This window comes from Schistocerca americana, chromosome 6, assembly GCF_021461395.2.
Source record: "Schistocerca americana isolate TAMUIC-IGC-003095 chromosome 6, iqSchAmer2.1, whole genome shotgun sequence".
NCBI classification, from domain to species: Eukaryota; Metazoa; Arthropoda; class Insecta; order Orthoptera; family Acrididae; genus Schistocerca; species Schistocerca americana.
The window spans coordinates 406706304-406778392 of record NC_060124.1 but is presented as its reverse complement, the minus strand read 5'-3'; the positions used below and the strand labels follow the sequence as shown (position 1 = coordinate 406778392).

Below are 72089 nucleotides of genomic sequence, written 5' to 3'. Positions count from 1 at the left end.
CTTGCTGGCCAGGGTAGTTGACTTACACCTTCTAGAGCACGTTGGGTGGCACTGGATACATGCGGACGTGCATTGTCCTGTTGGAACAGCAAGTTCCCTTGCCGGTCTAGGAATGGTAGAACGATGGGTTCGATGACTGTTTGGATGTACCGTGCACTATTCAGTGTCCCCCTCGACGATCACCAGTGGTGTACGGCCAGTGTAGGAGATCGCTCCCCACACCATGATGCCGGGTGTTGGCCCTGTGTGCCTCGGTCGTATGCAGTCCTGATTGTGGCGCTCACCTGCACGGCGCCAAACACGCATACGACCATCATTGGCACCAAGGCAGAAGCGACTCTCATCGCTGAAGACGACACGTTTCCATTCGTCCCTCCATTCACGCCTGTCGCGACACCACTGGAGGCGGGCTGCACGATGTTGGGGCGTGAGCGGAAGACGGCCTAACGGTGTGCGGGACCGTAGCCCAGCTTCATGGAGACGGTTGCGAATGGTCCTCGCCGATACCCCAGGAGCAACAGTGTCCCTAATTTGCTGGGAAGTGGCGGTGCGGTCCCCTACGGCACTGCGTAGGATCCTACGGTCTTGGCGTGCATCCGTGCGTCGCTGCGGTCCGGTCCCAGGTCGACGGGCACGTGCACCTTCCGCCGACCACTGGCGACAACATCGATGTACTGTGGAGACCTCACGCCCCACGTGTTGAGCAATTCGGCGGTACGTCCACCCGGCCTCCCGCATGCCCACTATACGCCCTCGCTCAAAGTCCGTCAACTGCACATACGGTTCACGTCCACGCTGTCGCGGCATGCTACCAGTGTTAAAGACTGCGATGGAGCTCCGTATGCCACGGCAAACTGGCTGACACTGACGGCGGCGGTGCACAAATGCTGCGCAGCTAGCGCCATTCGACGGCCAACACCGCGGTTCCTGGTGTGTCCGCTGTGCCGTGCGTGTGATCATTGCTTGTACAGCCCTCTCGCAGTGTCCGGAGCAAGTATGGTGGGTCTGACACACCGGTGTCAATGTGTTCTTTTTTCCATTTCCAGGAGTGTATAATTACCCCAAGAATATATTCTGAACAGATAATATGGTGAATCATGTAGCGTCAAGAGCGATGTTCATCATTAATGGATTAAAGTTAAGTATCAAACTAATTTCATCCGCTTTCTGAATTCTCATTCCTTGTCTTGTTCCAGACCTCACGTCAGTATGCTTCTTACCTCCTCACGCCAGCCTGCGTGAGCTAAAACGCGTGCATTTCGGCCTCCACTCATAACACGGTGTTGGCTCTTCTGCTAACACAACAGTCACATCTATCTAAACCATCGAAAAATGTGTCAGGCGTTTTCTCTCTCATTGGCACTATGAGATCGCGTGGGTACGCACTGAACTCAGCGCATGTTGTGGCCTGCATCCCACAGCTGTGTGCACAGTCCATCGGCATCGTCTGTACCATGGGGGTTGCACTTCTGTATATCAACTCTGTAGCACCAATTATCGATGTTATCATCCTCAAAGTTATCAAAAATTCAGCTAAACGATTGATCACTTTGGTAATATTTTCGGTGCTCACCTCTACTGCATTTCGTCCTTGTTACACGGCTTTTGAACTCTTGTTTGCCACGGACCTGGCGAGTTTTGCGTGGTTTCGGCAACAAAAGCGATTTTCTTCGTCCTGCTGCCCCTATTCGGGCAAATGCGCATCTTTCTTTGCCTCTGCCCTAAGTTTACGTGCTTTGGTAAGTTTCTCCCCGAGCTCGTCCAAGTGTTCCGTTATTTACTTCTGCAGTTCTTTCACCTCACGTTCTGTTTTCTTTTGTGGTTCTCCTGCCTCCTGTTTTCGTTCCATTTCTGCTTTGTCAGTGTATTTCTTTAGCTGACTAAGGAGAGAGATCACTGGAGCAGGCTGTGGTCCATAGTGGGAACCTACAAGTGGTGATGTGAGCCGTAGCTCATGAGAGCTGTAGCACTGGCATCACATTATCAATCTATCTTCTATTTCTTTTCTGCGTTTCCAATAGTGACTATAGGTTCTACATGGCTCCAGTCGTCTTCATCGTCAGACTCGTTTCTACTGTGAAGCTCCTGTTTCCATACCTCATCATTTATCGGTACCGAATGGCTGTCATTTGTACTTTTGCCAGGCTGCTCTATGGGGAAGCAGACCAAGTCATCCCCAAATAAGTCCATGTTTCTATTATTTACGTATTCCATAGTATGAGGGTGAGTCAAATGAAAACATTAATATTTTTTAAAATATTATTTATTGTGCAGAAGTGGTACAAAGCTGTATCACTTTACAACATAATGTCCCCCACGCTCAATGCAAGTCCTCCAGCGCTTACAAAGTGCATGAATTCCTTTAGAAAAAAATTCTTTTGGTAGCCTGCGCAACCACTAATGCACCGCGTGGCGTACCTCTTTTCAGAACGGAACTTCTTTCCTCCCATTGCGTCTTTGAGTGGTCCAAACATATGGAAATCACTTGGGGCAAGGCCTGGTGAGTAAGTTGGATGAAGAAGACGCTCAAAATGCAGGTCTGTGATTGTTGCAACTGTTGCACGAGCAGTGTGGGGCCTTGCATTGTCATGTTGCAAAAGGACACTTGCTGACAGCAATCCACGTCTCTTTGATTTGTTTGCAGGCCTCAGATGCTTTCTTAGAAGATCTGTGTATGATGCACTGATGACAGTGGTCCCTCTAGGCATGTAATGCTCTAAAATTACGCCTTTTTCGTTCCAAAATAGAGTCAGCATAACCTTCCCTGCTGATGCTTCTGTTCGAAATTTCTTTGGTTTTGGTGATGAGGAATGGCGCCATTCCTTGCTCGCTCTCTTTGTTTCCGGTTGGTGGAAGTGATCCCAGGTTTCGTCTCCAGTAACGATTCTTGCAAGGAAGCCATCACCTTCTCGTTCAGAGCGCCGAAGAACTTCTTCACAAGCATCAACACGTCGTTCTCTCACTTCAGGAGTCAGCTGCCATGGCACCCATCTTGCAGACACTTTGTAAAACTGGAGCACATCATGCACAATGTGGTGTGCTGACCCATGACTAATCTGTAAACGTGCTGTAATGTCATTCAGTGTCACTCGGCGGTTTTCCTTCATATGGCTTCAACTGCTGCAATGTTCTGTGGAGTCACCACCCGTTGTGCCTGACGTGGACGAGGAGCATCTTCCACAGAAGTCACACCATTTGCGAACTTCCTACTCCATTCGTAGACTTGCTGCTGTGACAGACATGCATCACCGCACTGAACCTTTATTTGTCGATGAATTTCAATAGGCTTCACACCTTCACTACGCAAAAACCGAAAAACAGAACGCTGTTCTTCTCTGGTGCAAGTCGCAAGTGGGGCGGGCATCTTTATACTGATACTGCGACGGCATGTGTGCTTCTGCGCTATGCTACCACCTACAGGCCATTCTACACGCTGTTTGTAACATGCTTACTAACTTGCAGGATAACGGTGCGAAATTTCGATTTGTCATTACAAATTTAAGGTTTTTATAAGATTCTATTTGACCTTAACTTCGAAATAACCTCCCTCTACTCCTTGTCAGCATTCAATAAAGAGAGGAAGAGAAAAAAAGGTGGCATAACCCCAGAAAAAACTATTTCGCTCCAAGCTATACCAAGTCTGCTACATCATTCTAATCTACTAAATAAATGTCACAAAATTTTCTCTCTAGAATTTGTTTGCAACGCAGTTACCAATGCAATGATGCTAAATTCATGGATGTGGTTCAGAACCCACAAAACCAAGAACACAATTAAATGATATATGAAAAACACAAACTTTAGTAAAATTCATGCAAGCTCTAAATACAACCATAAAACTAAAAGAATTGATAGAACTCTAATGTGTGATGAAGATTTACTGACGGCGATCAGTACAATCTGAGGGAAGGTGGGGGAGAGGGTATTCTATCCTAAGGTTGGAGTCACCAATTACGTAAGTTGGCTGGTGATGTGATCAGTTATGACTGCCTGATTTACACAAGATCAATATAAAAGAGGACGTCATTGATATCCACCAAACTCTCACATCAATATTATTACACATGGAATCTGTGCACTTAGTTAAATTGTGTACCATGTGCGATATGTAATGAGTTGACTAGCTTGATATAGGCAATGTAATTTATTTGAATCACTTGATAACCTCACCAAAATAAGTTAGACAGTAAGGGAATTGAGTCTATCTTACCTTAAAGGAACAAAAAGATGGTGAAATATCACAACTAAATTTACTGACTAAAATTAATATCGTGAATTAGGAAAAGGTATACAGTAGCCAATGACAGTATTAGCAGATAAAATTTCAGTGACATATGCGGCTAATGGCTGGGAATAATCAGAGGAATCCTAACTTGAATATAAACATTGGTAGTCCATCCTACTGTAAGTGGAGGGCTGCTGATCGACACTTACAGATTTTCCCATCACGTTGGAGTAATTGATCACATGTGTGGAAGTTTAGGTGAGCATACAGTCAAGAATCTGAATGTGGCCACTGCATAAACAAGACTGCAACAAGAGGATATGTTAAGGACTCATAATTTCACTACTTGTTAAAGCAGCGAAACTTTACCAGTACAACAGTTGTACAGTGTGAACCCAACAGGTGCGTGAGGTTGATGCCATAGCCGCAAAGTAGGCTGTCATGGTCCGAGCTGGCAGATGGCCTCTTACCAGAAACTCCAGTCAGGTCTCTCCATAGGTACAGATGAGGAGAAAGAAAAAGGATCTGCCATTGCAATAGAAATCGCCAGTCGTAGTTGAGCAACAGCTGCTGCACCAATAATAGACACAAATCGACAGTGCAGCTCTCTCACTACCAATACCCGCTTTGCAGGACATCCATTTCCGTGAAACCAGTCGAATAGTGCCTCAATGCACTGTGGCCAGGGCTCCAGCATTCTGGACAACAAGGAATGGTTTCTAACACAACATGCAAAGCCTGCCGTGAAACGATTACTAAGCGCTGACTTGTCGCTGGCCAACAGCATCTGCAAGGAAACTTTTCGGGCCCCAGCCGCCGAATGCAGGCTGCATTCAGAGGCCGGCTTTCCCACATTCCCCTCGCCGAGCGGTCCTCCGAAGTGCCGCCTATGCTTGGCACACACCTGCGCTACTCGGCTGCCCTGTCTCATCTTAAATGCAGCAGTCGCGTCCAGCAAACCAGAAACAGTACGGAGAAAAGAGTTTGATTCCCTTATGGACTCCCTAGTTATGCAGGTACTGTGCAGTCAATCACAGGATACTCCTACCATTAATCGTTCTTCTTATTCAATATTAATAAAGGAAAAAAAATTAACATGATGATCTGCACAAAAGCTGCATGATAAACATCGAAAAAAATGAACGATCAGTAAGTGGGCCAGAAGGTAAGTAAAAGAAAATTGAAACTGACATCTTACTTTGTGAAATGTGTGATCGAGACTAATTCATCCCATCTCTCGTCTGGATCTGTTACCTTCTAGAACCACTTCTTCACTGCAATACTCATGTACAGTTTTCAACAAAATAGATACAGAACTCCTTCACGTGCTAGACATTTTAGGCGATTGTTTCTTTACATCCTCATGTAGATAATTGCTTCTTTTATTTGAATTGAAAGAAAAAATGGAGCAATATTCTTCGAAATGTATTCTTATGTCATTGCTACAATTTTAAATAGTAATAAATTGAATCAGTTTATGAAACAGTGAACGTACATTGCACTAGGATATGTCTTTCACTCTACAGTCTAGACTGTAATCCATATAAATTATCAGCCCAAACTGCAGATCCATCGTAGCCCTGAGTGATTATATTTTTCGTTTTACCACAATTTTTACTAAAATCGTGAAGCAGTGCAATATGTTTTGCCACATATTCAGATATGTTTATGAATTTTAAAAACCTTTCGGCGGCATGGTCCTCACCTGTGACATAGCGAAGTACTTAGGAAACTTATAATAAATTATTCAAATAAGATGATTCATACACAATAATGGATATACTTGCCTCCTTTCGTATTCTGTTCATCGACGTGTTTGAAACAGAAGCAGTCAAGTCATATTTAATCAAATTCGCTTTTCTGTAAACACAGTAAAAAGTTCTAAATGATGTTTCAGATTTTCATTGTATTCACTAGGGAGAAATTCAGTTTACCATTAACCTCCTTTATTAAGGAACTTGTGTGATTCAACACGCCCTCTGAGCACCATCTCTTGCACTGACAAATCACATATTTTGATATCTCCTTTCGGCTGGGCCATAGTATAGAATACGTCATAATATTGCACTTTGTAATGAATGGTTCCAGGTAAGCTGCAAATAATTTAGTTAGTAATGCTTCTTCTTTATTATTATGCTGTAGATTACGAACTAACTGCTGCTCACACAACATGCAATCAGTTCTCTTTCTGCCGAACGTTTTTTCCATTGATCACGGAGAGCAAATTGATCTGAAGGTACCTGCGCTTTTTAATGATTTTTTGAATGTTAGCTGTCTCATTAATCAACACTATTCCAAACGTATTTATAATTTTTAGGGTTCCATTCCTCAGCAGAGAAAAAGGAACCCTTATAGGATCACTTTGTAGTCTGTCTGTCTGTCCAACTGTTTAGGACCTAACTCTCAGTGTGACACCCTAATGAACCCCAAAAACCAATTAGGAAAGACCATCATGATGTAAAGTAGGGAAAGATCCTGACAGGTACGACAACTTTGCCGATGAGTTAACACCAGAAAGTCTTGATAAACACAAACATTAAGCATTGCAGAGTGTGTTTTGATAGAAAGGAAGAAGAAAGAAAGTTCATCTTTAGTTATTTGCCAAACATATGAGTAATAATTGCAAATTAATACCATGACAGTTAAGTCCAAAGAAATGTCGGTCAGAGATAAATTTTATGTGCAAGAGAGTTGTAAACGCAACGAAGAAATTCAATGCATCTACATACTCATTCACGGAAAAAGTAAGTCGCTTGCTAGCTATCGTGCTGTCAAATCATACGAAAGCAGCTCTTGCCATAGTTGAGCGAATGGAGCGCGACGAGATCGTTTTACTTTCAAAAGTCGTTGTTGTGTGACTTAGAGGCACGGATTTTGTGAACTGATATTCAGACTAGAGACTTGAACCGAGATAGTATGCTGACTGTGTATACCGAGTTTTTGGACTTTATTAACGGAAGTAGGCAATATTGGACTCAACATTCATATAAGTGAACTTATAGAAAGGAATGGACAAAGTTTCAAAAGACTATAATACATGTTTAGTCTCGAATAGGAGACACTGACACGAATACTTGAAGAAAATACAATTACGCCGAGGGTTAAAGCTGTCGTAATTGTCACGATACTTGAAACTAACAGAACTGCCAGTGCTAATTAACCGTGTGTGCGTGTGGCGTGATTTTTATAAAGTATTTAGCGAAAAGTAACAATAAAATTGTTCATCAAAAGTGGAAATTCAACGTGTCGCCTCCATCATTCTATGAATATTTGGTAATTGCTCATTGAAAGTTAATGGACAGTGATTATTTTACTTGTAAGTAAATTCGTGGACTGTTAGTTGTGACAAGGAAGGTTTGGGCATACATAATATTACGATGCAAGATAATTAAGACATTTTTAAAGAGTATCTGTAGATCTCGCGTCATATAGAGCGAATGATTTTACTTAGCCACGAACAAACAACGACCAATGCGATCTGCAATTGAACTTTTTCCTCGCTTTTCGTGATGTGGACGATGCGCATGAGGGAAGATTCATCAATTACTGCACTAAAGTGTTAACCGGGCACATAATAATTCAACTTTCAAACCATAAGGGACAATCAGAGTGCGCAGTTCGCATTAATAAGGAAACTGCGCGGACTCGCAATCAAACTTTAAATCATTACGTGAGGAACGATTTCTTAAGAGCTTTTTCAGATCTTGTCTCTCGTTAACCGACGGAGACATCCATATCGCGCATCGCGTCTCGACTCCACCGACTGAGCTGTAGCAGTAACAGCTCCACGGCGTCGACAATACCAAAACGTGACGGAGAGGGGACGTCACATCAGGAACTGGTTGACGTATCAAGTTTAAATTTATGTCACAGATTAGGGTCTACCGTTCCTTGGGAATATGAAAAAGCGAAGCTTCTAAGTCACTGTAATCAAAAGGTACAGCCATTTATGACGAATATTTTGATACTCGCAAACTCACTCATGAAAACTTATGTGGTACTTCCCGTTGCCCAGAAACACGAAATTTGCCAAGCAGCAATGTTTCACACTATAGTCAAGGGAAAAATTTGGCAGATGTTAATTTGTAATTACATCACTTGAAAAATATATTTATTTTGCCGTCTGTTATCCGACTTCACACTTGAGATCGAAACATCGTCGAACGTCTCAGAATCCCTGGAACCGATATCTTGCCAGTAACAATGTCGGTAATACGCAAAAGTCTTTGAGGTTCTCGATTTCTCGAATGAATGAATCTCTACATATATAAACATAAGTTTGTACTGACTCATGAGTGTGCGAGTCCAGGCAATTTTTAACAAATGACATGACAATATAGCTTTCACCTACTAGAACATCCTGCGAGCCACTCGTTGCTGTTGTGAAGTTGTGCACTGAAACGCCAAATGCAAGATTTCAGCTTATATGCAAGCGTAATAGACGAATGACCACTCTCATGTGATACATGTTCATGTCTTACGTTTTCTGATAAGGAATGTGTTCCAGATAACAGTCCTTTCTTGGAGCTCCAATATTAGGAGTGTTATGCGGCCCCTTAGGGACATGGCTGCCAAAAAAGGGAAGAAAGCCATTGTGCACTCTGTGTGCATACCGGAGGGTCATTTCAGAAATGGAGCGGGTCCTTCCAGATGCCATGAAGAGCACAGGTTGCAGCTAACTGGAGGTGGTGGCTCACGTGGGAACCAATGATGTGTGTCGCTTTGGATTGGAAGAGATTCTCTCTGGTTTCAAGCAGCTATCAGAAGTGGTAAAGGCTGCCAGCTTCGTTTGCGAGATGAAAGCAGAGCTGACCATTTGCAGCACATTCAACAGAACGGATTGCGGACCTCTGGTACAGAGCCAAGTGGAGGGTCCGAATCAGAAGCTCAGACGGTAGTGTGACCATGTAGGCCGCAGATTCCTCGACGTCCGCCATAGCGTGGTTGGGTTTCAGGATCCGCTGAATAGGTCAGGAGTCCACTACATTCAGGAGGCGGCTACCCATGTAGCAGGGGCCATGTGGAGTGGACTGGGCGGTTTTTTTAGGTTAGGGGGATCTCGGAAAAACACAAAAAGGGCTCCAGTCACAAATGGTGCAGGCAAGTCATAAGGAGAGCGTAGATACAGGAACCATTGGTACAACAGTTGTAAATTGTCATACCTGTGTGAGAAAGTACCAGAGCTCCGTGCGCTAATAGAAAGCACTGATGCTCAAATCGTTACAGGCACTGAAAGCTGGAGATAAGTTCAGACGAAATTTTTACGAAAAACCTAATGGTATTCCGAAAGCTTAGGCTAAACACAGTTAGTGGTGGCATGTTTCTTGCTTTTATAAGTAGTTTATCATGTCGTGAAATTGAAATAGATAGTTCCTGTGAGTTAGTATGGGCAGAGGTCATTCTTGGAAACCGGAATGAAATAATAATTGGATCCTTTTACTGAACTCCCAATTCAGATGATATAATTGCTGAAAGGTTCAAAGAAATCTTGGGTTTGATTTCAAACATGTACCTGGCTCATACCATAATAGTTGGTGGTGACTTTAATTTGCCTTTGTTATACTGGCGAAAATACATGTTTAAATCCGAAGGTACGCATACAATATCATCTGTTATTGTGCTAAACGCATTCTCTGAAAATCATTTCGAGCAGTTAGCTCATGAGACCATGCGAATAGTAAATGGTTTGAAAACACGCTTGACCTCTTAGCAACAAATAATTCTGAGTTAATAACGAGCCCAAAACCGATACAGGGATAAGTGAACACAGGGTTGTCGTAGCGAGAATGAATATTGTAATCCCCAAATCCTCCAAAAATAAGCGAAAAATATGCCTATTCAAAACAGCAGATAAAAATTAATTTGACGCCTTAAATTCAAAGAAATAATATCGGCAGCAATTGAGAGATTTATACCAAATAAATTAACAAACGCTGGAGCTGAGCACCCAGGGTACACAAAATGGGTCAGAACACTGTTGCAGTGTTTAAACAGACGCAAAATCTCCAAAATTGGCGATCTTTTCAAGACGCTCGTAGTTTAGAGCGGACTTCAAAGTGAGATTCTTATGATAGTTTCCACAATGAAACTTTGTCTCGAAACTTGGCAGAAAATCCAAAGAGATTCTGGTCGTATGTAAAATATGCTAGTGGCAAGACACAATCAATGCCTTCTCTGCACGATAGCAATGGAGATGCGATCGAAGGCAGTGCTGCCAAAACAGATCTACCAAACACAGCATTCCGAAATTCCTTCACCACAGAAGATGAAGTAAATATTCCAGAATTCTAATTAAGAACAGCTGCCAACATGAGCAACATAGAAGTAGATATCCATGAAGTAGTGAAGCAACTTAAATCACAGTAATAAAAGCCAGTCTTCTGGTCCAGACTGAATACCAATTACGTTCCTTTCAGAGTATGTTGATACAGTAGCTCCATACTTAAAAATCATATACAACCATTTGCTCGATGAAAGATCAGTACCCGAAGACTGGAAAGTTGATCAGGTCACACCAATATTCAAGACAGGTAGTAGGAGTAATCCATTAAATTACAGGCCCACATCATTAACGTCGATTTGCAGAAGGTTTTGGAACATATATTGTGTTCGAACATTATGAATTACCTCGAAGAAAACAGTCTATTGACACACATCCAACACCGATTTAAAAAACATCGTTCTTGTGAAACACAACTAGCTCTTTAATCACACGAAGTGCTGAGTGGTACTGACAAGGGATTTCAAACGGATTCCGTGTTTGTGGATTTCCGAAAGGCTTTTGACACTGTACCACAAGAGGCTTGTGGTGAAATTGCGTGCTTATGGAATACCGTCTCAGTCATGCGACTGGATTTGTCATTTCCTATCAGAAAGGTCACAGTTCGCAGTAATTGATGGAAAGCCGTCGAGTAAAACAGAAGTGATTTCTGGTGTTCCCCAAGGTATTGTTATAGAACCTTCGCTGTTCCTTATCTATATAAACGATTTGGGAGACAATCTGAGCAGTGTCTTAGGTTGTTTGCAGACTAGTAACGTCATCAGAAGATCAAAACAAATTTCAAAACGATTTAAATAAGGTATCTGTATGGTGCAAAAATTGGCAGTTGACCCTAAATAACGAAAAGTATGAGGTGATCCACATGAGTGCTAAAAGGGATCCGTTAAACTTCGGTTACGCGATAAATCAGTCAAATCTAAAGGCTGTAAATTCAACTAAATACCTAGGAATTACAATTATGAACAACTTAAATTAGAAGGAACACGCAGAAAATGTTGTGGGGAAGACTAAACAAAGACTGCATTTCATTGGGAGGACACTTAGAAACTGTAACAGATCTACTAATGTGACTGCCTAAACTACACTTGTTGTCCTCTTTTGGAGTACTGCTGGGTAGTGTGCGATCCTTACCAGATAGGAATGATGGAGTACATAGAAAAAGTTCAAAGAAGGGCAGCACATTTTGTATTATTGCGGAATAGGGGAGACAGTGACACTGGAATGATACAGAATTTGGGATGGACATCATTGAAACAAAGGCGTTTTTCGTTGTGGAGGAATCTTCTCATGAAATTCCAGTCACCAACTTTCTCCTCTGAATGCGAAAATATTTTGTTGACGCCTACCTACATAGGGAGAAACGATCACCATGATAAAATAAGAGAAATCAGTGCTCACACGGAAAGATATAGATGTTCGTTCTTTCTGTGTGCTACACGAGATTGGAATAATAGAGAATTGTGAAAGTTGTTCGATGAACCCTCTGCCAAGCGATTAAATGTGATTTTCGGAGTATCTACGTAGATGTAGATCTTGCTTTCTCTAAAGCCGTTTGTAACATTAATCTAGAACCATTCATTTCATGCTGTCAACCAAATGACAAAATGTATGTACTGTAATCTGATTCATTGATTACAGTACCTATAATATGATCATTCAAATACAATAATCTTACTTACACCACTGATGACTGTGTGATATTAGACAATAAATGCAACACAAAATAGCTGTCTGGATGAAAATCTTTTCCCATGCATTACATTGACAAAAGAGTGCAGTGACACCAATGTAACTGTGCCATGATATACGAACTTGTTTTTTTTTTCGATGAAACAAAATCGATGAAAGGCCCCACAAGCTCCCAAAGATACAAGTGCAAAAGGATCGTAACAGCACTGTGTTACAGTATTCGAACATCTTCTTTGTGCAATGGATCAGTAAGTGGAGCAGTTACGATTTCATTTCACAAACAAAATAATGACTTGAACGACACAGTTTCATTGTAACTTCAAATTCTCTCAGGGTATAGTTACAATAGTAACGCTCTGAACCGTCGAACTGGGACTACTTGTTAACAACATGCACTGGATTCAAAATTGCAACAGATAATCCTTACTGAAATGAGAGTTATTATTTTCTGCTAGCAGTACATTCAATTCACGTAATAACTTTGTAGAACGAATTACAACAGGCCAGTGACGTTTACTCAATGGATGCAAGATGAACACTGCTTTGTCAGAATGTTGCATAACTGGAAACAATGGCGGAACTAATGGTTGCATTAAAGTTTCAGAGGACTTTTCACATGGCTTGCGAAACGCTACATTATGCAATTTTTACCTTAGCGCTACCAGTTGTTGATGATTATCAGAAAACTTTGTTAGACTGTTCCCGTTGCACTGAAGTGGGGACTGATTTTTTTTAAATAGACTGTACAGACGATTTCCAGGAAGTGTAGCTGCCTCCTATTTCCAACCATGAGGTACTGCAGTCAGACGACCGTGGCCTTTGGTTCAAGATTAGAAGAAGTAAATGTTGTATTTTCTTTACTGATACTACGGAAATAATGTTTGTGGTTAATGTAAATGACTACACATTTGGTACCGGTACATAGTTTTATGTTGTCCCAGCTCCACGAACAGGTGTAACGGTTTATAACAAATCTCGCAGTGTATATTGTAGATAGCAGGAAGGTAAGCAGCAGAACTTGTTGCACGTCGTAGGGTGGTGCAGCGAAATCATGAAAACCCAAGGAAGGTAGAGCCATTGCGAAATCATGAAATCCCAAAGAAGGTAGAGCCATTGCGAATTTGCAATATGTGGTATTCTGCTGCACGATAATACAGTTTGTAGGCTAAGCATTACTGCACAGATTGGGCTAAAATTGTTATTATCATTATTATTATTATTATTATTTAGATATTGATGATGGCAACAGTGACAATCCCTCTGTAGAAGACATTCCAGTGTCAAATGATTCATTTGAGAGTGAATCGTCACATAATTCTGAGAGTGAGGATAGTCATCCAATAGTTACAGGTAAGCTTATTTTATTGGTCCACTGTAATAAATTTAGAGGTCTTGCAAAAAAATATAACGGCAAAGTAACATAGTGGCTATGCTTGAGAAACTACTAATATTATTAGTAATAGTATTATTAGTATTAGTGTTATTATAGGAATGCCAAATGCTTGTCAAAAAGTGCAGGATTTCATAACTGAGAATTCAGATGGGATAGATAATAGTGCTCATGGGCAGTCCGCAGATAACTCTAATGAAACAGCTAAAACGACTGTAAATAAAAACACAGGCAAATGATGTTATAGAAGTATAATAAGGCTGCTACATTTGAATCAGCCTTTTGGATTCTTTAAATAGATATGCTGGATGGTAACTTATTTTTCAGGAACAACTTGCAAAAGCAAAAATGAAGAATGGAAATGAAGGACAGACATTAGAAAAGAAACTTATCAGAAAGGAAAAGCATACATTAATTCAAGCAGAAAAAAGTGCAAAAAAAGTGGATGGGTTAAGGTTGCGAAATAACTGCAGAGAGCAAGTGTAAAGACAAAGTATCATTAGATCAAAGACAGAAACTGTATGAGACAGCCGTGCGGTTAAAGGCGCTGCAATCTGGAACCGCAGGACCGCTACGGTTGCAGGTTCGAATCCTGCCTCGGGCATGGATGTTTGTGATGTCCTTAGGTTTAACTAGTTCTAAGTTCTAGGGGACTAATGACCTCAGAAGTTGAGTCCCATAGTGCTCAGAGCCATTTGAACCATTTGTATGAGACATTTTATGGCTTCAAAGAACAGGCAAGAGACCTGATTAACTGATAAATTCCAGGAAAATGAATTTGCAGCAAACTGGAAGATGGCACTATGTCCAGATGCATTTGTATATTATAGTATACGTTTAACAGGGCAATTCTAGAAGAAAGTCAAGGAGGGGTAATGGGGGGAGAGGTTTGGGGGAATGGAATATCGCTTAACAAAAGGAAAGTTTGGGTCCTCCACCGAAAAATTTGTAAAGTTTGGTTTTGCATAAAGTAGTTTTTGGTAACCATTTTGGAGTTCAGGGTAAAAAATGTGTATTAATAAATAACAAGACGCTCATTTTAAGTTAAATGATAGTGGTTTAGATAGTAAGCTATTTGCTGCTCTTATTCTTTTGCTAAAATGTGTTTGAAATACATTGCAACCTATATTGCTACATAATTATACAAAAGAATGATTGAATCTGTTGAAGTAATATATTCACTGATTTCTGAAGTCATTTTATCCATTGTAATATGATACTCCATTGTGGGGGGAGGGCTGCATCCCCCATTGCCCCTCATATCCCTCCCTCCTTGCAACTGCCCCTGACATTTATATTTGGAAATGCTTTTGCTTTTGCATACATTGGTACTACCGATCTGGAGGTAAAAACAATTTTAGGGAAACCTAGTGAAAAAGGTGTAGTGCGTGAGAGCAAATGGGACAAGCGCAACAATCATAAATGACACCAGATGACATTATGGAAGGTATAATAAATTATATAGATTCATTTGATAAACTAAAACCACATTAAATTATAATTTATAGTTCATACCAATACCTAGATATCACCTTCAGCGTTCGAAATATGCATAGATTGTACATGCAGAAGTGCCAAGAGGAGGGACAGGAACATGCATGAGTTCGGATGTATGGAAAGGTTTTCAATACAGAAAACAATCTTGGGTTGTTTGAGCCTAAAAAGGATGCATGTGATGAGTGTGAGGTCTACAAGAATGCTAAAGCACAAAATAAGTCTGATTTAGAGGAAAAAATACAAGCACATAAGAAAAAGAAAGACATGACTCAAGCAGAAAAAGATGCTGATAAGTTGATGAGGCAAACTGACAGTATATTTCTATACACTGGTTTCGATTTACAGTAGATGTTCAATACTCCACATTGTGAGGTATCCTTGCTCTATTACAAAGAAAGCTGGACGCCTGCAGTCTGACTATCTACAACATAGGAATATGAAAGGGAATGTGCTTCATGTGGCATGAGGGAATTGGGCATAAAGGAAGCATAGACATACAGACGTAAGTCTAAAAATTCCTAAAACAGTAAAATGAGTATGACTAAAAAAATGTTTCTTCCTTTCCTGATAATTTCAGTTGTCAGACCCGAAACAGATTTATGTTTCATGTACATGTACGATGTAAGTATGCTAGAAATTGATTCAATTACCCAAGTTCCTTGAGAAGGAGGCAGCAAGCACAGTGTTATCGAGAGGGCCAAAAAAAAGTCATGTATGTTAATGTGCCACAGCAGTGGTGCACACTAGCAGCCAGATCGAAGCAAAATGGAGAAAATCATATGGGATTTCAAAGAAGGACTTCTTTGATTTCAAAGGAGCTTCATTGATGGTCCGAAACTGGACTTAAGCTGAAATAGGAGAAAGGGTAAGATGATTTGAGATCAGGTTAATAATCATGAGGAAGGAAGAATCGTATTCGTCATTGCTATCAATTTCAGAGAAAAAGTTTTCTGATCTGATGGTCCCATGCAAGAAGAACATTGTTCCAACAGGGTACCATGAACTCTATCAATAAGCAAGGGGAAGCTCATAATATTGAAGGAGAAGATGAATGAAGTGTTAAAATTATCTTAATTTCAGTACTAATTTTAACATACAATCTGTATTTTTCTTGAAACTATTTTTTGTTGTTGTGTTGTGCTTAGTTATTACCACATTCACTTGCTAGAAAGCTCTGGAAATAAGAAATGTCTTAGAGGCATTGTTATTGTCAACAGAAGTTATGAAAAAAAGATATTCACATTTGTAGCCAGGAGTTGATGAAGTACAATTTCAGAGAAATATGATCATAAGTGACATTAATGTCAGCTGTCAGAATCTTTATAAAATATTCCAGTACTAAAATAACTTCTGGAACGTTTTTTGCTATAAAGTACCAAACTGAAGCGCCAAAGAAACTGGTGTAGGCATGTGTATTCAAACACAAAGATATGTAAACAGGCAGAATATACCCTGCAATCAGCAACGCCTATATAAGACAATAAGTGTCTTGTGCAGTTGTTAGACTGGTTACAGCTGCTACAGTGGCAGGTTATCGACATTTAAGTGACTTTGAACAGGGTTTTATAGTGGGCGCACATGCAATGGGACACAGCAACTGTGAGGTAGTGATGAAGTGGGGATTTTACCATACGACCATTTCACAAGTGTACCATGAATATCAGGAATCCGGAAAAAACATCAAATCTCAGGCATCGTTGCTGTTGGAAAAAAGGTCCTGCAAGATCAGGACCAACTACAACTAAAGAGAATCGTTCAACGTGACAGGACTGCAACCCTTCCGCAAACTGCTGCAGATTTCAGTGCCGGGTCATCAACGAAACATCATCGATATGGGCATTTAGAGCCAAAGGCCCACTCGTGTGCCCTTGGTGATTACATGACACAAAGCGTTACGCCTTGCCTAGACCCAGGAACACTGACATTGGCCTGTTGATGACTGGAAACATGTTGCCTGGTCGGACGAGTCTCGTTTCAAATTGTATCGAGCAGATGGATGTGTGTGGCTATGGAGACAACCTCCTGAATCCGTGGAACCTGCATGTCAACAGGGGACTGTTCAAGCTGATGGAGGCTCTGTAATGGTGTCAGGTGTGTGCAGTTGGAGTGTTATGGGACTCCTAATATGTCTAGATACGACTCTGAGAGGTGACAAGTACGTAAGCACCCTGTCTGACCACCTGCATCCATTCATGTGTCTTGTTTATTCCGACGGACTTGGGCACTTCCAGTAGAACAACGCAACACCCCACACGTCCAGAACTGGTACAGAGTGGCTTCAGGAACACTCTTCGGAGTTTAAACACTTCTGCTGGCCACCAAACTCCACAGACATGAACATTATTGAGCACATTTGGGATGCCCCATCGTACTCTTACAGATTTGTGGATAGCCCAGCAGTATTCATGGTGTTAATTCCCTCCAGCACTAATTCGCACCTTAGTGAAGTCCATTACACGTCGTGCTGCAGCAGTTATGTTTGCTCGTGGGGGCCCTACGTGATATTAGGCAGGTGTACCAGTTTCTTTGGCTCTTCAGTGTAATAATAATGGAATAATAGGACATTCTAAGCAGCATTCGAAGTGTAGTTTCCAGACTGATTTCTAGGAAATATTCAAATTTAAGTTTGTCATAACTGTAAAGTTAAAGAAATGCTAGTTATGATAGTATTTCTCTGAACCGTAGATATGTCCTGCTAGAAAGAGTCTTGTTTTATTGTATTTACGTTCTTGCATTTCAGATTAACCAAACATATAACAGGCAATAACTCAAACTGATGCTCTTGTGTGTTAGCATTTTTTTCCACTGACCCCTTCAATTTGAACCTGTGCCCACAATAACAAACGAACATTGTGGTTGGCTATGAAGAACAGGGCCATCTTAAGCAATGCAGGGGCCCTTGGGCACACAGAGTATAGTGTCTTTGGCTATACAGGGTAGGGAGCCCTTCAAAAAATTATATGAAATCATCATAATGGTGTACATTTCTTTGGTGACTATATACAGGTTACCGTTATACAAATCAAATACAAGTGGTTAGCTCTGCAAATTTGACTTAGGTTCAAATTAATGCTTTCTTTAGAGATTTATGAAATGCAAAATCTTCAGTTATAACCTCAACATCTAATTTTTGAAGGACATCACTTTCTAAGCACCCAACTGGCACACGGAGTATGGGGCTCAGTAATAAAAAAGAAGTTTAATTCGAATTAACTCATGAAAACGTGCCTTTGTTAATTGACTTCATTGGTTATTACAGTTAGCACTATACACATCAAATACAAGCGATTACTGTTTTGCAAATTGGACTTAAATTAATGTTAATGGTTTCTTTCGAGATTTCCGAAGCCCAAGATCTTCTGTAACGTCTTCAAAGTCTGGTTGTTGAAAGATGTCACTTTCTATGTCCATGACGCATAACTTAATGAGTCATTCCTGTAACATAGTCATTGATAATTCATTTTTTATTCTGTTTGGTTATGAAACTGAATATTCTCCATTTCAACTGATTACCATTAGACAAAGAAATATCCTGGTAGGAACTTCTACATTCTAGAAAATTTCTTGTGTTTCATCTGCCTTTATTAGAGAATGTAAGGATGAAATACTCAATTCTGGAGATTCATTAGGAATGTTTTTCACGTATTGCATTCAATGATATGTTTCTGATATGAGCTCATTATCGTTAATGTCTTCACAATAGAACTCTGCAAATTCTTTGCAGTTATTTCTCGATTGGTCTGAATCGTTTCTTTATAGCTGAGAAAAGAAAGTAAACCTTTTTTTAACTTCCTCACGTGATTCCAAATGTTGCTTTAAATGAGCACCTAATGTGTCGATTATAGACAGAAAATTTTACACATGAAATATTTTTTTCCATCGAGATGCACTCACAGACTCTGAAGATTCTTCAAGATAGTATCATGCATGCTGTAAATTCTATTTCTTTTGGGATTATCTTTATAATCAGCACTGTGATTTTTCTTTTTGATTAACAGTTCGTGCTGATTGAATCTACTGCAAGTACTATTGATAAAATTAGCCAAAGATGCAAAACTTTTTGATGCAATGTCTTATGTGATGGTTCTATTCTGTAAAATTATGCTTTCTTTATTGATAATGCTCGAAAGGGCATTCTGTATCTCCATTAGGAGAATGGTCTCCAGTTTTCCATTTCTGTGGCAAGGCTTTGAGATTCATTTTTTGTTTATATTGGTTGATTCCTGTTTCTAGCAATTGATTTAGAGCTTCAAAAATATGATTGTAGCCATTATTCAGAATGTTAAGAGCAGTTCAGGACAACAATAACAAATTCACGTTTTTCTTTTAATCTTACCTGCATTTTTGCTGCATTATCATGGTTCTGTTGGTGACAGTCTCTCATTGAAATGTCAAGGCTATCCAAGAAATTACAAACAGTATCTACTATATTTTGAGCACTATGCTCCTCCTCAAACAAAAATCGCAAAAATGTCTCAACATGCACTCCAACTGATGAAAATCAGCTGCTCAACATGGGAGAGATTTGGCAAGGAATCAACACTTATTGAGTAGTATTTGGCTGCTTTTAGCTTGCTGATAATCATCCTTAACACATTCTGTCCCATTACATTAATAAAGTCATTGCAAATATCCACAGACAAATATGAATATTTCCTTTGCCACAATTGTCATAGTTTTGTATATGATCAGCAACACAAGGATCAAATTCATTTATTAATTCTAAGCATCCCTAATCATTTCCATTATTTTGAGAACTTCAGGAAACCCAACTGCAATGGTTCTTTTTAGTACACTGTTCCAATAGCTCACCACATTATTAATTTTGGAAAACAACCTAATGTGCACTTGTCCAATAATTTTACTTCTTGCGACATAATTCATCATAGATTCCCTGTGCTGTAAACTGTTCTCATGCTCCTTTAATAAGTTTTTTATTTGCTTCCAATCTTTGTATCCACTGGAAGAACTCAAATTATTGCCCAGAGTATTATTAAATAGACGGTAAGAATAACAATACACGAATTTCTTCGGCCGCGAATATAAAAGCCCCTTTCTTCCCAAACACCCACCATTCGTCAGTTTGCGAGAGAAAACACTTCGATTTAAGTTTCTGGTTTTTCTTTTATCACTTACATAAGAAAAAACATGTAGAAGTTTCGGAGAAGTCACTATTTTTTTCTTGGAAATACTCTGGCCTTTTGTGAACCCAAATATTGCGTAACTGTTCAGATTTCATCACAGTACTTACCAGGGCCATGCGATATATTTTCTAAAGTACATCTGCTTGTGAGTCAAGGTGACCTGAGTCGAAGATCCAAGCTGTGATGTGCATATAACTGTCTTCATAACTGGAACTGATGAACGCGAAACACGAATGTCATCCACTGTGTGATGTGTGGGTCACATTTCTAAGCTTTGAGCTTCAGAGATATCTTGAGATGATGAGCTCGATGAGTCACACTGCCTGTTAGTTTCTTCAACTGCCAAAAGTGAAGTTAGTTCAGGTAGTCAGCTGATATTTTCTTTTTGAGTTGCAATTTTTGTTCCTTTCTTATGAACGACTTGAGTATGTCCTTTTTGACATTATTAAACAATCTACAAAACCACACAGATACATAAACTTTAGGTAACTTTTTAATAAATAGACAATTAAGTAAAGCAAATCATGTTCAGTAAAATTTCACTTAACAAGCACCTCCAATATCGAACTAATGTTTTGTAAGATAGGAATTCCAACACTGCCGAATTCAGCTAGACTGGTGGCAGTGTGCTTTGCTGCGATTGTACCAGCGTGCCAGACTTCATGGCAATGTTGCAAACTCTCTCTAATGATGTTGTATTCTTTTTCTTTTCTCGACTTATTGCCTTGCACTATCTGATCATGAATTCCAATTCTAATTTGTCGAAGTTAGCTAACACAATGCCATTGAAGATACCTAAAAGGCAGTTTCTATCTTCACAACAAGTTTAGTTTATGATAATACGATACTACCATAAAAATTACATTACAGGTGGTGTAGTCCATTAAAAATCTTTTTGAATTTTATTTTTGGGATTTAATGCATTGTCTCATTGTACATGGATACCTTTTGAAACTTTTTTTTCACTTTATGAATGATTCGTGTTACGAGTAAGATTCAGGAACGAATTACGTGTGTTAAGTCAGGTGCTATGGTTAAACTTACAGAAAACAATTGTATTCTCATTGTGCTCAAAAACAATAAGGAGAATTCCTATCTAATCACTGAGAAGACTATAGATGTAATTTTTGAGGGAGAAGCTGACTTACTCGAGAAAATACCCCAACTAATTTAAGGATTACACAAGGGATTAAATTCTGAAAACTAGCGAGTCCTCCAGTGACAGTCATGGGTTCTTGTTCTTTTCTTTTTTTTAGTAAGTAGGACGGTTTAAATTTTGAAATTAACTTTTCGGAAATGTGAGAAATGTTTGTAACTTGGCAATAAATTTTAATTATTTGTTCTTCAATTCCAAAAATTCACTTAAAAAACCAACTGTAATAACCCATCAAGCCGGGGGCCTTGGGCTTTGTGCCCCTTGTGCGCCAGACGTAGATACGGTACTGGTGGATAATAATTTCATTAATGTCTGCCCATATCATTTCAGATGAGCCCATACTGAATACTATGCCACTAGAATTCTGACTGCAGCGTGTGGAAATAGTAGTTCAAAACGGCCTTAGTTTTGTAGTCGTTGCTGTGGCTTGTGGAAGACCAGTTCAAGGGAAGTAAATCTATGGCTCTGTCAGTTTACATCTTTGGAGATCACTTAAATGAGTTTGTGTGGTGTCATAGGGTTTGTAGGTGTGGGTGTTTAGGTGTTTGTTGTGCGGCGTTGTGTAGGGGGAGCGAAGGTTAGATTTTTGGAAAATTACAGCGCTTTTTATTGACACTTAGCAACGGATTGTAAATGTTCTGGAAGTTCCGGTTTATAGTGGCTGTGTTACGTCTTGTAGACACTCCGAACCTGTTGTTCCGTTCCGAATTTCTGATAATTTGTACTTATTTCCCTGTTGAGTGTTGTTGCACGATTCCCTCACTTCTACGTTTTATGCCTGGATGTACAGCTAAAATATATTCATGCATAGTGAAATATTGAATGCTTAAAATAGCTGCGGTTTTACAGATTTGGAGGTCGGGATAGACGTTGCAGCGTAAAGGTGTGTGTTACTCCATATCACTGCCAGCGGCAAAAGCGTGCCAGAAATGTCGAGCAGAAGAGCGAGAAAACGGAGCCCTAGTTCAGTATCGAGTGAAGGCAGCAAACGCAGTAGAAGCTATTACGACGATGCCGATTTTGAGGAAGAAGAAGAAGGCTATCGGTTACACATAGCGGATGTTGGTATGCGATATAACTACATAACGTCGTAATTACAGAAAATTGTACATAAATTGATGGGATGCATGTTGCATAGTATTACTTAGGCAGTTGTACAACAATTTTCAGTTCCCTTTAAATTAAAGTCACACATCTTGTTCTGGGAGTAACTAGTAGCTTTTACAGTATGTTGGTAGCTCCACATCCTTTCTCACTGTGTATGGCTGATTCGTGCTACTAGAAAAGCCGCTTTGAATTGTAATAATGAAGAATGGAAAACGTACTAAATTCCTATAAGTCAATGGACAACAATGTGCCAAAGTAATAATTAGTCTCTCATGCTCATAGTCATCTGTATTTTTTTGGAAATCAAAATTTATTGTACCACCATGTTTATAAATTATTTTCCTCGAGTTTAAAGGTGTATAATATCAATTATTCAGTCCACAAAAAGCTGAGGAATTCATACATAATTGATATTGTAAGAAAGAGGCACCTATTGCTGATCATTAATATTGAACTAATAAAAAATTCAAAACTGTGTTTATCATGTAATATAATTTTCCTCTACTGATTCACTACCAGTGAACCTTACATTTCATGGTGATTCACTCTTGTTAAGTGTCAGGGATAGACAAACATAGTATTCATTTTAATGTCCTCTATCATTTGACAGACAGTTACAGCAAAAATGCATGCAGCACTCTGGAGAGGAATTTTCACTGCTACATTGTCAGATGAAAACTGTTGGAGGTTTACAGAGAAATGGCTTTTGCAATCAGTACGTGGTTTATGAAGGTCTCCTGTAAGTTCAGCAAACAAGGACAAAGATACTGCTAGACCAAAATTTTGTAGAAACTGTTATGTATGAGAGCACATGTACACTTTGGAAACTTTCTTGTTTTTTGTAGGTAGACTGCCCAAAACTCGTCATTCACATGCAAGACTTTCAAATGTGCGTAGGGTTGGTTGAATTAATTATTTTCTTTGATTAGATGTGTAACAGGAAGACTTTGGAGGTAGATGAGGGAAAGTGGCATAGTTTCATATTAATATTGCTGTGCGACAGAAGCTCATAATCAACAGCCTTTTGACATCATCTGCTGGATAAAGGCTGCCAACACACTTGCCTAAACATTATGGTCTTCAACTATGTGAATTAACATTGCTTCTGCAAGTTTTCTGAGGTCACTGTCGTAGCCTTTTTTTTCCCCTTTTAGAATCGAGCCAAGTATTTCCTTGTTCCATGTTCCATCCATCTCAGTTTGGTTACAGTTGTAATTAAGCATCTTCGACTTAAGTCTTTTCCCTTTTTCCTGGCTCTCCTGCCAACTCCCAGCTTGTCTCTTTCCATTGCATTCTGTCATAGGTCAAAACAGGTAATGTGTGCCAGTTGTAAACTTCCCTTTTTGTTTAGGCACATCAGTGTCTTGGGTGTGAAAGTGCTGTATTTACTTTACCAAAGGCAATCTAGGTCAGTGTTAATCTTCTGTTAACTTCTTTTGTTGTCCGTCTAGGTTTTCTAATTTACTTTGAAATTTTCATTATTTATCAAGAAAATTATTATGGTTACAGAGTTGATGGTATCACACACCATAATGTTGACACATTCTATTGAGTTAAAGTTCCTGAATACTGAGACATCCATTTGATGTATTGCTCAGCATCAAAACCGTTTGCTCAGTTTCTGATGTGTAAGCCTGAATTTGGAGAGAGAATCTAATGTACCAAGCTGTTTCACCAGGTGAAACAAAGGTGAATTGTGACAGTCTGAGTGGGTTTCTGTCAGCTTTTTAATATTTTTTGGAATTACTGTCTGTGTGCTTTGAGGGCTGTTTTTTTGTAATAAAAGCTAAGGCATAATAATGAAAATAATTGTTCAAGAATGATAAAATGACAAGAAATGTTGACCAATAGTAAAATGTTTACAAATATTTAAAACTATAACACATTAAATGGAAACTAATGATTAGAAGAGGGAAAAATATAAATGATGATGTGAGGATGGGTAAAATTAAAGAAAACGGAATATAAGTCAAACAAGTTAGCACTGAGGTGTCTCCCACTAAAGTGCATTATTTTAGTTGGGGAACAGAGTGTTATGATGTAGGAGTAGAACCTAGCATGTCGAGGGGGACGGGACGGGACATGGAAGGCGTTTTTTTTTAAAAAAAATCTTTAAAGGATACCATGTCTTCAGAATGGCCTGGGATGGAGAAGTATCTGTTTTAATGCATGAAGCTAATACATACCAGCAGACTTACCATGATTGTCAGTGAAATAGTGAGATTACGACTCGGTACTAGTAGAGAGGAAGAGTTAGATGTAATAGACATAAATGTAATGAGTGGGTTTACAGTACAGTAGAAAAATTGTTCAACTGTGGGAGCTTGGCTGAACAGAAGGATAGACATATGTATAGTAATTCGGATGGACTTAAACAGCCAGGAGCACAATGGGAAGGGAAAGTGTACTCACAGTGCAAGAATTAAGTTGTATTATACAAGCTGCCCTCAGAAGAAGGTTAACAGAAAAGATAGCTTATGGATTTTTTTTCTTATAGTGAGGTTATAAATGGTAGAAAAGGCATTATTGAGGAGTAAGTAACCCTAGGACATTAGTAGTCAAAGTATTGTTAGAGAGCACAAGTCTTAACAGAAAACATAGAACAGTTGCTAAATATCACATACCATATGTGGAGGAAATAATGTACTTAAGTGAAATATTCAGTCAGTGCTTAAACACAGGAGAAAACTGTTAGGACACCACGTGGTGTTTAAGACACTGTTGTGAGAATTGAAACATGTTACATCAGAATTTGAAGCAAAGACTGTTCCACAAAGGAATTGTCAAACCCTGTTTATTACACTAGATATGTAATAATAGTAAAAAGTAAGGTCAGAATGCAGAAGAATTAGATCACTAAAGCAAAGGGTAGCAAGGCTTGTCAGTAGGACCTAGTGAATGGTTAAGTAAGGTAGAGAGAGAAGAAGAAATTGCTTCCTGGAACAGCTGATGCCATTGGTGGAGTGTTACCAAGAGGTGGAACAGCGTGTTTGGAAGTATAAGAAGCCATAAAATAACACAAAGGCAAATGTCAAGTAATAAAGAACACAGTAAAAGTTGAGCTATTTAACCATGAATTCAAGAGAATTGTGGGTGTGGCTGGGAAAGTCCAGGGGAGTAGTGGTACAGGAACAATGGAGGAATGATGTCAAAGGGTCCACATTTAATAACAGAGAAGTATATATTACCATAGGAGCAAGGAAGTAAACAAGCAGGAGAGGACAGAATAGAGAAATTCAAAAACTCATGGGTTTCACCATTGTGCCTTATCAAAGATCCCTATTTAACTTTAAAATCTCCTTATTCCTGAAACGTTTCTGCTTATGCAGGCTGTTCAACTTCTGTACAAATAAGTGAGATGCCAGATAATGGAAAGAAGTGGTAGAAAGACCAAGGGACAATATCAAAAATTACAGGGCATTTCATCTTACTTGTATTGTAAGTAAAATATTTAAAGGGATGATTGATAAATATATTAGAGAATCTTTGCAGAAAGTGAGGTGATGGTGTAGAAGCCATCATGGATTCAGAGCAAGGTTTTCATGACTCAACAGCTAGCTAGTTTTCAGCAGGGTATATCAGATTGGCAGGAGAAGCCAGTTGATTGTATAGCCATTTATCTTTCCGAAGTATTTGATAGAATGAATCTCGTCGTACAGCCAACAAAACTGCAAGGGATGGGTCCTAATGAAACCATATTATGTTGGTGCCGAGAAGTCTATGACAGAACATAAATTGTGAGTATGAGAGACTTCACATCAAATTTAACAATAATAGAGTTGTGCCACAAAGCTATAAATTAGGGCCATTGCTGTGTGTGGTTCATGTAAATGATTCAGGGGAAGTGATAAAGTCAAAATTGAAACTGTTTGCTACGAAGAAGTAAAAGAAGAAGAGGAAGAAGAAGAAGAGAGAAGGAAAAAATAATAATGTGGGAGGCTATGAGATTCTACAGGATGATTTAGAAGTCATCAGAAACTTTGTCCAAAGAAGTGAAATGTTGGTAAATCTAAAGAAGAGTAAACTTATCACCTTCTCAGATAGCACTTGTGCTGTAAGACAAGACTACAAGCTATGACCTGACAGCATTACAACAAAACTGATATGTGGATGTGACACTGAGTGCTGAGAAATTAAATTAGGGGGTGCACACAGGTCAGACAGTAAAGAAAAATCTATGTAGAAGATATCCTTAGTCCATTTACAGAAAGTGTCATCAGATTTAAATACATGGGCCAATAATGGCAAAGCATCAAGATTATGGTCAGTTGGACAAGGGTAAATTTACTTTTATAGTAAATTATTGTACAGTAGTACTAAGAATGTAATATAATTGTGTGTTGTAAAAAATAACCATAATTGCCACCTTGGTTACAGCCATATTTGTGAACAAATAAAAATTGCACAAGCCTACATAAAAAAACTACAAATAGTTGTGTTTGTGACATTGTGAGTATTCTGTTATATACAAACTTTTTCACTTTTTATTTTTTCACAGAACCCTCTTTAATGTCCAACAATAGTCAGTTGTCATACTTTCATCCCATCTTTCCTGAAACCTCCTTAATGTCCCATTGGAGCCACTCTCCTTGTGTTTCGCTATAATGACATAGATTTTGTGCATAGTGATCATTATGTGGGTATAGGAAATGACTTTCACACTCGAGTTACAACCTAATTTCTTGAAATTTCCCATCATGATTTTTGCATTATAATACGAATATTTTTTATTCCCTAGAAAGTTTTCAGCACCATGCGTCTTATTCTCTAATATTCACCATGTTTTCAGATTTATGGTCCCTCATCAATTTGTGAATTTGAGGAAAACAGAACCCCAGCTTTCAATTTTCTTGAGTGATAATGAACAATTTTGTACAAAGGTACTTAGAGTGGTAGCCATCTTGTGAGAAATACCTTACTAACTGCTTCATGAATTCCAGCTTGCGATGTGTAGTAATGGAAGCAACATTATTATTATTATTATTATTATTATTATTATTACTACTACTATTGATTTTTTACAAGATGTCCATGCAATATGTTCCTTCTACTTTGCCCAGTTAACCCCGTCACATTAAAAAGCATGGTATTTTAGAGTACCTAGCTTGCTACTGTAAATAAAGTGCCACAAATAAACTATTTGTATTCCTCATTTTGAATACTTGTTAACACAGTCATAATCTGAATGGCTCTTTCGTTTCAACTGAATGGTCTATAGGAAGGGATCTGTATATGAACTCATTATGCAGTAATACACCTTTGAGGCTTAGTGCAGGAGAATCAGTAAAATGTCTCCACTCGGCAGGATCATGCTCACCTCACAATTGTAGATTAACTTTTTGATGTCATTGCAGGAAACTGAAGAAATTTGTTCCTGGTGCTAGAACATTTTTACTTTTCAGACAAGAACCAACTACTGCAGCAGATTGCTTCAGCAAATTGACATCACACAGTCTTGTTCAGGATTGTAAACATCATTATTGTCTTAGGGTTCCTTTGCTTTTGAAATCATTTTCTCCCACATTCTTTAAATGAGTTGGGGAAAGAAAATACAAATACTCTCTATGTGGAACTGGATCAGTGGCTTCAGGAATACTTTTATACACATTTTGCTTCTTACTTTTTGAATTCATTCCTTGAACATATGAAAGTGGTTTGATAAGTCAGGGAAAAAAAAGTTTGTTTCATAAACAGTTCACCTTACTTCGCAAAATAGTCTCCTTTGAGGAATATACACTTGATCCAGTGATCCTCCAGCTTGTTCATCCCATTGCAGAAATAGGTTCTGTCAACCTCTGCAAAGTGCTAGTTGACTGCAGCTAGCACTTTCTCATTTGAGGAAAACTTCTTCCCAGCAAACCAAAGGTTTAGCTTAGGGAACAGGAAGAAATTGTCTAGAGCAAAGTCTGGTGATTAGGGTGGATTAGGGACCAATTCAAAGCCCAATTCCTGCACTTTTCCCTTTGTTATCGCTGATATTAGATTAGATTAATGCTTGTTCCATTGATCATGAACACGGCACTTTGTAATGTTGTGGAACGTGTCAGCTTAACAAAAGCTTTCTTTACCTGCCGTAATTAAAAGATTTTTTGTGTGTCTGGGACGGTGCGATATTCTAGTGAAAGAGCACTTTTTTACCTGTCACCATACAACAGGTCAGAGCCATTGTTCAGTATTCGTAGGTTAACATTCCCCTTTCGCATGGTGAATAATGATAAGGGCGGTTTCACAAGGCTTGAAAAATTAAGCAGCTGATAATCACCTAATAGTTTGGTGTTTGCACATTATTTCATGCTTTAGTTTTCTTTAAACAATGTGATTTATTTATTCTGGGTGGTAGCTTAGATCGTATTGTGTGGTAGACCTCTATAAGTCTAGCGGAGCCAGTGAGAGTGTTGAAGATTGTAATACTGTCATTCTGTTTCGAAAATTTTTGTAATTGTGGTTGTAACGACACTGTTTTGTTGTGTAGCCCAGAGTCTAAGTTAGGTTGGAAGGTCGTAGTTTGGTTGAGAGTAGGTGGATGCCAACAAATGTGATTTGGACATTCCTGATTCCTGATTTTCTTCATGAAGGCAGTGGTGACAGACTTTTTTTTTTACCGTAGCTGAAAACTTAGGTTAGATTGGAAGAAGCTGACAGTTCAGTTCTGAGTTAGCAAATGTCGTGAACAATATGTCCCCCCCCCCCCCCCCACACACACACACACACACACACACACACACACACACACACACACACACATTGTGTTTTCCATAATTAGAATTATGTGGTGTGTGAAAACCTCTTTTGCTCCATTCTGGTATGATAGTTTCAAGTTTTAAATATGGTTCAAAGCATTAATATCATCATCTCCCATCCCAAAATCCCTAGTCCCATTGAGAAACCATTAGTTGTCTGTTTTTGTTTTGCAAATGTTTGCTAGTTTTTAATGACATCATCCATTGACAGCACATAACTCCACAATGTTAATGTCATCATTGACAGTCAACACTGTATCACATTTTGTACTAAACTTGATATTGCGCATGAATGCTGACAATATTTTTCTTCTAACTGTCTCTAAAGAAAGGTAAGAATATGCATAATTGACATTTACATTGAGGCAGCTCTTAAGCTGTTTTTAATTATGTTCACCTTTGGAAGTGAGACACTGATCATATTGGGAACAATCCTTTGTATTCTTGTATCGTAGAAGCCTGCCATGTATGGTTTCAGTCTGTTTGACAACCACAAGCATCTCTCTCGCTTATTAAAAATTTTCTTCAGGTACAAGATACTGCAGCAAGATCAAGACTATGGGATGTATGGTTAAAACTCCCAGTAGCAACCCCCTATAGATAATTTTGTGATGAACTGTATGTGGACAAGCACTGTCACCACCTGTTTCCAATTCCAGAATGTTTCACAGTATTTACCATTCATTGTTTAGGCAGAAGGCCAATGAACACCTGTTTCCTTCCCCTGCTGTGAGAAGTATGCCCATCACGTACTGCAACAGCACCCCCCCCCCCCCCCCCCACCACCACCACACACACACACACACACACACACACACACACACACACACACACACGCTCTGCCCACTGGTGCTCCCTTGACGTCTCAGCGCGTGTCTATAACACAAATACCCGTATGATCTTCAACATTCTTCTGCAGTGCCACATTTCAGAAGGCTCTAGTCTCTTCTCATCTAAACTGTTTATTGTCCATATTTCACTCCATACATGGCTACACCCCAAACAAATACCTTTAGAAAAAGACTTCCTAAAACTTAAATTTATATTTGCTGTTAACAAATTTTTCTTCTTCAGAAATGCTTTTTTTGCCTTATCAGTCGACATTTTATATCACCCATACGTTAACCATCATCAGTTATTCTGTTTACCAAATAGCGGAATTCGTCTACTGCTGTTAGTGTGTTATCTCCTAATGAAATTTCCTCGGCATTATCTGATTTAATTTGACTACTTTCCATTATTCTTGTTTTGCTTTGGTTGATGATCATATTTGACTACATTCCTTAATTCTTGTTTCGCTTTTGTTGATGTTCATATTACATCCTCCTTTGAAGAAGCTGTCCATCCCATTCCACTGGTCTTCCAAGTCCTTTGGTGTCTGTGACAGAATAAAATGTCATTGGCAAACCTCAGAAGTTTTTATTCCTTCTCCAAATTTTACTTTGGTTTCTATTATTGCTTGCTCAATGTACAGATTGAATATCATCAGGGATAGGCTACAGCCCTGTCTCACTCCCTTCTCAACCACTGCTTCCCTTTCATGCCCCTCGACTCTTATAACTACCTTCTGGTTTCTGTACAATTTGTAAATAGCTTTTCACTCCCAGTAAACTGAGGTGGCTAAAGTCATGGGGTACCAGTGTGCACATATGCAGGTGGCAGTAGTATATTTGTACTCGGGTGATTCCTGACATCATTATTGCTATAGGATTTAACAGACTTAGAACGTGGAATGGTAGTTGGAGCTATAGTCGTGGGACATTCAGTTTTGGAAATAATTAGGAATTCAGTATTCCGGTATCCACAGTGTTGAGAGTGTGCCGAGAATACCAAATTTCAGGCATTACCTCCCACCATGGACAACACGGTGGCCTACGGCCTTCACTTAATGACTGAGAGCAGCGACAATTTGCGTACAGTTTTCGTTGCTGACAGACAAACCAGTGTGAGACGTATGCTGAAGATATCTATTAGGACAGTGCAGAGAAATTCAGCTTTAATGGGCTGTGACAGCAGTTGACCAATGTGAATACCTTCACTAACAGCACGTCATCACCTGCTGCGCTTCTCTCTGTCTTAGACTTCTAGAAAACTGTGGCCTGATCAGACGAATCCCGATGTTAGTTGGTAAGGGCTGATCGTAGGATTAGAGTGTGATGCAGACTCCACAAAGCCAAGTTGTCAACAAGGCACTGCACAGGCTGGTGGTGACTCCATAATGGTGTGGGTAGTGTTTACATGGAACTGACAGGGTCTTCCGGTCCAGCTGCACGATCATTGACTGGAATGGTTACGTTCAACTATTGGGATACCGTTTGCAACCATTCATGGACTTCATATTCAGAAAGAACAATGGAATTTTATGGATGCCAACGCACCATGTCACTCTGCAACAGTTGTTCGTGATTGATTGGAAGAATATTCTGGACAATTTGAGTGAATGATTTGGTCATCCATATTGCCCTACATGAATCCCATTATGGGACATAATCGAGAAGTCAGTTTGTGCACAAAATCATGCACCGGCAATACTTGGCAATTTACAGAGGCAGCATGTCGCAGTATATCTGCAGTCGACTTCCAACAACTTGTTGTGTCTGTACCAAGCCAAGCTGCTGCACTACACTGATCGAAAGGTGGTGTGACATGGTGTTAGGAGGGATCCCATGACTTTTCTCTCCTCGGTGTATAATTTCAAAAAGAGTGTTCCACTCAATATTGTCAAAAGGTTTCTCAAAGTATACAAATGCTATAAATGTGTGTCTGCTTTTCCTTAACATATATTTAAAGAGAAGTCTTGTCTTGTTTGATGAGGTTTCAGAATTGCAGCCGGGTCATCTTGACTTCTTGCCGAAATATCGTGGCGTGAAGTGAATATGATCCGGCTGCAATCCCAAAACCTCATTGAACATTCAATACGCTGGGAAATCTTCAAGAATCACAAGTCTTGTCTTGCTGCTTTCCTCCGGAGTCAAAACTGACTTGCCCCAAGGTCAACAATTTTACTTGAAATTACGCATTAAGTTGTTAATACTGTTGGTGTTAGTTGTTTGAGAACATTATTGTAATTTTGGTGCAGGCCGGAGTGGCCGAGCGGTTCTAGGTGCTACAGTCTGTAACCGTGCGACTGCTACGGTCTCAGGTTCGAATCCTGCCTCGGGCAATGATGTGTGTGATGTCCTTAGGTTGGTTAGGTTTAAGTAGTTCTAAGTTCTAGGGGACTGATGACCACAGCAGTTAAGTCCCATAGTGCTCAGAGCCATTTGAACCATTTTTTGTAATTTTGGTGGTCCTAGACTTACCTGCCCATCTGCAGCAACACATTGCCAGTCCTACACTTGGGTTTTAGTGTAGGATTTGTTTTAATTTATAAATTGAAAAAAAAAATACAAGGCAACTATGCTTGTGTGTTGTAAATTCTTCCAATTTTGTGGTTTCATCCCTGTGCAGCTCATGTTGTGCGCAAGGTGAGGTTATCATTCAGCTGCCTTGGCCAGCATGCTCTCATGACTTCATTCCTATTCATGATGTATGGAATGTTTGAATGGCTTATTGCAGATGGTCTAGCACTTTCTATGATGGATCATGACAGAGAAATTATTATTCTTGATGACATGTGATATGCTCCTCTAGGCTCATTGACAGACGCAATGAATTCATATCATGTGGGTTGTGAAGCAGAGTTGACTGCTGACGATGAGTACACACTATGTTAGGAAACAATAATTATAACTATGCCATGTATTTGTGAGGTAGTAAAAAATTGTATTCTAATATCTTCCCTCTTTTTCATCTATGCTTCCCCTGTGTTTATATTTATTTTTACACTTCATTTCAGCATTCACCCTCTCCTGTTAATCATTTTGCTTCCATACTTCATCTCATTCTTAACTCCTTTAGAATTTGAAATCCTTAGTGTTAAAAGATTTGTATTTGGTATCTGGTACCCCTCCCCCTTTCGTGCGTCCAATATTTGACCCTTGATTGCAATCTCTCCCCTTCTACTTCTGAGAAAATGTTTGTTAAAAAAGCATTGTATGTTATTGTAGATGACTTTATATCTTACAGGTCATGTTGAGGTAGATGCCAGTTATTTCATTTTTATTAAACCAGACGCTTAGTGATCTCGATCAGCTTTAGGTTATGAACGATCATGGTGGGGCAGAGATGGTTAATGTTGGAGGGAAATTAACCAATTCATAGTCAAAGCACTGACTGTTTACTACATAAACAAGATTCATATTGAGCTGGCATAGCAATTTCATTGTGTACTTCTATCTTTCACATATGTACTTACATTATGAGGCTGTTAGAGTGTAATAGATAGCAGAGTTTCCCTGCTGTTGTGTGATGTGTTAATGGTACAGTTGTAGTGATGGTTTATTTCAGAGAGCAAGGCAGGAGAAGGGAAGCATTGGTGGGATGAGAAAAGGCATGCAGAAGGTGGCTGTGTAGTATATAATCAATACTGATGTGTTCTGATGGTTATGTCAGACACTAATTGCAATGTTGTGTAGCCAGTTGTTTCACTAGTACTTTGCACATATCATTTTAAGTCAGTTATGGGAAGAACTGGAAAATTGCAGTGTGAAATTGTTTTATTTGATGGAGGCATGCTGCATCAAACTCAATGATCATATGAAATCTAGGTACTGTGTAAGCTGTTTCGAGGATATGTAATAACCAGTTTGTTATATTTAGGGCTCAGTGTATCAAAGAGAGACTTGGAACGTCTCTTTGAAAAATATGGGCGTCTCAAGGAAGTCTGGTTGGCCAAAGCTCCACCTTGCTTTGGTTTTGTAGTTTACCATGAGAAAGATGATGCCGAAGATGCTGTCAAAGCTACAAATGGAATGTAAGTTTAAATGTTAATAATTGTAATAGGACTTGAGATATTTAGAGACTTTTTGTTCCATTATATCTCATTATTTTGTATTAGCTTTTGAATTTTAATTGTGCAATTGCCAGAACACTTCATGGCAGTCGTATTAGAGTCACCTTCGCTCGGCCAAGGACTCGTGGGAAAGGTCGCAGGGGATTTGATCCCAATATGCGCTGCTATCAGTGTGGAGATAAGGGACATTTCTCCAGGGATTGCCCCGACACTCCATATGGATATAAACGACCACCATCCAGGTGCAGTAATAATTGTTTATGATGTTTACCCTTTTAAAATTCTTTCCGTTTCTGTTAATAGTAGCCTCTTAAAGTTAATGTACTGCAAAAAATGAAATAACCTTACAGTTACATCTATTTGAATTAGAGATTTAAGTTGAGTTGGTAATGTCTTTTCACCCAGTAAATGAATTTCAGTACTCCAACTTTGTGGTACCTTGATTAAAAATTTTATCTGTGATCTTCTAAGATGCATTACACCTCTGAAGGCATAAGTGACGTGGAAGTTATTTGATTTCACTAACTCGAAACAGCAAACATTTTTGCATCTGTAAGAGTATTATTCTGTTTAAGCAATTTCAACAATGCTGGCGGGTGGTACTTATGCTTAGAGTATGCACAAGGGGAAATGCTGCTATTTGTTTGATTTTTCTTGTTTTAATGGAAAATGTGACACACACTAGACATTATTTGATAGATTAGAGAAATTTACAGACAGTAATCAAACCATTTTAAATAATGGTAGGACTGTGAGTTTGATTGCTGTGCAGGGGACCTACTCAGTCTTGTTTGCAAGTAAATTTCACTTGTCATTTATACTGTATGTTTCAAATCAGTTTTCATTTTCCAGCTATTTAGTTTCAGCATACAAGATAGCAGCAGTTTACTTGTGTCAGTGTGACTTAGTGTTCTTTAATTTGTTTAGATTCTTATGACATATGTCTTCTGAAAATTTGGAAGTTTCCTTATCAACATTTTGTGAAAGTTAACAGAGTGGTTGTCATTTTGTACATTTTTTTCCTTCTCTTTTTTCACACAAGCTCTGCACAGGATATTTGTACAGTCTTCAGAGTAATTCATACAGCAAAGTTGCATGCTATTTAAACTCACGTTTACGGGGTTCCCAGCGCCAGGAATGAGATACGTGACTAAAGCTTATGGGTCACAGTATCTCATGCAAATAACTGTACCAGTGCAAGCAAATGTTACGGTTTTAATGGGAGAAAAATCGCATGTATGTTGAAGGCATATTCTATGCTGTGAACGTAGCTCAGGCGATTCGTAATTCCAAGAGTTCGACATTTGTATGGAGACTGAGCTGTGTTGAGCCATTTGAGCATGAAATCTGGCCGTATACCACATAATTTTAAGAAATGAAAGAGCTATAGATATCTCTTCTTCAAAACAGTGACTGCAGACTGTATAACTGTGTTTTTCATAAATTTGGCAGTATTGTATAGGTATGTGAGTTTATGTATCCGTAATTCCATAGCCCTTTCAGTGGAGGAGTTTTTAATTACTGTGTAGCTCAGAGGGAGGAAACAGGTGTATGCCTTAAGAATGCAGGAGGGAGGTGTGGCAGGTGCACAGGCTAGGCATGTAATGCCTGGGTACAGGAGCTGGTGAGATGCAGTTTACAATGAAGATGACATGGAAGTTTGAATTGGGAGGGGGTGGAAGGACAGAGAAAGGGTAAACTTCTGGATAGAGGATGTGGGGGGAGTGGGTTAACAGAGATTGAGACCAGGAGGATTATGAGAGTGAAGGATGGGCTGCAAAGGTAACTGCCATGTACATAGTTCAGAAAAGCTGGTGCTGGAAGAGATGTTCAAAGTGGCACAGTTTGTGAACCAGCCATGTTGTGCTCAGCAGTATTGGTGGTCAACTTCATTCTGTTCTTGGCCACAATTTGGTGGTGGCCATTCATTCTGATGGTTCTGGTGGACAGTTTGTTGGCCATGCCCACATAAAACGCCATGCAGTGATTGCAGCAGAACTGGTATGTGACATTGCTGCTTTCACAACTGCCCCTGTCTCTGAAGAGGTAGCATAAGACCACAACAGGCCTGGAGAAGGGTGTGGTGAGTGAATGTATGGGAAACCTGGGTCTTCCACAGGCATATGACCTGTGGCAAGGTGTTAGTAGTGGGAATGGCAAAAAGATGGACCGTTAATGATGTGTACGTTGGGCTGGTAATGGAATAACGCTTCAGGAAGGTTTGGAAGGATTTTTGTTAGGTTGTTCATCATTTCTGGGTATGATTACAGATAAACAAAACCTTGCTCAATTCCAGGGTGCTATTGGATGACCAAGGAAGTGCTGTTTTGCAGCTGATAAATGGGTATGGTGGGTGGAGTAGATGTGTGTGAAGATATGACATTGGAAATCTGTTTGCAGACAAGGCTTGGGAGTGTAGTGCCAGTCAGTGAAGGCCTTTGTGAGATCATCAGCATACTGGGCAAGGGAATTTTCAGTTTTTTCATTTTTCCAGTTTCAGCATTCTGTTGGCAAGAAAAAATTAGGCGTCGAAGTTCATACCTTACAGGTTAATTCTCAAGTCTGGCCTACTGAGGCTACGAAAACGGTACATAGTTGTCAATGAACAGTGAATGCAAAAGTGGAATTAACAACAGATAGTTCAAATGTAACAGAAATTATTTGAATACAGAGATAAACTCTTAACAGTTTGGACAACTTAAAGTGTTGAAGTATGTTTGCAAACTTCTACTTCTATTATGAGACGACTTACTTGAGATGTTCGGCCAAACTTTCCTGCTGGCTAGCCTGTTGCTGCAAACTCTCTTTCACTTCTTCTCTGAAGTATGCTGCTAGGTACAGGAATTTCTTAAGACTCTTTCTGCTTATAAAAATAAGTAGATATACCAAATTTCATTTGCTTCAATTAACAATGTGTATTTTAACTTCAGACATTTTACAAATTCCACACTTCACATATATAAATACTGTTTCATAAGCCTCTTGTGTCTCCAAGCATTAGAAACAAAATAAGTTACATAAGAGAGAAAGTTGGCTTAAAAACCATGTCCATTCTCAATATGAGATCAGAAAACACATCTTCCCTTCACCAAGGCTAAGACAAAAGTTTTTACTGGTTCTTCTTCATTTTTCCTGTTACTATAACAATGGTCAAAACACAATTAGAACAGAGTAGCATAAACACTCCACAAGAAAATTCCAGGGGACTAGAAATTAGCTACAATAATACCCATTTATCAGACAGAAGTAACTGTGAAAACTACTGAGGTATCTTTCTGCTAAACATGGGATTTAAGACATATTCCAATACTGTAACGCAGAGACTCGCAGTAAATTGTTGAAAATATTGTGCTAGAAGAGCAAGTGGGCCTGGTGCAGTTCGCCCGCCGTGTCTACATTCTGATCACGACTCATTTCCAACCTGCACACACAAACATGTGACATGTAGTAAGTAGGATTCCACTTTCTCGCACTCATATCTAAAATATCATGCGTTCGAGACAGGAGACGGCCAAGTAGTTCTAGCATTTACACAGAAATTCACGAATCACAACAATACCTGCACTGACAGCACCTGGTCTTAAAAATAAACACCAAGGTGACAGCATATACTTTATAAATGTTTTCAGAATAAATGCCACAATCCACATGGGGTTCTTACCAAGTCAAAACGAAACTGGAGATCAGCATAGCCAAAGCAACAGGAAATTTTTGATGCTGCTTACGTCACACCCACATACAAATGCACGTCCACAGCTAATGGGTGTGTTGCTTCTTAAATGTGGATGTGTCTAAGCACCTTCATTACACCTGACATCAGTACAATGAATGACAACAACAAATGTACAAGTATTACACAAATACAAATATTAGTGTCACATTTACCTGTAACATATTTGAACATAGACAAGCATTTCATGTTCATGTTTGCATCTATGGCCAATGGGCAGATAAAATTAAAATAGGGGCCATCAGAGCACCTTTATTAACCAGTGAAATTTAATATAAAGTACAATGAAACAAATTAAAATCACATTTGTTGCTCCATTACAAATGTTGCATCATATTTGCAGATGGTTGTCTTCCAAAAGTCTATGTACATCAATTAAAAACAATACATAGGGTTTGTTTAGTCAAGAAGTTTTGTAAAAAGCAGTTACGTAATCCTACTAAAACAGTGTCTCACCACACACAATCCATCATGCCTGACCACATAGAAATTGCCTTTTCCTGTATTCAAAGTGCGTGTACATTCATGTGAGTCTCGTTATCGTTAATCACAGAGGACAAATAGTTAAATACTGATACTCAAAGCTTTTTACATAATTCTGAACAATTTTGTGTTACCGGTCATGCATGCTGCATGAACAACATTTCCATATAGTGCCTCTTTGATTACACCACCAGTCAGATACAAACATCATGACCTGACTTAATTTGCTCACTAGACATGCTAATTCAATTACAAATGCACTTAAGTGCTCTCCTAAAAAACATTGTTTCAAATTAATCATACACCCCAGGTTGACTTGGGGCTTGTAGTGACTTCTGTTTTTGTGATTACTTGGTCTCCTTAATACAGAGTATATGGGCAATATCACTTAATGTGAGATCTCCTCACCTACTCATGTGTTTAGTTATGCATGGACATTTCATTGAATGGTTGAATGGCCGTGTAATGTCACCAGCGTCTTCATCATGCGTTCTGGGATGCCAATGCCGTTTCCGTATAATTGCTAGATAGTAATGCAAAGATATTAACAGGCTCTAAGGTGTGTGCGGCAGGAACTCTAGGAGTAAATGGTTTATAAATAATGTGTCCAGATGTCGTGCAAAAGTGCTCATGCACGGAGGCCGGACACAATGGTCTGATTTTTTTAAATTTTATTTCTTGACTTTTTAAATTTTATTTCTTTATTTCATTTTTAGTTGAGGGTATGTAGGTTTTTGAATGGAAGCAACGCCTAATGGCTTTTTCAATTTTTAATTACTGCATTAGGTACCCAGAATATCATAAGATGATCTCACAGCAAATAAATCGTACATACTGCTCACTGTGTGACACACAACACAGTGTTTCATACAAGAGCACTTTGTAGTGGGTATTATGTCATTGAAATGTAATCCATAATTGGATATGCATGTAAAGCCAACAAATATGTTAGATCATTGTGGTTGAATTTGAAACAGTGGTTCACCGGAGAACACTTATGTGCATTTGTAATTGGATTAGCATGTGTAGTTAGTAAATTATGTCAAGTCGTGATGTTTGTATCTGACTGGTGGTGTATTCATAGAGGCGCTATTGGGAGAAGATTGTTCATGTTGCATGCATGAGCAGTAACATAAAATTGTTTAGAATTAAGTAAAACGCTTGAGTATCTGTATTTTAGTATTTACCCACTGTGATTTACGGCAACAGGACTCGCACAAACAGATACACACAGTACAGGAAAAGGCGATTTCAGTGTGGTTGTGCATGACGAGGTATCATAAACAATTCTGTGCCACGAGACACTGTTTTAGTAGGACTGTGTATCTGCTTCTTACAAAACTTGTTGGCTAAACAATAGGTTTATAGATGACATCTTTGTGGTCTGGACTCATGGTGAAGAAACACTCCTTAATTTCCTCCATAACCTCAACTCCTTTCCGAATCTGAATTTCACCTGGTCCTTCTCCAAAACCCAAGCCACCTGTCTGGATGTTGACCTTCATCTTATTGAAGCTCACATCCATACCTCTGTCCATATCAAACCCACAAACAAACAACAGTACCTTCACTTTGATAGCTGCCATCCATTCCACATCAAACGCTCCCTTCCCTACAGCCTAGGTATTCGTGGCAAACGTATCTGCTCCAGTGATGAATCCCTCAACAATTACACCAATAACCTGACCAGTGCTTTCCTCTCCCGCAACTATCCTGCTGACCTTGTCCACAAACAGATCCCCCGAGCAATACATTCCTCCCCGTCCAACAACAATGTTCCTACCCCCAGACCACACAGAAACATCCCCCTTGTCACCCAATATTATCCTGGCCTCGAAAACATCAACAAATTACTCCGCCAGGGATATGACTTTCTCAAGTCAACCCCTGAAATGAGATCATCCCTTGACAAAATTCTCCCCACACCACCCAGAGTTGCCTTTCGTCGCCCCCCCTAACCTCCATAACATCCTTGTTAAACCCTACAATATTCCCAGACTACCTTCTCTACCCAGCGGTTCCTACCCCTGTAACTGACCCCACTGCAAAACCTGCCCCATGCATCCCCCCGCAACCACCTACTCCAGCCCCGCTACTGGTAAAACATACACAATTCAAGGCAGGGCCACGTGTGAAACTGGGCGCTGATGACCACGCTGTTTAGCGCCCGTAAACCTCACCCACACACACACACACACACACACACACACACACACACACACACACACACACACGTGTGAAACTACACATGTCATTTATCAACTGACATGCCTGCACTGCACAGCCTTTTACATCGGTATGACAACAACTAAACTGGCTGAGCGCATGAACGGACACAGACGAACTGTCCGCCTAGGAGATATCCAATACCCAGTAGCGGAGCATGCCCTCCAGCATAATTCTAGGGACCTAGGAACCTGCTACACCGTATGTGCCATTTGGCTTCTCCCACCCAACACCAGTCCCTCTGAACTGTGGAGATGGGAACTTGCATTCCAACACATCCTTTCATCCCGCCATCCCCCTGGACTGAACCTACGTTAAACAACCTCACTCCCATTTACTCTTCAGTCTTCTCCTCTTTCCCTTTCCTCTTTAGCCATTCACACGTCTTTTCATCCTACATAGTTGTGTTTATCTTTATACCTCTTTACTACTGTATGCATCCTCTTTGGTTTGAAGCTGGCACAGTACTACAGTAGAATATCTTTGGCTTCCCTCTGACAACCATGCCTCCATCCTTGCTACCCTCCCTGTTTTCCTTTCCCTGTTGCTTCATAACCTGGGTTGTGAATAACTGAATCTACTTTCCCTTCTTCCCTTTCTTTCACCTCTCCTCCCTGATGGAGGAACATTTGTTCCGAAAGCTAGGAACGTAAATTTTCGGTTCTGTTTTTTGTGTATCTATCGGCTGTACTGAGCTGAGGTAAGTACTGGCCAGCCCCTCTATCTCTTTGTTAGTATTTGTTTCACATCTTTATATGAGATTTTCCATTAATCATTTAAATGATATATATTATTTTTTAAATGTTTTATGTACATAGATTATTTATGTATGTAGAATTTTGGAAGACAATCATCTATATGTATGATGCATAATGTGTGATGGAGCAACAAATGTGATTTTTACTTGTTTAATTGTACATTATATTAAATGTCACTGGTTAATAAAGGTGCAGTGATGGCCCCTATTTTAATTTTGTGCGCCCATTGGCCATTAATGTAACAAGAACATGAAATGCTTGTCTTATGTCCAAATATGTTAAAGGTGAATGCGACACTAGAATTTGTAGTTGTGTAATACTTGTACATTTGTTGTTGTCGTTCACTGCATTGATGTCAGGTTTAATGAAGACACATCCATATATAAGATGCAACACACCCATTAGTGTGGACTTGCATTTGTATGTGAGGCGTGACATTAGCGCCATCAAAAGTTTCCTGGTGCTGTTGGCTATGTTGATCTCCAGTTTGGTTTTGACGTGGTAAGAGGCACATGTGGATTGTGGCGTTGATTCTGCAAACATTCATAAAGCATATGCTGTCACTTTGGTGTTTATTTTTAAGATCAGGTGCTGCAGTGCAGGCATCTTTGTAATCAAGATTTGAAACTAGTTGCCTAATATAAATACTGCAACTGTTGACACAATCGTTAATAAACACTCAAAGGAACTTTCATCTCTGCAGGTACACTATCCTTGGGCGGTCAGACTGTGTGGCAAGGATTTTTCTTTTTATTGTAGACTGGATGACAGCTGTCAGAACACAAGTACTGTTGGTGGTTAGTTTGTTCAATATGGACACAGGTGTGGCTGGAGCCATCAGAGAGGTGGAAATCCTTGTCCAGGAAGGTGGCACATTGGGTTGAGAGCGACCAAGTGAAATGGATGGGAGAGGTGTTGAGATTGTGGAGGAGTGAGGATAGAGTATCTTGGCCCTGAGACCAGGTCATGAAGATATCATCAAAGAACCTGAACCAGCAAGAGTTTTGGAATTCTGGGTGGCTAGAAAGGTTTTCTCCAGCTGCCTCACAAACAAGTTGCCGTAGGAGAGTTCCATGCTGGTGCCCATGGCTGTGCTGTGGATTTGTTTATATACCTTCCCCTTAAGGCCAAATGTAGGGCAAAATGCATTCTTATACTGATAAATATATACATCTCAAAAGTATTACAGCTAAAAGAGTAAAGCTTGAGATTATTATGTACATAATAATGGTTGATATTCCGTGTCATTTTTTAAAATGCGTATCGACATACATTTTATAAGGATTTGAATTTTTTGTTACCTTTGTTTCTATAAAGTACCTTTTCCATGTAACAAATCAAGTAATAAAATAGGAATTTCACAGTTTACATATGCAAAAGAGATTAATAAAACGTGTAAGAGATTTGTGTTTAAGGTCATAGCTGCTTCGAAATTAATTTCTTTCAGTTTTGCATTACTGTGTGGCTATTTTTCTGATCTATTTTTCTCAACTTCTCAAGGAGAAATTATCTCAGAGAAAAGATAACAGAAAAGTGCTGCACAGGATTATTCAGTAAGTAATTCTTTAGAACTACGCCAAATTTCAGGATGTTAGCTTTCATAGTTCCTGAGAAAAGGTACATTATAGCTCAAAAAAGTCAATTTATGACTGTTTGAATTTGAAGTTTTTATTTCAATTTTTGACAGTATTGCTATATCGCTAGTGACTAAAGCTGCCCATATCCATAATCTTCCTAGAGTAATCTCTTCCCCTGCCTGCTTTGCCTAGCCAACTTTTCCAATTTATCTGCTGTTGCCTGAGCATTTTCCAGTTGTACTCCATCGATGCTTCTGAGTATCTTCATCATGAATGCATCTGGATGGAAGCCTAGTCTCTACAAGCATTTAATCCTTAAGTGGCTTACAAAGTGTCTAATGGATTGGTAGAGACCTGGCCAGTGATATCATCATCTGCTTGCATGTATAGTTTTCACAAAACCCAGTTGATCAGATGTCACTGTTGTTATACAGTGTAAGGTCCTTTCACCCATGGTTATCACATGCACATGAAACATTAATCATATGAGCAAGCGTTTCTAAGTCAATTAACCTAAATCACTGGAAAACTTGTCTGTGGCACTGTGCACAGCATCATCAATTTCTTCACTAATTTTCTTCTCCAATGAACTCGGTGAATTTGTCGATAATTCTTTTTCACACTTAGGAGCAGCATGTGTAACACTGTTATTTAAATTTCCTGTACCTTTTACACATGAAATTCGACGTTTACTCACTTTTTCAAATATGTGTCCACAGTTATGACCCATTTCGAGCAAAACAGGTTGGTATGTGCAAAACTAAAAACTGAAATAAGATTATAGCATGTACTATTCAAAAAAACCGTGTTGTGAAGAAAGGAAAAAGCAAAGATAATCTTTCTCACAGCCTTCTAGACTTGTCTCCAGTTCGTTTCGATTGTGTGAACGAAAAATTAATGCACAAAAAATTTCTAGTTTAGAGGTGTGGATCACAGCATTGAAAGAGGGGGCATGGCAAACACAGATACCCAAACTAATCTCTTTAAAACATGTTTCTAGCCATAATTTGATTCTGAAACTTTGATTCTTTAAGGATAACATCACAATCTAATAAATTATGCAATTAAAAAATTGAATTTTTTCACATTGTTGCTCTATATTTATCCTTACGAAGAAGTAGTTGGATGTGAGGATGTAGTTGATAAGGTGTATGAGGAATGAGATAGTGGGTTTTGAGTGGAAAGGATGTTAGGAGACATAGTGTTCAGCAAGGCCATGGGCGTGAGGAATATTAGTATGTAGGGAACAGGCATCAACAGTGAGGAGTAGGGACTTGGGTAGTATGTAGTAGTGGGCAAGGTCAAGAATTGGTGAAGGAAGTGGTTTGTATCTTTGATGAGAGAGGCTAGGCTTCGGGCAACGGGTTGGAGATGTTGGTCAGTGAGAGCACAATAACCATCTACAACCGGGCATCCATGATTTGTTTGGGTTTGTGGGCATTGGGAAGCATGTAGAAAGCGGCCATTTCGGGCGGGGGGGGGGGGGGGGGATGAGGAGGGAGAGGGACTCAGGGGAGAGGTTCTGGGATGGGCCTAAGGATTCCAGTAAGAATAGGAGGTTATGTTGGACTTCTGGGATGAGGTCACTGTGGCACAGCTTGTAGAACTTGTAAAAGGATTTTTGCAAAAGCTAGCAGAGATGGTTCTCTCTCTCTCTCTCTCTCTCTCTCTCTCTCTCTCTCTCTCTCTCTCTCTCTCTCTTTCTCTTTCTGTGAGTGCCAGTGCTTCTGATGTTTGCTGAATGGTCTCCTTTACTCCTAAATTATTTACGTTCTGAAATTTCGCTACTAATATTATGGATTTTAGTAATCATATGAACAGTGATATGAGACTCTGAAATGTCATAGTTTCAGATGGTGTTCAAATATGTTGTGGATCACTATCTCATGTGTCTTGTGATATGGTGAGTTATTAGGTTGAGCACATGTTTAGAAACTTCTTATTGGAGAAATAGCAGATTTGATGTGGCACAGCACTATATGTCTTAAGTGACCTCATGTTCTAAGGCTACACAAAACAGCCAAATCTGTCACAGGAAAGTTCTGGAGACTGATGTCATACAATTCTTGCAGTGTATTCTAAGGAAATCCTCAATTTGCTTGTGAAGTGTTACCACCAGACAACATAGCTTGGAAGGTAGTGTTACTGGAACTGAATCTGTGCTTCTTTAAATAACTGTTCGACATGTAAGTTAAATATTGCTTAAGTGAATATTGTTTTTATTCTTGAACTGCAGTTGATCATATGTTCAGTCATATGTGGCACTAACCACATATTTTATTATTGACTTGCTCAAACTTTCCATAAACATAGGCAGTTGCCCTTATTTGTGTTAACCTTTGCTTCAGTTGCAAACTAGCAGTAGGCCTTCGTTTTGTATCAAGTTACGTGCTGTCTCATGGAGAGTTATATGCTTCAGGTGAGCCTAGATGTGGTTCAGATTTCACAAGCGCATAGAAGTAGTGAGAAATAAATTCATAGGGCAACAGAGTAAGAGATCAGAATTGGTCAGTATGTTAAACCATTTCATCGATTACGAAGTGACATACAAATAATCTACAGAAATGTGGATCCATCATACAGATATGGGTGCTGGACTGTGGCTGATCAATAACTCGTAGAAAAAGTATGTCACCAGCTGTATTCCTTCCTAAAAATTTAAATATTGTAAGCAACCAGTTGCAGTGCTAATTAAGCATCAAAACTACTTGCTTAAATAATTTGTGTGTGCATGTTACTACATTAAGAGAACTATACCTACAGAATTTATGAAACCTATAAAGATTAACATGTGTTCAAATTGCGGAGCCCATCCTATGCTCCAAAAATTGTGCTAAATATTGAAGAATTAATAACAAAGATTCATCAACGTTTAGATTGATCATTTTTGGTGTAGGAAAAAATGTGGATTATATTAGAAGTAAACAGAAAAGCTTATATAGCTTTTGTTGGCATGGAAAAAGCATTTGACACAGGACCTGGAGAGCTCAGAAAGTTGAAAAATGGAATAGCCTGGAGATATAAGACTGATATTCAGTTTGGGTGGAATCTAAAAGTCAGTAATAGACATAAATTTAATGAAACATCACCTAAAGAGTTAAAAAGTAATTTTAAATGAATACTGATCAATGAAATTGTTCTGTAAGCAGTTGTATAGCTAAACTTTCAGGAAACTCTCCTCGCACACCTCTTTATTTCCATGTTAGAGCTCATTTTCTACTTATCTTCAAAATCTCATTAATCATGGGAAACACACAGAAACAGAACATACCAGCATTAAATTAAACACTTTTTTAATGTGAAATGTTTAAAATACACTCTTCATTACATTTGGTTAGAATGTACAATACGTTATAATTCCTAGGGTCACTGCCATTGTTTCTTGCTTAATTGAACAAGATAATGGTGACACGTGAATAACTTCCATTGCTTTTATTGACATGTGTAGGTCCTATGAACCTTAGACTTCTGTTTGTTTGGGGGGGGGGGGGGGGGCATTTGAAAGCTCTTGTGTATGAAACCCCATTATAAGATGTGTACAGAATGTACGTACCCATGTCGTGGAAGGCTGTGAAGTACTATTCAATTCCCCAAGGATACTTCAGCGCATCAGGCATTCAATGCAATGGTGGGTTGATACATGTATCCTTGCAAACAGATGGCATACTGAACATTTCACTTGGGGAAGCTTTTCATACTGTGCTCACATATTCATATCCTTTATGTTTCCCATGGTTAATGTGGTTGTGAAGAGAAGTAGAAAATGAGCTCCAACATGAAAGTAGTGTTTCTGGACCCGTGTCCAGTACCATATTTTCTTCTTCTATATGTGAGGAATGTTTCTTGAAAGTTTGGCTATACCTTTGTGTTATACTCTGTATATTAATTACTTTGACTTACCTGCTAGCCATACATAAATTAAATATAAAAATAATAATGCAGAAATGACACTGAATAGGCAAGTGAGAGGAAATACAATTAAAGTGAGTAAATGAATTCTGTACTAGATTAGTAGAATTATTGGTATCAGGCATCTGATGGATATAAAACAAGAACCACAGTGGCCAAGCAAATATCCAGAAATAAAGTAATTTATTTGACACAAATTTTAAGCAATGGAAACATTGACAGGAAGTCAGAATCCTGGATTGAAAGCAAAACCATTGATCATACACCAAAAGAATGAAACATAAAATGGATATTAGTAAAACACAGAAAAGGGAAGTTAAGAGGCCATTCTGAAAAATTATGCCCTTGAATTTTTAATATGAAAAACCTCAATTTAAAAAAAAAAACAAAAAAATAAAGCAAATGTCATTAACACACTGTATCTCTGTTCTTCATATCAATCTATTTATGTCTCAACATAGTTGCCCTGGTGATGAACACATTTCTTCAAATGAGAGACAAGTTTGTTGATACCATCGCTGCAGAACGTTTGTTAATAGAGCCACAACCTCACCTCTGCTTGCACTGCTTCGTCATTGTCAAAGTGAAGTCCTCGAAGGTGTTCTTAAAGTTTTGGAAACAGATGAAAATTGGATGGGGACGAAGTAGAGACTTCATGAAGACTGATAAATGACAATTAACTCAAGGTATCAGATTTTTGCAGATGTCACAGTGCGCATGTGTAGTCTGCCATTGTCGTGCAGAAGAAGATGGTGTTCCACATGTGGCCCAACTCTTCGAATTCGAAATTCGATTACAGTACGCTGTTTCTCAGGCACCAACGTAGTTATGTCAAACATCACCATGTTACACACTACAATTTGCAGCCGTCTAGTGACAGAAAGAATAAAGATCTAGAATGTTAATTACAGTTGTTTTATTTTAAAAACTTCAAGAGTTTTGACAAAAAAAATTCAGAGACACTTCCCAGCACACCCTTGTAAGTTAACTAGGCACTTGTTTATCATAGCACTTTCATAAAGGAACTCTTGGAATAAGGAAACAAATTGAAGAAAAGAAAATCAAGAAACAGGCTTGAAACAATTATACTGCAAATTGTGGAATGAGCTGAAGCTCTACAACCAAATGGTGGAGGTAGATAGAGTGGAAGTTGGCTGCATGGACAAGGTGCTGTCTTTAGTAAATGATAAAACTCCTTTTATGAAGCTTGTTTAGGTACCAGCTTAGTCAGTTAGTGTCAGATTTTCCATAGTACCTTAAATGAATTTCATTCTGTAACATCAAAATCTTTCATTTGTCAAAGATGCTACCTGAAATCATTCCATTTAGTATTGAGAATTATTTGTATGTTGCAGTGCACTGTTATCAATTAGATTTGTTTTAACCTTGCTAAAGGAATGACTGAGAGTTCATTTACTGACTTCTAAAGGAGTTGTGTGCAAGCATATTGATTTCTATTGTGGCATTGCAGAATTCAGTATGGAACCTGGTAATATGAAATGTCCATTTGATAATTCATGAAATAGGGAAAACTGGAAAACGAATTGGAATGTGAACACTGTAGTAGGATCTTTATTAGCAGTTGAACTATTACTTTGCTCTTTGCCCCTTGGTAATAATATTTAGTGAGAATTAACAGGCGACTTGCATTCTAGTAACTCGTGAGTAAAGTATTAGGTTGGTGCTTATGTTCGTAGGATTTTTGTTTTGTATTTTGGTATTCCATTTGCTGTAGGTTTATTTATTGCTTCATTTATTATTTGTAGTTCACTGTTGCTATTTGTGTGTACACATCGTCACATTTTCATTTGGAGATGGCGAGTGAAGCTGTGGATGCCAGAAAAATAAGTGTCAAATGGAGAAATCGAACATTTCCAACATATCCTTTTGTTCAGTTTGATAGAGAGGTGACAGCAACAGAGGGCTCCAGAAAATTTGTGCTGGTATGGGAATAATGCCAGAGCATGACAAGAAAATGGTTTTCGCATTTTAAACAGAACCGTTTTGATATTAGTGACACTCTGTGTTCAGGAAGACCTTCGGGGTTTGATGATGATCATTTAAAAGCATTAATTCACACTGATCCAAGTCAGTGTATTTGAGAACTGGTTAACGTGATGAACTGTGATCATTCCACCATCATGCGACATTTGCAGGCAGTGGGAAAAGTTCAAAAATTGGGTGTATAGGTACTGCCAAGTACACAAAAATTAGTGGGTGGCCTTCTGTGCGCATCTCTTCTTGCTCATCATCAGCTGGTTCATGAAACACACTGACTGTTCCTATCCTGCATCACTACTGGTAACAAGAAACTACGTCTTAATGCACAGGTATGTACAGGGACAGCATCCTTGATTAGTAATCAAAGCATCCTCAGTCCCAGGTTCGAACCCTGCCACCACATAGATTTTGAATAAAAATCGTCAGCAATGGCAGCTGAAGAGCTCTAGCGTTACAAGTTACTCTCATTCAGTTAATGGACTTCTCATAGAGGGTGAAGGTGCAGTTAGAGGTTCAGGGCACATTCTTGTCATTGAGGTGGGAAACTGCCCCTAAAGGCAGAAGAATCAGCAATGATCAATGGCATGAGGATGCAGAAGACAATGGAAACCACTGCATTAAAGACACACTATGTCTGTCCGCAGGACATGTGGTCTGAATTGAGAAAGTCTCATGATGATCTCTCCATTGGAAAAAGATTCTGAACTACTACCCATTTCAGATCCCTGGGAAGGTACTGCAGAGGAGGAGGTGATCTGCGAAAAAGTTTGAATGACCAACAAAACATAACATTCTATGAGTAGGGGCATGGAATGTCAGAAGTTTGAACATGGTAGGGGAACTAGAAAATTTGAAAAGGGATATGCTAAGGCTCAATCTAGATATAGTGGAGGTCAGTGAACCGAAATGGAAGGAAGACAAGGATTTCTGGTCAAAAGAGTGTAGGATAATCTCAATAGCTGCAGAAAATGGTGCAACAATTAGAAAGAAAGGCAGAGAGCGAGTTACTGTGAACAGTTCAGTGATACGGTTGTTCTCCTCAGAATCGGCAGCAGACCAACACCAACAACAGTAGTTCAGGTATATATGCCAATGTTACAGGCATAGGATGAAGAGCTAGAGAAAGTATATGAGGATATTGAACAGGTAATTCAGTACATAAAGAAAGATGAAAATCTGATAGTTGTGTGGGATTAGAATGCTGTTGAAGGGGGGAGAGTGGAAGAAAATGTTACGGGGGAATATGGACTTGATAATAGAATATGGTGCTTGCCCAGGAAAAACCCGGGAATCTTTCATTGTTTTAGTTTTCAGTTAAATTTTTGTAGTTTTGACTGGTAAGAACTGATACAATAACAAAGAATTTTACTTTAGCCCACTACTGCAGAATAATACCACAGCAGTAAAACATAAACGAGGGGAAAAAACCAAAATGTTGCAAAGATTTGTCATTTACCATAACAAAACATAGTGCACTCACAGGTGTCTGCCAACAGCAAAATATACCAAAAGCTGCAGGACATAGACTGAGCAATACTTAATAACAAGACACTGCTTCTGATGGCTGTGATATCACAACAGTTTACATCAAGTTTGTTTGGGCAGTTAACAGCAGGCTCAGGCGCATGTGCAGTTATGTCCTGTATGGGCAGTACCTTCTCCTGCTTCTGGTCACTTGAAGTGCAGCTATTAACCATATCAGCAGTAGCAACAGCCAGATGCTACATGGAAAAGCTGCCAGATTCGTGCATGAGCAGAGCAGTTTGAGTTGTAATGGGGCGGGGGGGGGGGGGGAGTCCCCATGTGACCCGTGTTTATGTTTAGTGATTTTGCTGTTTCCACTTCGTTTACAGCTCTTGTGTCAAATGGAAACAAAATGGATTTCTGTGGTCGGGAGCCATCAAGTGAATTAAAATACATTCCCATAAGTATGGGAAGCTAAAATATGTTAATAGTATAAATTTTCTGATTTTATTGTATTTCCAGGCTTTTGGCAGTCGGGCATTAGTTGCCCTGCAGAACAATGAAGTTATTTCTCTGTCTTCGCTAAAGAAGTTTGGCTTTTATAAATCTTTTCCACAGAAGCAGTCAATTTATTTGATACAATATTGGCGAGTGTCAATTGTTATTTCAAGTGCACATTTTTATCTTCTGGTACACATGGTATTATGCCATAATAAAGAACCAAAATGAGATAATACAGTACTGGTACTCCAAGAAAATTTGTATCCAGGAAACCACACTGAAAATCTTAATATCAGGTTGGGGCCCACTTCTTTGTGAATCTGGACATATGAATGTTCACTTTAAGGTGAATTATGCATTTCAATATGGTTTACGAAATTCTGATGCTCTTGGAGTAATCTCAGACGTCCTGGTTCATTTATGACGTAATGTGAGATCACTTCATGCTATAACATACAAACATATGGGCTTCCTATGTCACTGTAGCTACGCACACACTGTAACGACTTTTTCTTTGGCTCTCTGACAAATGCTGAAATGAGTACTAAGAGGTTGCAGGAAAAATATTGTAAATGGTGGTTTGAAAAGTGTTACTTTCAAAGTAAATTTCTTTTTGCACAAGATGAATTATGTTACATGTGCGAACGTGCTTTGAATTTATTCAATTACAGAACGTTTTTTTCTCATTTAAAACCAACCACTTAGAAGAATTTTGAACTCAAAAGACCAAAAATTTATGTCATGATTTAAAATTTTACTGGCACATTTGTCTGATGTATCATAAAGTGGACCACAAGCAAAAGAAGACCAATATTATATGTGAAAGCTTAACTTTCGTTATACCTGTACTATGTAAATTAATTTAAAACATTAACTTTTCCTGTTTGTGTGTTCGCACTACTAAAAAATGATGTTGCTATTGGCTAACTACATCATATGTCCTAAGCCCTGAATGTCTGCTATCATTGGCTGGCGAGAAAATGTGACATGAGCTACGATTGGTTTACAAAAGCACATCACAACCTTGATTTCAATGCTTCAGGAACTAACATGCTGTGCTTGGTGGAATTCAAATTTCATAATACTAAAATATGCAGCGTATCATAATACGAAAATATGCAGTGTACATGCTGCTGTGCATCAAAGATCTTTGCAAAACGCAGTTTTTTTCTGGGGTTTGTTTTCTAAAGTGCCGAGATGTTTTATGCTGACGTATAAAACCTTAACTACTCAAAGGATTGATAAGTTTTACGGTTCCGAAGGAAAATATAGTATCACTCAACACGAAAAAAGTATTATTTTCAATCGGAGAAAAAATGTGTTTTTAACTGGGAGATCTGGAGAAAAACCGGGGAATTTTTTTTCCTTGTCCACGTATACACCCTGTAGAAACAAGAGAGGAGAAAGACTAATTGAGTTCTGCAGTAAATTTCAGCTAGTAATAGCAAATTCTCTATTCAAGAGTCACGAGGGGTGTTGGTATAATTGGAAACGACCAGGAGACAGGAAAATTTCTGTTAGATTACATCATGGTCATGCAGAGATTGCTTAATCAGATATTCGATTGTAAGTTGTACCCAGGAGCAGATATAGACTCAGATCACAATTTAGTAATGATGAAGAGCAGACAGAAGTTTGGGACAAGTCAGGAACAGTCAATGTACAATGAAATGAGATACGGAAGTACAAGGAATGACGAGATATGCTTGAAGTTCTGTGAGGCTGTAGACAATGCGATAATGAATAGCTCAGTTGGTTGTACAGTTCGAGAGGAACGAACACGTTTAAACAGGGTAAATGCAGAAGTTGGAAACAAAACTATTGATACAAGTGAGGCAACTGTGTAGAAACCATGGATAATAGGCGAAATATTTCAGCTCATCAACAAAAGGTGGTGGTACAAAAATGTTAAGGAAAATTCAGGAATACAGAAATGCAAGTAAGTTAGGAATGAAATAAATAGGAAGTGGAAGGAAGCTAAGGTGAAATGGCTTCATGAAAAATGTGAAGGAACTGAAAAAAAAAAAAAAAATAAAAATAAAAAAAAAAAGTTGGAAGGACGGATTCAGCATATAGAAAAAAACAATCCGTCTGTGTCAGTGAATTTACGATAAGGCAAAGCCATTAAGGAAAGTAAACATGAAGCAGCACCAGTCGCTCAGTCTTCATTCATTGACAAGAGTTTTGAACTAACTGCAATCATTACCAAGTTATAAAAAGCTTCTACATCTGTAGAAGTATAGGCATCAGAATTTTCAAGCCCATATGCATTCAGTGTAACTTTTGCTGCTTCATGTTTTTTTGATATATGTGTACATTTTCTGTAATATGATGTCAGATCTTATGGTCGCGGAAATTGTAGTAGCAAAATAAATGCATATGTTCAAGAAGCAGGGAGTGTAGATAGTAATAGCATACACTCCAGTAGTCTTATAAATGGAGCACTGCTATATGCTACACATTTGTGTGTGTGTCGCGGAAGGAAGTGCCCGCTTAGAACAAGTAGAGTAGCAGGATGTACACTATATCGCACATGACTTTTCACTAGCAGTATCCGCAGAACTACCTTCCTCGGTGATACCTGTATTTTCCACAGTTGTGTCTGTTCATTCGGTGTCTGCTGTAACATTCAGAGATGATAATGCCAACCCTTCGTCCAAATTTGTGCCAGTTGATTTTATTTTATTTTAAGTTTCCTCATCAGGGCCAGCAGGCTGGGTGACACTCAGCATCTATGTACTAGCAGCAACGGCATTCACCGTTATTTTTTCAAGTTAGAAAGCAAGATGCTTGACTTAAGACTATGGATCTTGTTCTGTGCAATAATTTAGACCAGTTCTGTACGATGTAGAGCTCAGGTAGTGGACAGCAGTATGAAGAGAACAATTTTCTTGCAAAATTTTGTCGGTGGAATAAAAAGGAGGAGATTGGTGCCCTGAATTAATGTAAAAGTTTGGCATTCCTTGCCTCTATGTATTTTTAATTATTTTTTTTTCCATTTCTAGTAGCATGTTGAAATTTGATTTGTTCCATATCTAAAGACTTTAGTGAATCTGAATCATTTCATGTTTCCTATTTGCTTCTGCGTACGGAAGTTGTGTTTCTGTGCTTATTTATTTATTTATTTATTTATTTACTCGTCAAGTTCAGTAGCACCAAATTGAGAAGCATATCTCCAAGGTCATGGAACGTGTCAGTACATGCAATACAACATAAACGCAATAACAGATAAAAATAAATGTTCAGGGACCTTAAAAAATTCAGTCCATGAGTTTAAGTAAACGCTATCAGCAATACAATAAAAATCAGCTAATTTTTCAAGGAACTCCTTGACAGAATAGGAGTGACGCATGAGGAAACTCTTCAGTTTTGATTTAAAAGCATGTTGATTACTGCGAAGACTTTTGAATTTGAGTGGCAGCTTATTGAAAATGGATGCAGCAGTGTACTGCACACCTTTTTGCACAAGAGTTAAGGAAGTCCAATCCAAATGCAGGTTTGATTTCTGCCGAGTATTAACCGAGTGAAAGTTGCTTGTTCTTGGGAATAAACTAATATTGGTAATAAGAAATGACAATAAGGAATATACATATTGAGAGGCCAGTGTCAAAATACCCAGACTCGTGAACAGAGGTCGACAAGAGGTTCATGAACTAACACAACTTATTGCCCGAACCGCCCGTTTCTGAGCCAAAAATATCCTTTTAGAATGGGAAGAGTTACCCCAAAATATAATACCATACTGCAGTAGCAAATGAAAATAAATAAAGTAGACTAATTTTCGTGTCGAACGATCACTTACTTCTGATACCGTTCGAATAGCAAAAATGGCAGTATTGAGTCTTTGAACAAGATCTTGAACGTGGGCTTTTACAATAACCCATAATACTAGAGGGCATATCGTTTATATAAATAAGGAACAGGAGTGCCCCCAACACTGATCCCTGGGGCACCCCCTACTTGACAGTACCCCACTCAGACCCCACATCACAGCCATTATCAACATTGTGAATAATGACCTTTTGCTGCCTGTTGCTACAGTAAGAGGTGAACCAATTGTGAGCTACTCCCCATATTCCGTAATGGTCCAACTTCTGGAGCAATATTTTGTGATCAACACAATCAAATGCCTTAGTTAAATCAAAAAATATGCCAAGTGTTCGAAACCTTTTGTTTAACCCATCCAGTACCTCACAGAGAAAAGAGAATGTAGCATTTTCAGTTGTTAAATGACTTCCAAAGTGGAACTGTACATTTGTTAGCAAATCATTTGATATAAAATGATTAATTATCCTTATATACACAGCCTTTTCAATAACTTTTGTAAACACTGATGGCATAGAAATAGGTCTAAATTATCTACATTATCCATTTCTCCCTTTTTATAAAGCGGCTTTACTACTGAGCACTTTAATCGCCCAGGAAACTGACCATTCCTAAAGGAAAAATTACAAATATGGCTAAATACAGGGCTAACATGTGCAGCACAGTACTTTAATATTCTGCTAGATGCTCCATCATAATCATGAGAGACCTTAGTCTTCAGTGATTTAATTATTGACCCGATCTCCCTTTTGTCTGTATCACAAAGGAGTATTTCAGACATCAATCTTGGAAAGGCAATTGCCAAGAAAGTTATATGATTTCCTGCAGAAACTAAATTTTTATTTAATTCACCAGCAGTGCTCAGAAAATAATTGTTAAATACTGTACATATATCTGATTTATCAGTAACAGAAATATTTTTACTGCAAACTGACTTTATATCGTCAATCTTGTGCTGCTGACCAGACACTTCATTCACAACAGACCATATGGTTTTAATTTTATCCTGTGAATTAGGTATTCTATTTGCATACCACATACTCTTTGCCTTCCTGATAACTTTTTTAAGCACCTTACAATACTGTTTGTAATGGGCTACTGTAGCTTGATTGTGACTACTTCTAACATTTTGATATAATTCCCGCTTTGTTATACATGATATCCTTATCCCACAAGTCAGCCACCCAGGCTGCCCATTACTGCTGGTACCCTGTTTAGAATGTTCTAATGGAAAGCAGCTCTCAAAGAGCATGAGAAATGTGCTGAGGAAAGCATTGTATTTATCATCGATGTTAGTTGTTGGATTAACTTTCCTACATAGTTTGTAATTAAATGTGACCTTGGTTTGAGTACAAAAGCCTTTTAGGGTTAAAATTTGTACATCATGGTCTGAAAGGCCATTCACGCTTTTACTAACAGAATGTCCATGTAGTAACGAAGAATGAATAAAAATATTGTCTATGGCTGTGCTACTGTTCCCCTGCACCCTAGTTGGAAAAAACACAATTTGTCAGATCATATGAATTTAGGAGATATACCAGCATCCTTTTTCTTGCACCATCATATACAAAATTTATATTGAAGTCACCACATCTAACTAGTTTCAGGTACTTCCTACAAAGTGAATCAAGAACCCTCTCCAGCTTGAGCAGAAATGCTCTGAAGTCGGAGTTAGGGGACCTATAAACAACAACAATTAGAAGTTTAGTTTTACTAAATTCAACTACCGCTGCACAACATTCAAATATCTGCTCAATGCAGTGTCGTGATACACCTACGGACTCAAATGGAATACTGTTTTTTACATACAGAGCCACTCCTCCACCCCGCAAGGAACTCCTTGAGAAACAGAGATCTAATCTGTAGCCTGGTAAAGGAAGCCTCTGATATACCAATAATTTCGTAGTCAACATCTATAAGCAGTTAACTAACTTTCTCTAATATCTCTTATATTTTGATGAATATGCTAATTCCTTCTCTACTTGGAAACATTACATCCTCGGAAGGTGAGCCCTTAGTTAGAGGGACTTCCTTTAGCAGGTATACCTATCAGCTGTCTTCAATCTAAAAAAGGTGCACCTCTAACACCAACTGCTACAGGAATTTTTCCATGAGTGACACCACCACCACCCACTACCCTGTCACCTATAAGCTTAGCCAGCATCCCCTTCCCATACCTATTGAGGTGCAGGCCATGCCTAGTGAAACCCGATCTACTGATACACCCAACTGGCACCACTGAGATGTGACCCATGCCCTGTGCCATCAGCGCCCTCTCCAACCCCATGTTAACTCGCCTAACAGCCGCATTAAGGTGAGGTCTATCATGACGCTGAAACAGTTGTATGAAATGCACATTAGTGCCACCAGTTTGAGTACCTATCTTTACCAGGTCACCACCTACATCATATTCCCCGTCCCTATCGAGACTGTTCCCTGCTCCACCCACTATCACTACCTGATCCTCCTTCATAAAATTTCTACATAACTCGCCTATGCTGTCAGTCACCTGAGCCAACCATGCACTAGGCTTCACAATGCTGGTGACCTGGTACTCGCTCCCCAACACTTCCTGTAACTGCTGGCCCACACCTATTCCGTGGGAACTACCTAGCAGCAGAACCTTCTTCTTTCTGCTAGACTTTGCGACTAACCTAGGCCTCCTGGTTGCTGAGGTCTGCTGCATGTTCCCTACATCTACAGCTACACGAGGCTCCTGTCTACTCAACTCTGACAGTTGGTCATATCTATTGCGTGTACGCAAAGTAAAACTGTCTGAATACCTCCTCTTCCTAGCTGCCTCCTTGCCAACTGCCAGTTCCCATTCCCTACCACCCTTCACCCTCATGAACCTATCTAGTTCCTCCTTTGTGCATTGTAACTGCAGCTGAAGGGTACAGATCTTACGCTCCTGCTCCTCTATCAACTTATTTCTACTACGGATTCTGCATTCCCAGGAGAGGATCTCACTAAAATGACCACTGGCTTCCCCACTGCATTCTCCCCAATGAAAAAAAAATTTGAACAAATCCCACACCATAACCCACTACTCACAAACTTACGTACGACAGAGCCCACACTTCTCACTCATGGTAAAATTTTACAATTACTGAAAAAACTGTACGTCTATGTTGCCAAAATTCAGTTACACCAGTAGAACTATATAAGAACTAACAATAATGGTCTCGAAATTCTCTGCCTATTAAGAAAGCAACTACTCGTATTAATACTACTACACCACAACTAATACCAATACCAACAAATTTTCACAAAATTATTAGCTAAAACCAAAAAATTCAAACGAACACTGGAACACTAAGTGAAGTTAAAACACTAAATGAAAATGTTACTGAAATACTTCACTAGAAACACTAATAAACGTCGGTTGAAAACTAAAGCATGAAATTTACTAAACATCTTCGACACACAGAAAACTCTAAAGAAACACAGAGCGAACGATTACAGAAGTTTAAAAAGTCGTTATTTCGCCACGGCACACACACCGCTGAAAACTATTAAATGTAATATCTGTATTACAGAGCACAAATAAGTTTGTCAGTACTTAGCTTTATAACCGCTACAGCTGCAGTGCATGCCGCAAAATGTAAACACACTACTGAGGCGCGAGGCTTAGACGAATGACGCAAGCATTCTCACGAATAATAGACCACTCCAGTCAATAACACAGGAAGAAGGACTGAGATTAATGAAAAGCCACTAATAAGTTACTTTTACGGCAAATATTAACACAAATAAAACTTTAAAATATGTAAATGAAGTCTAAAATTTTATAAAATAGTAATGAGCAATTTCAATGGCAGTGCAGCACATGTGACGTCACACCAAAGATCTGTGGATGTGTATCACACAGATGACCTAAGTATGCTTAATTGTGTTGACAGTATTCTCAATTTCTTCATATCATGAAGTGTATTTTACTGTTATGGTGGCAGAACATCCATTTCGTGTGTTTCACTTTGGGAAAGGTCATTGAATAGGTCATTCTGTGGTTTTCTGAGTAGTTGAATTTCTTCTTGAAAAACTCTATTTAAAGCTCATCAGACATGACTGGCCACATGATTGCCCATGGGCACCAGGGGGCTGTAATACCCCATATTCAAGAATACTAGTTCCAGGAGAATCTGTTTTGCTAAACTGGTGACATCAGTGTCGAGACAGTAACATCAAATAGTTGGAGCCATGGCTAGTACTAGCCCGTAGGTCAGACTAGCATTTTTACAGGCTAACAACACTAAATTCATTGGAAATTGAAGTGCTAAAAACATTTGTACAGTTAATTTTGAATAAAGGAAGACATAATTTGCCACAATGAGATCAAATGCATTTGGATAAGCTAATGAAGCAGGGGATGTGCTCAGTCTTGCACAATAATATACCACTTGCTCTGGCTGTTGCTGCTGTTAACAGCTTATCCTCTGTATGCGTTTGGGGTAAGGGGGTTTCAAATCTCTGAGGGCATCGTGAATTAAGTTTGCCTTGACTTAATCACTTGAGGTAAAAGGTAGGATAGGTTGTTTGACTTTCTCCAATGAATATCTTTCCTCATTACTGCCCAATGGAACATTATTCTGTAACTTTTTATTTTTCCATTCCTTATAATTGTTTCAGTGAATGTAGGTTGCAGTAGTTATTCGGAGATGAAGAGGTTTGCTCAGAATAGAATAACATGGAGAGCTGCATCAAACCAGTCTTTGGACTGAAGAGCCCAACAGCAACGTACTTTTGTCTTGTTATTAACGTGACGAGTGGCAGAGGGTCAAAACAATGTGTTCCTACTTTAATAATAGATGGATTGGACCAAATTTTGGCTAGAGTGCACTTGATGTGAGGAATTTTATTTCATCAAAGCATATATACAAGATTAACGTACCAGTTTCTTGAGTTGTTAGTTCGACATATTTACGGACCAGTATCATTTTGCCAAACCAGTTATTGAATAATAATAGATGGATCCATTCACAGGCGGCGTGTAAATGTATTGTCGTACACAAACATGATTAATGGCAACAAATACATTTTTTGTTATATTTCTTGAATATACATTATACTCTCTTTCAAATTCTAAAGGTGGCAGGGGTAAAATACAGGGAGCGAAAGGCTATTTACAATTTGTACAGAAACCAGATGGCAGTTATAAGAGTCGAGGAGCATGAAAGGGAAGCAGTGGTTGGGAAGGGAGTGAGACAGGGTTGTAGCCTCTCCCCGATGTTATTCAATCTGTATATTGAGCAAGCAGTAAAGGAAACAGAAGAAAAATTTGGAGTAGGTATTAAAATCCAGGGAGAAGAAATAAAAACTTTGAGGTTCGCCGATGACATTGTAATTCTGTCAGAGACAGCAAAGGACTTGGAAGAGCAGTTGAACGGAATGGACAGTGTCTTGAAAGGAGGATATAAGATGAACATCAACAAAAGCAAAACGAGGATAATGGAATGTAGTCGAATTAAATCACGTCATGCTGGGGGAATTAGATTTGGAAATGAGACACTTAAAGTAGTAAAGGAGTTTTGCTATTTGGGGAGCAAAATAACTGATGATGGTCGAAGTAGAGAGGATATAAAATGTAGACTGGCAATGGCAAGGAAAGCGTTTCTGAAGAAGAGAAATTTGTTAATGTCGAGTATAGATTTAAGTGTCAGGAAGTCGTTTCTGAAAGTATTTGTATGGAGTCTAACCATGTATGGAAGTGAAACATGGACGATAAATAGTTTAGACAAGAAGAGAATAGAAGCTTTCGAAATGAGGTGCTACAGAAGAATGTTGAAGATAGGTGGGTAGATCACATAACTAATGAGGAGGTATTGAATAGGATTGGGGAGAAGAGAAGTTTGTGGCGTAACTTGACTAGAAGAAGGGACCGGTTGGTAGGACATGTCCTGAGGCATCAAGGGATCACAAATTTAGCATTGGAGGGCAGCATGGAGGGTAAAAATCGTAGAGGGAGACCAAGAGATGAATACACTAAGCAGATTCAGAAGGATGTAGGTTGCAGTAAGTACTGGGAGATGAAGGAGCTTGCACAGGATAGATTAGCATGGAGAGCTGCATCAAACCAGTCTCAGGACTGAAGACCACAGCAACAACAACATTACAACCGGGTTTAATGTTATACTATGGCAATAGCTATGTAATTACTTTCTCTTGATTATATGTGTATAATGATGTATACAGATCATGAACATTCAAATGACTTACATAAGAGTCTACAGGAAACAGCAAGCAGATCTATTATTTTGTGCCCTGGAATGAAATTTGAAGTTGACCGTGCAATTCTTATGCAACTGATTATTCCTTCCTGTCCATTTCAGTGACCACGCTGTTGAAATTTTAAACCCCAGCAAATATATATTAAATAAAATTAAACCAAACCGTAGCTACATTTACTGCAAGTTATAGGTAATATTTTGCTGAAACCATAAAATAGAATCATCTTTGTTATTACTAACTACTTCAGCTGTATTTAATCCTTTGTATTTAGATTATTAGCAGTTTCATGGCACTAAGAGCCACGTTGTCAGGTAAACATTTGCATAACAATAAATTAAGAAGAAATAACAACCCAGAAAGATTCACTGAAATAATATTATTTCTAAAATTATTTTAAATTTTTAGAAAGATGTTTGTAAAGATTCTCATAGGAATGTTAAAATATTTATACTCAAGTAACTAAAACATTTGTGTTAAAAAGCTCGGAATTTGGTACCCAACATTTGTCCGTCAAAATAAAACCCTCACAAGGCAGTACATCATTGGATAAAAACAGGTGGATGCATGGATTCCAATCCATTGTGGTGCATAGGGCCTAAACATATTATACCACAGTAATAACACTGGTAAGGTGAACATATGAAAAATTATTAATAACATGCAGCTAGCTTGAAAAATTGTGGCATGGTTGCAGCAAAATGGGTGTATTCTAAATAACAGGGACAAATGCATCAAGTAAATAGCTTATAGACAGAAAAATAGAACATGAAAAACATGCTTACAACTTCTTGGAGCATGCGCAATAACAGAACAGGTACGCAAATGTACGTTGTCTTCTTACAGACGGCATCGAACTACACAACTAGCCTATGAATGGCATATGCATGCACTGATGAGTGGGCACAACCAAATATTCAGTAGTCTTCTAAGGGAACACATGAATGGTGAATGAGAACAAGGAATGTTGGGATGAAAAAAGGGACAGCCAGAGTTGCAACTAAATTGGATGTATATTTAGTCAAGAATAATCCAAAACTGGTCATCGGCTAAACAAACATCCATTTTAATTGCAGCTCTGGCTGTCTCTTTTTGCATCACAATCTAAAATGAATTGCTGCCCCACAGTACCTAACACTCTGAAGTTATGCAAGGAATATTGGGATATACAAATACAAAAACTGTTGTAAAAACATATGTAGAATATAATAGTGACAGTTGGCATTTATTTTCATTAATAAGGTATCTACTTGGCACATTAGTCTAGGTTACTTAGACTACCCCCTCCCCTCCCACCTCCCGTCTTGCTGCAACCACTCCACAATTTTTCAAGCTAGCTGCACATTAGGTCTTTCCACCTTGCCTACATATCACTGTGGTATAATTTTTCTAGGTCCCATCCACCATACTGGATTGGAATCCATGTATCCAACTGTTTTATTCAATGATATGCCACCTTTTGGTGAAATGTATTTGACAAATGACAAATGTTGGTACCAAGTTCAGAGCTTTTTAGCTCTAATGTTTTAGTTTTGCACATATGCATATTTTAATATTCTCATGTGAATCTTTTCAAAAGTTTTCTAAAATATCTTAAAATAATTTTAGAAAAATTATCATTTCAGTGAATGTTTCAAGGTTGTGGCTCTTAGTGTCATGAAACAGGTAATGATGTGAAAATGAAGGATTAAATACGGCTGAAGCTGTTTATTAATACCAAAGATGATTACTCGTAGCTGTGGTTGCCCTATCTACAAGGTTGTCTACATACAATGGAAATAAGTCATACAAAAAGAAACATACACTTAAAATGAAACTTTTAGTATCAGAATCAGGTATTTATCAGAAATTACTGAATGGAGGTAAAAGTGTATCAGACAGCATTGGCACAAAGAGAGATTAATGCATAATGGTAGACAGAAAATATCTTAGGGTGTAAGAAGAGCAGGAGAAAGTTATTGCAGATGTTTTTTAATTGTATAGAAATTACTGAAATAAAAATGGAAAGGGAGTGTTCTTTTTCTTAAATCATAAAATTAGAGTAATAAGAGAGCAGAGGATATACTACTGGTAAAGTAGGAAGAGTGGAATTCATAAGATAGCTCTACAGGCTACTTCTAAAACAAACATTCTTGTGGGAAGAAAGTAAACGTCCATCAGATAGTAGGATATTGAATACATGTCTCTTTATGAATACCAGTTTGTATTCTCATTGGACTAAATTAGTGTATACTTACACATAAGTGTTTTTTTATAGTTTTAGGAGTAAGATGCTTTATTATTTTGACTGCAGCATGGTTATCTGGCACTTTTCCCAGAGAAAAAAAATAGGTTGCTAACATTAGTTATGTTTTACTTCTTGACTTCATTATATCTTTTCGATGAAACGGTGAAGATTTACTGTTTGTTGCGTTTGAAGAATAAAGGGTTTATTATTAATAAATAATGCAAAACTATCTTTTAACATTTGGGACAAATTTGCACCTTGTAGTTTCCATGCTATTATACTGTTTTTATTTTCAGTACTTCTCTTTTCATACATTCATTGTCTTTTTTGTAATGTTAACACAGTAATGTCAAAGGATCCTATAATGGTGCTCACATTTAAAGTATTGGTGCCAGAAGCATATTGAAGTAATTTTATGTATTCTCATTGTTTTAGTTTTTCAGGTAGCACTGAATATTCAGAGATGGTGATACAAATATCAATTGACATAAAGAGAATTGAACACTTGTAATTTTTACTTACTGTAATACGTGTTCCCCCAGCTTTTCATAGCAAACTTACCAACTTGCTTCATTTACTTTAGGCTGTGTGTGTTGGTTATGGTAAAGAGATGATTACTTATCTTGACTTCTGATTGGAGTGAAGCTTCACGGCTGCTAGATGAAGACTGGAATCTGGTTTTGATTGCTTTTGATTCACTCCCTGATGCAAAGTTGATGCTGTGGTAATGTTTCTTGGTACACTGTTAAAATAATGGTAGGTATTTTCAGTTGGAAAAGTCACAGTTGAAAATATTTTAAATACAGTGACATTTATATTTGGAACATGAAACTCTAGTAGGTCAGTGCCATTACACAGAAGTATATTCTGGAGAGCGTATATTCCAGAATTTGATTTTTCCCTAGTTAGAAATCTTTTTACTAAACTGTATTAAATAATTTTTGTAACTGTACTTAAATTTAAACTGCTGTGGAAATTACAGCAAGAAGAAGAAACAGGATTATTAATATTGGGAAGTAGTTACAGGGTTGTCATTACCAACATGATTTGTGGTTCATTTTCCAATCTATTTGTAGTTTCAGTAGTTTTTGAGGATAGGGAATTACTTTAGTGCAAATAATCTATACAGAAGTATATTTCAGCACAAAAAAGACAGTCAGAAAATGATGTATATATTGGTCACTATATTGACTGCCTGTGCTAATGTAGTTTTTGAATATTTTAGAACTTTTAACATTAGAAAAAATCCACAGAAGGCATATAACTAAAGAAAAAAACATAGTTTTTCTTCATATGTTGAAGGGACTATGTGCATAAATTTTCCCTAATATAATGTTACATTCAGAATTTGTGTGTCATTAATATAATTCATTCAGTTTGTGGCTATGATTTCCTTCAGAATGATTTATATACCTGATTATTTACAGAACTTTTTCTTGTTGTTTCTTCTAAAATTGTATGGTGTTGCACCTGATATATATGATAGGTAATGATAAAAAACATATTTTTGCTTCCTAAATTATTGGTTTGACTATTACAAATAAATTATTCATGCTGACTGGAAAAAGGAGCTGTAGGAGAGGTGTTTGGTTTCTTCCCATGCGGTATATTCTGGAAGTAAATATGGTCATGATTAGGCCAGCAAAAATCATGATTTAGTGTTGTACGTGGTGTGGTCATTGAAGTAGATATATAACACTACTGTTATTCCTATGGCAAGTAGACGTAAATAGCTACCACAGCTCATTTGTTGCTGTCTCTTTCCGTGTGTAGAAACATAACACCATACAATTTTAAAAGACTGTTTAAAAGGTTTTTCATTATTCTCAGTAAAGTATTAGCCATACTTGTCTGCACTTAAAATTGTAAACAGTACAGTTTTAGTGACTACTGCATATCAACTTCTCTAATAACGGCTGAAGACATTGCTTCACAAGTGTAAGTACTAATGGAACTTTGTACTTGAGGAAACTCACAGTTCTCTTCGTTACAGCAAGCATTAGTGAATCTGAGGAATGTCACTAATTCTATGTAAACGCTGGTGTTCTAAAAGTTTTTTATTATTTTATTTTATATGTTGTGTTTAGGTCACCACAGCCTAGGAGGAGACCACCACCGTATCGATCATCGGGTGGTACACGATACAGTAGGAGGAGGCGGTATTGATTGCTGTTGCTGTTAAGAACCAAGGGACATTATTCTCTTGTTACCAAAGTAAATAATTTAGTTATTATATACAATAACATTAATAAAATAAAATTTCATCTTCACTGTAATGAGATACTGTGAATTACTTGGGTATTTAGGCACTGTAAGCATTAATGCATTGTCAGTGCTTGGTTACTTAAGTATTTCATGGCGTAACTGAAGAAATCGGATACATTGTGTATTGGATGTGAACGATGCATATTTGAGTACATATACAAATTGGTACAAAAAATACATTAGTTTGAATTGTTCATGTTTCTGATGTCTGACTTATGTGATAATAAAACTGATGAATTTACTTTTAACACTGTATAACTTAGAAACTTTTTGAGTTTGCGGTACTCTGCCATTCCTTATCCCACATCTATACTAAGTGACAGTTTCATCTTCATAGTGTACAACACTACTTTGGATTGAGAACATTGATCAGTTCATTAATAGTAACAACTAGCTGTCCAGATTGCTGGCTCATGGTATAAATTTTGTGTGTTTGCATGCTGGAAGAGCCATCAACAAAGGTAGTGTAGTGGCTAAGAGACTGGACTCACACTTTGAAGAGACATGTTTCGAAGAGCCGTCCATACATTTACATAAGTGTAATTTTGAAGTTATTGAAAGTAATGTTACAAGGCAGTAACTTTGGCATGTCATACTGACTGCTGTATCATCCAAGGTTTGGTTTTAATTTCTATTTTTCTTTTGCAGCTACCTTTCCATCAAATTCCTTATGTTAATTACATGGCAATTTAGACATGTTTTCATGAAGGTAATGAAGATCTTTGAATCTGCATAGGGATTTGTCAAAGCTTTATGTGCTTGCTGCAGAAGCAATGCCCTAATTTGTTTTGGCTGTCATTGTTATTCTGCCATAAGTTGACTAGATGCAGTTCACAACAAATTTCTTTGTAATGTAATATGTTGTCACCAGATAAGACATAAAATGCAGGACTTCTCTGAGTTACTGGGTGCGATGTGCTTTTCCTGCTTAGTTCATTGTAAACAATGTGCAGCTTGCACACTTGTGTACTATTAAATAACTTTTTGGGTGAGGTGGTTGATGGTCACAGTGAAAAATTGTTACCTAAAGGAAGCAAGCTGTCTAGAAATTGCAATCCTAAATAATACTTCTGAATATATCCAGAAACCTTTGTTTTAATGTCAGTATATTACAAGAAAAATTTGCTGAATAACAGTTACCACAAAATAGCTATGGGACTTCAAATTGAAAAATCATGAAATGAAAAGAATATTAGGCATTAAATGGAATGGCACCAATTTGGGACACTTTTAAAACTACAATGTTTGAGGATAACATTGAATCTCAAATTGACTTTCAAGCATTGCCGTGGCAATAGAAAGCAAAGTATTGTGAAGATGAAATGATAATTAAATGGACACCCTAGCTGCAAACAGACGTTGATGTACTTCATCGGGGACATGTTGAAAATGTGTGCCCCAACCGGGACTCGAACCTGGGATCTCTTGCTTAGATGGCAGATGCTCTATCCATCTGAGCCACCAACGACACAGAGGATAGTGCGCCTGCAGGGACTTATCCCTTGCACGCTCCCCGTGAGACCTACATTCCCAACATGTCCACACCATTACATTCGTAGTGTGCCTAATAGATGTTTGCCCATCATACTCATTACTCGTGGCAGATTAATCTACCAAGTCCCATACGAGTTCGGGCATAGCGTGTGCGTTCACACACAAGAAGGTCAATGGCCGGGAGCCATATTTTAACTATATGGGTGTCCATTTAATTATCATTTCATTTCTAGCAAAGCTGCATGGTCATCTATGGTAACTGTTCTTTCGGGAACAGATACTACCGTCATATATCGTGAAGATCATTGATCCTGCTGTAACCTTGAGTTTGAAGACTGGTTTGCTGGATTGCTCCTCACTAGTCTATTTTCTGCAAGCCTCTTCCACTCTACATAACTGTTGCAAACTTCTTCCATGTAAACATGTCTGTCGTACTGCATTCTTGGTCTTACTCTCCAATTTTTAACTCATAACACTCCCTCGCTACCAAACTGACAAATCATTGATACTTCAACATGTGTCCTACCAAACAACCTCTTCTTTCAGTCAAGTTTTGCCATAACTTCCCCCCCACCCCACCCCATCTTCTCAGTTTCATATAATACCTCCTCATTAGTGATTCGATTTATCCAGCTGATCTTCAGCACTCTCCTGTAGCTCCAAATTTCAGAAACTTTTATTCTCTTCTTGTCTGAACTGTTTACGAGCCACATTTCCCTCCCATTCAAGGCTACTCTTCAGACCAATACCTTTAAGAAAAGATTTGTTAACACTTAAATTTATATTTGTTCTTAACATTAACAAATTCTTCTTCAGAAATGCGTTTCTTGTTATTACCAGTCTGCATTTTATATCCTCTGTACGTCAGCCATCTTCACTAATTTTGCTCCCCATATAGCAAAATTCACATTCTACTTTTCACAGGCCAAGGGGGAATATTACCCACTAAATGTATTCCTTTACAACGTTTGAGGGAATATGTGCGTCCGTACACTCCTGTCATCTAGTGACAGCCCACTGCACCAGCTGTAATTTCTGCTTGTAAAATATAGCCGTGAGGACTGATGGAAGTACATATCCCACCAAACAGTGGTGTTTTAATGGTTGTTGGGAAGTATGGTTACCACCAAAGTAGTTTCTGGAAAAGGCTTGGTACGTATCACAAAATTAATCTGTCATTTGCGGTCCTTGGGAAGCGTACTTGCCACCAGTTTGGAGCTTTTGGGTACATCTTACCACATCTGTCTATGCCTCATATCTTATGGTAGTATACTTCACCAGGTGTATGAAAACTGCTACGACAATTAGTTTCTGTTTGTCGTGGCATCACTACTGTTGTCGAAACACATTGCTTTGCTTCTGCAATATACATTATTGTGATCAGCATCAGCTCATGCCATTATTGCACGATAAAGTGTTGAGGATTGTTTTCACATTGTGGTAAGTAAACTTTAATATCGGTAATAATTATTTTTTAAATAAATTAAAAGAAAACATAAAATAAAAACAGAAACACTGTTCATTATTTTTTTATGTGTCATGACAACACGTAACAGCCCTCCAAAGGGTAGTGTGAAATTCATTTACCACCATAGTTTCAGTACTCCAAAGGTGTCGTGATGACATATGTACCACCATAGTGTTTGGTCCTAAATCACAAAAACAAAATTATCAAGAAATAAATATGGCCAGTTGACTGCAATTCTAATAGGATAGCAAAAAACTTATCTTTGCTTAGTTGCTACAAAAAATGTGCCCGCGAAAGGATAAATTCCGTTTCCAGATTTTTTTCCTCATCGTCCTTTACCACAACTCAACGTACAGATTGAATGACACTGGGGTTAGGCTACAGCCCAGTATCACTCCCTTATATTTGACTGATTCTCTTTCATTTCCTTCAACTCTCATAACTGCAGCTGTAGACAACTTTCACATCTGTGTTTTACCCATATTACCAGCATTGTTTCAAAAAGGGTATTCCATTCAAAGTCGTAAAAAAAAAACTTTATGCTATAACAATAGCATTGCATTTCTTCTGTCTATATTTTAAGATATGTCATAACATCAGTATTGCATTGCATGCTCATGCATTTTTCCGTAATGCGAAGTGATCGCACTGAGGGTCAACCTCTACCAGGTTTCCCCTTCTTGTGTAAATAATTCCTCTCAGTATTTTGGACCATGACTTACCAAACTGATGGTTCTGAACTATTGACAACTGTCTGCTACTTTCTTCTGTAGAATAGGAATTGCTGCCTTCTTGAACTCTTGAGGTTATGTGGCCTGTCTGGTATCTGTTGTATGCACAGTGAAATAGTTAAATTGTGGCTGGCTCTCCCAAATCTCTCAAAAATTGTGAAGGAATGTTGTCTACTCCAGGGACCTTACCTATATTGCTAAGCAACTATCCTGGAACCTGCTACTAGTTGCAGGCTGCCCATCTAATATCCTGTCACACACATACACATACACACACACACACACACATACACACACACACACACACTGCCAATTTTTAAATAGATATTCGTCCATGAAATAGAATGAGTCATCTTGGAGAAATTATTCTAGGTAGATTTAAAACTTGCTTTGCTACAAGTCAAACAATGGAAAATCCATTTTGCCACATGTCATACATTTTATGGTCTTGGCTGGCAAGGTGGCGCAGTGGTTAGCACACTGGACTCAAATTTGGGAGGACGACGGTTGAAACCCGTGTCTGGCCATCCTGATTTAGGTTTACCGTGATTGCCCTAAATCACTACAGCCAAATTCCAGGATGTTTCCTTTGCCAAAGGGCATTGCCAATTTCCTTCCCCAGGCTCCCCAAATCCAAGCTTGTGCTCTGTCTCTTAACGCCCACATTGTAGATGGGATGTTAAACACCTCTGGGTTTTGGTACTTTTTGGAAATGAAATGAGACTGTATTTGGACCATGAGAAGTCCTAAGGGGAAGTGTATAATGGACATGATACACTTTGGTATGCTCAACAATTCTTATTATACAGGTAATTTTTATAAGTAATGCTGCCACCTGTTACCTAATTTTTTTTAATGGGTCTTCCACTATTGTTTGTATCATTCAGCACAACTTTGTGCAATCAGTTTGTTAAGTATGGTTCAAACCAACTGTGCTTAAAGCTATCAGTTCTATAAAACTTTGGTTTTTCTAAGAGAGTACTATGATCTACTCAGTGAAATGCCATGGAAAGATCACAATAAATCCCTTCTGATGATATTTTATTATTTATGGCTTGTACTATTTGATGAGCGAGTGTATAAATAGCTTTGACAGTCGACAACCCTTCTGAAATTCAAACGGTAGTATGCTAAGTTTCCTCTTAAGTACGAGACTACTCTTAAGTACATTACTGTTTCAAATACTTTGGAAAACTATGTCTGCAAAGAAATTGGATGATAACTATGTCTTTTTTGTCATTTCTTATGAAGAGGTTAACAATTGCTTATTTTAATTTGTTTGTAAAATTTCCCTGTGCCAGTGACACATTACGTATAATGCTAAGGACATTACTTATTAAGTTGGAACAACTTTTCAGAATTCTGTTTAAAATTCCACCACCACCACATGGGCTCTTTGAGTGAAGGACGTTGGTTATACTTCTAGATTTTGTGGGATTACATTTTTACTATATTCTCTTGCTTCTCCAATTGAACCACTTAATCCTATTTTTGCTGCTGCATTTAGAAAGTGATTGTTAAAAGTACTCACAGTTTTTGACTTTCAGTTACAGCATTGCCATTTAGTGTAATTATTATGGCATCTCAAACACTGACTGGTTGTCCTGTCTCCCATTGGGCAATATCCCATATTTGTTTTAATCTTACTATCCGCATCATTAGTTTTGTCAAGACATGTACATACTTCAATATAATAGAGGGAAACATTCCACGCGGGAAAAATATATTTACAAACAAAGATGATGTGATTTACCATACGAAAGTGCTGGCAGGTCGATAGAAACACAAACAAACACACACATACACACAAAATTCTAGCTTTCGCAACCAACGGTTGCCTCATCAGGAAAGAGGGAGGGAGAGGGAAAGACGAAAGGATTTGGGTTTTAAGGGAGAAGGTAAGGAGTCATTCCAATCCTGGGAGCGGAAAGACTTACCTTAGGGGGGAAAAAGGACGGGTATACACTCGCGCGCACACACACATATCCATCCAAAAAATGATTATTATTTCAGAGAGGATCTATGTTGGATAGCGCTACTGAACTACTTGCACATTTCAAGCACTTGGCACTCTGTGTCTTCCATATACTTGATAAATAATATTTTTAAGGACATCTTATCTGTGTACAAATGACTTTTTGACAGGCATTTTGGACTAGCTTATCACAAGGAAACACACTGGCACAATTCACATCCAAGTTGGCATTTTGTGTATAGTGTTTAGCAACTGTCAGTCTTAAATTTGTCACAAGGAAAACCTGAAAAATGTAAACATGTAAATATATGTCGTGTTCATACATATCGTTTCCAATCACACTCAAGAGATATATTTCCAATTGGCAGTAGAATAATTAAATACATGCTATGCAACCAACATAAGAATTTGATCTAAATTCTTCACAAAAGTGTAGTTATGAATGACAGCTGTACTATGAGTGTAGATTAGAGATTATATTCTAAAAAAAAATTTGAAATTTATACTAAACATAAAAGGGGAGATGACTTTACAGAGAATGAACTGTAACTAATATCAGTTTCACTATACTGTGAAACATTCCTGTACACATATATGATGTAAATTACAGCTCACACATGGCATTGTGCTCTTCAGTTATATCAAGTTTCTTGAAAGCCATATGTAATAGGTTTGAAGCAGGAAACAATTCATTGACACGTAAATACTTGGATGAATTGAAGGTGACCATTGTTGATTCAACTGGTAAATATTCTTATTCACTGTAAATGTCGTGGGGTGACTTTTTGTATTCGTATGTGGTAGTAGGAATGTTTCTATTTGAATACTCTTCTTACAGCCAAAATTTTAACATCATCAAACATTTACTACTGACAATCACATTCGTATTACCATTAACAGACTAACACTAATGGTTTTGCCCTAACACCAGCCAGTGTATAAAATGCTGAAAATGCAATGTATTTTTGGTGTTATTACAATTATTATTTTATGAAAATTACAGTGAAAAATATAATACAAATAATTATTTTACATATTGCAAAGTGTTTGTATACTGAATTTCATAAAATTATAGCACATTACAAATTATTATTAAATTATGTAAAAT

At 38.4% G+C, this 72089-nt stretch overlaps 1 protein-coding gene across 3 annotated transcripts; it reads left to right on the top strand.

The window, feature by feature from the left end:
• Positions 1–21820: 21820 nt before the first annotated feature.
• Positions 21821–65561, top strand: LOC124619444 (serine/arginine-rich splicing factor 7-like). 3 transcript variants are annotated; one of them, XR_006980080.1, is made up of 6 exons: positions 21821–21958; positions 22231–22446; positions 33930–34083; positions 34197–34364; positions 63632–63804; positions 65136–65561. XR_006980080.1 is itself a non-coding variant. In XM_047145831.1 (5 exons), the coding sequence occupies exons 2-5, from the start codon at positions 22311–22313 to the stop codon at positions 65212–65214; spliced, it is 537 nt and encodes a 178-aa protein (XP_047001787.1). In that variant the 5' UTR covers positions 21821–21958; positions 22231–22310; the 3' UTR covers positions 65215–65561. The 3 variants fall into 3 exon arrangements, 2 of the variants coding, with proteins under 2 accessions (XP_047001787.1, XP_047001788.1); XM_047145831.1 differs by lacking the exon at positions 63632–63804; XM_047145832.1 differs by lacking the exons at positions 21821–21958; positions 22231–22446; positions 63632–63804 and adding an exon at positions 24891–26766.
• Positions 65562–72089: the final 6528 nt, after the last annotated feature.

Excerpts from the sequence above, each read along its gene's own strand:
- LOC124619444 (XM_047145831.1), top strand. The coding sequence starts at position 22,311 with ATGTCGAGCAGAAGAGCGAGAAAACGGAGCCCTAGTTCAGTATCGAGT. Across the intron at positions 34,084-34,196 it reads GTCAAAGCTACAAATGGAAT|AACACTTCATGGCAGTCGTA; the intron begins GTAAGTTTAAAT and ends TGCAATTGCCAG. Across the intron at positions 34,365-65,135 it reads TATAAACGACCACCATCCAG|GTCACCACAGCCTAGGAGGA; the intron begins GTGCAGTAATAA and ends TGTTGTGTTTAG.